General features: G+C 63.1%; 15 non-coding genes and 1 pseudogene across 15 annotated transcripts; all 16 read left to right on the forward strand.

The window, feature by feature from the left end:
* The first annotated feature begins 2,730 nt into the window (after positions 1-2,730).
* On the forward strand, positions 2,731-2,849 carry LOC142868370 (5S ribosomal RNA). Its single transcript, XR_012917388.1, has one exon. It is a non-coding gene; the product is annotated as a 5S ribosomal RNA (ribosomal RNA).
* A 3,785-nt stretch (positions 2,850-6,634) lies between these two features.
* On the forward strand, positions 6,635-6,753 carry LOC142868371 (5S ribosomal RNA). Its single transcript, XR_012917389.1, has one exon. It is a non-coding gene; the product is annotated as a 5S ribosomal RNA (ribosomal RNA).
* A 3,783-nt stretch (positions 6,754-10,536) lies between these two features.
* LOC142868372 (5S ribosomal RNA) lies at positions 10,537-10,655 on the forward strand. The gene has a single exon (XR_012917390.1). It is a non-coding gene; the product is annotated as a 5S ribosomal RNA (ribosomal RNA).
* Positions 10,656-14,441: 3,786 nt separating this feature from the next.
* Positions 14,442-14,560, forward strand: LOC142868373 (5S ribosomal RNA). Its single transcript, XR_012917391.1, has one exon. It is a non-coding gene; the product is annotated as a 5S ribosomal RNA (ribosomal RNA).
* A 3,788-nt stretch (positions 14,561-18,348) lies between these two features.
* On the forward strand, positions 18,349-18,467 carry LOC142868374 (5S ribosomal RNA). Its single transcript, XR_012917392.1, has one exon. It is a non-coding gene; the product is annotated as a 5S ribosomal RNA (ribosomal RNA).
* A 3,773-nt stretch (positions 18,468-22,240) lies between these two features.
* On the forward strand, positions 22,241-22,359 carry LOC142868386 (uncharacterized; annotated as a pseudogene).
* Positions 22,360-26,144: 3,785 nt separating this feature from the next.
* Positions 26,145-26,263, forward strand: LOC142868375 (5S ribosomal RNA). Its single transcript, XR_012917393.1, has one exon. It is a non-coding gene; the product is annotated as a 5S ribosomal RNA (ribosomal RNA).
* A 3,767-nt stretch (positions 26,264-30,030) lies between these two features.
* LOC142868376 (5S ribosomal RNA) lies at positions 30,031-30,149 on the forward strand. The gene has a single exon (XR_012917394.1). It is a non-coding gene; the product is annotated as a 5S ribosomal RNA (ribosomal RNA).
* Positions 30,150-33,910: 3,761 nt separating this feature from the next.
* Positions 33,911-34,029, forward strand: LOC142868378 (5S ribosomal RNA). The gene has a single exon (XR_012917396.1). It is a non-coding gene; the product is annotated as a 5S ribosomal RNA (ribosomal RNA).
* A 3,765-nt stretch (positions 34,030-37,794) lies between these two features.
* LOC142868379 (5S ribosomal RNA) lies at positions 37,795-37,913 on the forward strand. The gene has a single exon (XR_012917397.1). It is a non-coding gene; the product is annotated as a 5S ribosomal RNA (ribosomal RNA).
* Positions 37,914-41,679: 3,766 nt separating this feature from the next.
* Positions 41,680-41,798, forward strand: LOC142868380 (5S ribosomal RNA). Its single transcript, XR_012917398.1, has one exon. It is a non-coding gene; the product is annotated as a 5S ribosomal RNA (ribosomal RNA).
* Positions 41,799-45,568: 3,770 nt separating this feature from the next.
* On the forward strand, positions 45,569-45,687 carry LOC142868385 (5S ribosomal RNA). The gene has a single exon (XR_012917403.1). It is a non-coding gene; the product is annotated as a 5S ribosomal RNA (ribosomal RNA).
* A 3,774-nt stretch (positions 45,688-49,461) lies between these two features.
* Positions 49,462-49,580, forward strand: LOC142868381 (5S ribosomal RNA). Its single transcript, XR_012917399.1, has one exon. It is a non-coding gene; the product is annotated as a 5S ribosomal RNA (ribosomal RNA).
* Positions 49,581-53,353: 3,773 nt separating this feature from the next.
* Positions 53,354-53,472, forward strand: LOC142868382 (5S ribosomal RNA). Its single transcript, XR_012917400.1, has one exon. It is a non-coding gene; the product is annotated as a 5S ribosomal RNA (ribosomal RNA).
* A 3,778-nt stretch (positions 53,473-57,250) lies between these two features.
* LOC142868383 (5S ribosomal RNA) lies at positions 57,251-57,369 on the forward strand. Its single transcript, XR_012917401.1, has one exon. It is a non-coding gene; the product is annotated as a 5S ribosomal RNA (ribosomal RNA).
* A 3,776-nt stretch (positions 57,370-61,145) lies between these two features.
* Positions 61,146-61,264, forward strand: LOC142868384 (5S ribosomal RNA). Its single transcript, XR_012917402.1, has one exon. It is a non-coding gene; the product is annotated as a 5S ribosomal RNA (ribosomal RNA).
* Positions 61,265-63,393: the final 2,129 nt, after the last annotated feature.

Here is a 63,393-nt window from a genome sequence, read left to right on the forward strand (position 1 = left end):
GCACCCACCCCATGCCTAATGGATGTGTATGCCCCTCCCCTCCCCCCACCCGCCCGACACCCACCCGATGAAGGTGATTCCTCTCTGTCCACTTAGGCGTCCATCCGTTCGTACCAATTTGCTGGTGAGCGCGCTCACGTGGTGCTCGTGTGTCCATTCTTGGGATACTTGGCTTCCTGGAACGGGTTCCAGCTCTGGCCAGGAGAACACGAGAGGCGCCCTCTCACCGCTGCTCCTCACAGCCGAATGGCACTCCGTGGTGTCCACGCGCCACATTTTATTGATGCACTCCTGGATGGATGGGCACTCGGGTCGCTTCCACGTCTTTGGGATTGTGAATTGTGCCCTAACTGTAACCCTAACCCTTACCCAGCCCGTCTCCTCTGCCCCTGCCTGACGCACTCCTCCCCGGCCAGGCCCGTCACTGTCCTGGGCCCCCGCCTGACCGGCTCCTCCCCGCCCGGCCGGTCACCGTCCTCTGCCCCTGCCTGACACGCTCCTTCCCGCCCGGCCTCTCACCGTCCTCGGCCCCTGCCTGACCGGCTCCTCCGTCGCCTGGGCCTTCCAAGGGCTTGGTGTGGATGCTGCTTCCAGGAAGCCCTCCAGAAACCCGGCAGCAGGGTGGCCGCAGCAGTCTCCAGCAGCCGTCCCTAAGTCGCGTGAGTGCGGGGGACGTGCCCCCGCTGTGCCGCGGGGGCCCAGCCTGGTGTCTTCCCTGAGGCCCTGCGGCTGCCGGCTGGGCTGCCGCTCCCCGCAAGGGGAGAGCCGCGGAGGTGGGGACCGCCTCCTGATGGGGACGTACACGCAGCTCTCCACGTCGGATTCCGGGGCTCTCTGTCCTGCCCGAAGGCCCAGCTGGCCTGCGGGTCCTTAGAGTGGCAAAAACCTCCGAAAACTGAGACTGAGGGTCCGGTGGGTGTCTGCACTTTTGTGCTGGGCACCCCAGGGAGGCCCGGGGGCTGGCTGGACAACGCGGTCTGCTGGGCGGGGGGTTTGGAGGAGCAACTGATGCCCTTTGCACTTTGGGTAGCAAGAGTCTGAGGTGTCTCTGAGCCCTGTGCCATGTCGGGGGGGGGTGCGGGGCGGAGGAGGAGGAGGAGGAGGAGGTGGGAAGGGCCGGGGCCTGCAGTCCTGTTCCCGGGGTGGCACGGCAAGTGGCTTCTTCCACAGGCTGCTTGGCCTGGGCTCCCTGCACCTGGGCCTTTGGAGGACCGGCCCTGTGCTTGCCAACACTTCCTGCAGGGACCCAGAGCTGGGAGGTGGCATCTCTCAGCCCTGGGTCGGGCAGAGCCCCAGCGGGCCATGCCCACAACCTCTCTCAGCACCGGTCCCCCAGAAGGCTCCTTTGGGACCAGGATTCTCTTGCGGTGACTCTTTAAGGTCTGGCCCCTGGATGGAGGGGCACCAGGAGTAGAGGAGCAGGAAGGGGAAGGGGGTGGCCATGCGAGGGGACACTTTGAGGCCAAGTCCCAGCTTCAGCCTGATCCTCCTGGGAACCCCGCTCTGAGACAAGGAGCCGGGCTTCGCATTCCCACAGCAGCCAGTCGTGGGCTGAGGACACCTGGGGCGTTGGGAACTCCCTGGCTTCTCCTTGGTTTAACATCTAGAGCTGCTTGTGAATCGCGCCGCCACACACACCCGAGCGCAGGTGTCTTCCGCACAGACTGCGGGCCTCGCTCTTCTGAATGCCGCTGGCTCGCCACCCACCCACGGGTGAACCTGGTCAGGGTGCTTTCTCTCAGGGGCAGACTCTTTTCCGGGCGGGCTACCGGTGTCTCTGTTTGCTCGTTTCTTTCTTCCATTTCGGGAAAGTCTTCCTTGCTGGGTGTGGAAATCTCCTATGCCTTCCCTCGCCTATTCTGTCAGCTTTAAAATTCTCTTTCAGTTGCCACCCTCACAGATGGATTAGGAAACTCTTTCCGGTGCACTCATTAGTGAAATGACCTCCAGGAAGCTGGAATCCAATATCTAATGGCCGATTTTTAGCGAGTCCACACGCCAGGGTGGTCGGGGTCCAATGCAGCCCCGGCCAGGCCCAGGCCCGTTGGACTGGGCCACAGGAGGACACGGAGGAGGGTCCCGGCCCCCACGAAGCGGTGCCGGCAGTTCTCCACGGGCTTGGGCGTTTTCCAGAGGTAGGAGATGGAGGGGACTGATTTCTTCAGCGCCCCCCAAACCACGCCACCCCACCCCACCCATGGGACACATCCCCAGAGAGAGACGCCCCATACACTGGCTGTGCCCCAGCCCTGGCCCGGGGGAATAGGCGGCAGCCCACCCACAGGGCGAGGGGGGGGGCGCAGCTGAAAGGGGTTGTGGGGGAGGGCGGCCCCTGGCTGGGGTCAAAGGGCGAGCGTCCCGCGCGTGCGCAGTCAGCGGCAGCGACGCGCTGGGGGTGGGCAGCGGGTAGGTGAAGGAGGCCGGGCGAGGAGACGAGGGGGGCTGGGAGGGCTCCACCTTGGCGAGTCCAGCCGTGGAGGCGCATCTTGTGTGAGTGTGAGTGAGTGTGAGTGTGTGTGTGTGTGTGTATAGAGAGACAGCCCCCCACCCCGCCCCGCCCCGCCCCGCCCCGCCCCGCCCATCACCCCCGTCCCTGGGAGCCAGCGGGACCCGGCCGGCGAACTCAACCGGCCCGGCCCGGCCCGGCGCGGGGCCTGGGGCGGGAGGCGGCGGCGGGGAAGCCCAGAGAGGCTCGGCTTCTCGAGCGGGGCAGGGGCGCCCTCCGCCGCCGTCTAGGGCCACACCACCCTGAACGCCCCCGATCTCGTCTGGTCTCGGAAGCTAAGCAGGGTCGGGCCTGGTTAGTACTTGGATGGGAGACCGCCTGGGAATACCGGGTGCCACAGGCTGCTGCTTTTTTTTTTTTTTTTCTTGCCTCTTGTTCTGTCCCCTTTCTGGGAGCGAGGCGGCGGCCCGGGGTGGGGGTCACCCCCACCCTCAGCGCCGCGCGGTGCCTGGCGCCCCAGCCCGCACCGTGGGGCCTCCTCTTGTCCCAAGCCGCGACACCGCCGCCACGCGGCAGCATGCGTGGCATCTGGACTGTCAGGTCTCAGACCAAAGGTCTGCTCTGTGGGAACCGACACGCTGGAGGAAACCTTGAGAGTCTGAGAGGGGAGGGAGTTCCAGAAGAAGGCCAGGATGTCATTTTGAGGGAGTATGTGACCAGAACTCGTCCCGTTGCTTTTGGGGTTCTATGGGCTACACGCAGGAATCTTTGGTGGTGGCACCTGATGTTGGGGGATCCGGAGTCACACCCAGACCTGCTCCACAGGCCTCCTTTTACTTTTCTCTTCGGATTCATTATGTTTAAAAAGTGTCTCTTACCTCTAGGATTGCATTTTCTTTTCTCTCTCTTTTCAAGCAGATGATGGGAGTACAAGTATTCAGGTGACATGTGTTGCCCGTGCCGCCCTCCCCCCTGTGTTCTTTTTTTTTTTTTTTTTTTGAGACAGAGTCTCGTTTTGCTGCCCAGGCTAGAGTGAGTGCCATGGCGTCAGCCTAGCTCACAGCAACCTCAATCTCCGGGCTCAAGCAATCCTGCTGCCTCAGCCTCCCGAGTAGTTGGGACTACAGGCATGCACCACCACGCCCGGCTGTGTTTTTCTATATATATTAGTTGGCCAATTAATTTCTTTCTATTTTTAGTAGAGACGGGGTCTCGCTCTTGCTCAGGCTGGTTTCGAACTCCTGACCTGGAGCAATCCGCCCGCCTCGGCCTCCCAGAGAGCTAGGATTACAGGCGTGAGCCACCGCGCCCGGCCCCCCCTGTGTTCTTATTCATATACCTCTCATGTTGTTCCAGCGTATTGTGGGGGTACCAATGTTAAGGTCGGGTGCCTTGCCCTCTCCAAGCCTCCCCCCTCGGGTCAGAGCTTCAAGTGCGCCCATCCCCCAGTCGGTGCGCACCCACCCCATGCCTAATGGATGTGTATGCCCCTCCCCTCCCCCCACCCGCCCGACACCCACCCGATGAAGGTGATTCCTCTCTGTCCACTTAGGCGTCCATCCGTTCGTACCAATTTGCTGGTGAGCGCGCTCACGTGGTGCTCGTGTGTCCATTCTTGGGATACTTGGCTTCCTGGAACGGGTTCCAGCTCTGGCCAGGAGAACACGAGAGGCGCCCTCTCACCGCTGCTCCTCACAGCCGAATGGCACTCCGTGGTGTCCACGCGCCACATTTTATTGATGCACTCCTGGATGGATGGGCACTCGGGTCGCTTCCACGTATTTGGGATTGTGAATTGTGCCCTAACTGTAACCCTAACCCTTACCCAGCCCGTCTCCTCTGCCCCTGCCTGACGCACTCCTCCCCGGCCAGGCCCGTCACTGTCCTGGGCCCCCGCCTGACCGGCTCCTCCCCGCCCGGCCGGTCACCGTCCTCTGCCCCTGCCTGACACGCTCCTTCCCGCCCGGCCTCTCACCGTCCTCGGCCCCTGCCTGACCGGCTCCTCCGTCGCCTGGGCCTTCCAAGGGCTTGGTGTGGATGCTGCTTCCAGGAAGCCCTCCAGAAACCCGGCAGCAGGGTGGCCGCAGCAGTCTCCAGCAGCCGTCCCTAAGTCGCGTGAGTGCGGGGGACGTGCCCCCGCTGTGCCGCGGGGGCCCAGCCTGGTGTCTTCCCTGAGGCCCTGCGGCTGCCGGCTGGGCTGCCGCTCCCCGCAAGGGGAGAGCCGCGGAGGTGGGGACCGCCTCCTGATGGGGACGTACACGCAGCTCTCCACGTCGGATTCCGGGGCTCTCTGTCCTGCCCGAAGGCCCAGCTGGCCTGCGGGTCCTTAGAGTGGCAAAAACCTCCGAAAACTGAGACTGAGGGTCCGGTGGGTGTCTGCACTTTTGTGCTGGGCACCCCAGGGAGGCCCGGGGGCTGGCTGGACAACGCGGTCTGCTGGGCGGGGGGTTTGGAGGAGCAACTGATGCCCTTTGCACTTTGGGTAGCAAGAGTCTGAGGTGTCTCTGAGCCCTGTGCCATGTCGGGGGGGGGGGTGCGGGGCGGAGGAGGAGGAGGAGGAGGAGGTGGGAAGGGCCGGGGCCTGCAGTCCTGTTCCCGGGGTGGCACGGCAAGTGGCTTCTTCCACAGGCTGCTTGGCCTGGGCTCCCTGCACCTGGGCCTTTGGAGGACCGGCCCTGTGCTTGCCAACACTTCCTGCAGGGACCCAGAGCTGGGAGGTGGCATCTCTCAGCCCTGGGTCGGGCAGAGCCCCAGCGGGCCATGCCCACAACCTCTCTCAGCACCGGTCCCCCAGAAGGCTCCTTTGGGACCAGGATTCTCTTGCGGTGACTCTTTAAGGTCTGGCCCCTGGATGGAGGGGCACCAGGAGTAGAGGAGCAGGAAGGGGAAGGGGGTGGCCATGCGAGGGGACACTTTGAGGCCAAGTCCCAGCTTCAGCCTGATCCTCCTGGGAACCCCGCTCTGAGACAAGGAGCCGGGCTTCGCATTCCCACAGCAGCCAGTCGTGGGCTGAGGACACCTGGGGCGTTGGGAACTCCCTGGCTTCTCCTTGGTTTAACATCTAGAGCTGCTTGTGAATCGCGCCGCCACACACACCCGAGCGCAGGTGTCTTCCGCACAGACTGCGGGCCTCGCTCTTCTGAATGCCGCTGGCTCGCCACCCACCCACGGGTGAACCTGGTCAGGGTGCTTTCTCTCAGGGGCAGACTCTTTTCCGGGCGGGCTACCGGTGTCTCTGTTTGCTCGTTTCTTTCTTCCATTTCGGGAAAGTCTTCCTTGCTGGGTGTGGAAATCTCCTATGCCTTCCCTCGCCTATTCTGTCAGCTTTAAAATTCTCTTTCAGTTGCCACCCTCACAGATGGATTAGGAAACTCTTTCCGGTGCACTCATTAGTGAAATGACCTCCAGGAAGCTGGAATCCAATATCTAATGGCCGATTTTTAGCGAGTCCACACGCCAGGGTGGTCGGGGTCCAATGCAGCCCCGGCCAGGCCCAGGCCCGTTGGACTGGGCCACAGGAGGACACGGAGGAGGGTCCCGGCCCCCACGAAGCGGTGCCGGCAGTTCTCCACGGGCTTGGGCGTTTTCCAGAGGTAGGAGATGGAGGGGACTGATTTCTTCAGCGCCCCCCAAACCACGCCACCCCACCCCACCCATGGGACACATCCCCAGAGAGAGACGCCCCATACACTGGCTGTGCCCCAGCCCTGGCCCGGGGGAATAGGCGGCAGCCCACCCACAGGGCGAGGGGGGGGGCGCAGCTGAAAGGGGTTGTGGGGGAGGGCGGCCCCTGGCTGGGGTCAAAGGGCGAGCGTCCCGCGCGTGCGCAGTCAGCGGCAGCGACGCGCTGGGGGTGGGCAGCGGGTAGGTGAAGGAGGCCGGGCGAGGAGACGAGGGGGGCTGGGAGGGCTCCACCTTGGCGAGTCCAGCCGTGGAGGCGCATCTTGTGTGAGTGTGAGTGAGTGTGAGTGTGTGTGTGTGTGTGTATAGAGAGACAGCCCCCCACCCCGCCCCGCCCCGCCCCGCCCCGCCCCGCCCATCACCCCCGTCCCTGGGAGCCAGCGGGACCCGGCCGGCGAACTCAACCGGCCCGGCCCGGCCCGGCGCGGGGCCTGGGGCGGGAGGCGGCGGCGGGGAAGCCCAGAGAGGCTCGGCTTCTCGAGCGGGGCAGGGGCGCCCTCCGCCGCCGTCTAGGGCCACACCACCCTGAACGCCCCCGATCTCGTCTGGTCTCGGAAGCTAAGCAGGGTCGGGCCTGGTTAGTACTTGGATGGGAGACCGCCTGGGAATACCGGGTGCCACAGGCTGCTGCTTTTTTTTTTTTTTTTCTTGCCTCTTGTTCTGTCCCCTTTCTGGGAGCGAGGCGGCGGCCCGGGGTGGGGGTCACCCCCACCCTCAGCGCCCGCGCGGTGCCTGGCGCCCCAGCCCGCACCGTGGGGCCTCCTCTTGTCCCAAGCCGCGACACCGCCGCCACGCGGCAGCATGCGTGGCATCTGGACTGTCAGGTCTCAGACCAAAGGTCTGCTCTGTGGGAACCGACACGCTGGAGGAAACCTTGAGAGTCTGAGAGGGGAGGGAGTTCCAGAAGAAGGCCAGGATGTCATTTTGAGGGAGTATGTGACCAGAACTCGTCCCGTTGCTTTTGGGGTTCTATGGGCTACACGCAGGAATCTTTGGTGGTGGCACCTGATGTTGGGGGATCCGGAGTCACACCCAGACCTGCTCCACAGGCCTCCTTTTACTTTTCTCTTCGGATTCATTATGTTTAAAAAGTGTCTCTTACCTCTAGGATTGCATTTTCTTTTCTCTCTCTTTTCAAGCAGATGATGGGAGTACAAGTATTCAGGTGACATGTGTTGCCCGTGCCGCCCTCCCCCCTGTGTTCTTTTTTTTTTTTTTTTTTTGAGACAGAGTCTCGTTTTGCTGCCCAGGCTAGAGTGAGTGCCATGGCGTCAGCCTAGCTCACAGCAACCTCAATCTCCGGGCTCAAGCAATCCTGCTGCCTCAGCCTCCCGAGTAGTTGGGACTACAGGCATGCACCACCACGCCCGGCTGTGTTTTTCTATATATATTAGTTGGCCAATTAATTTCTTTCTATTTTTAGTAGAGACGGGGTCTCGCTCTTGCTCAGGCTGGTTTCGAACTCCTGACCTGGAGCAATCCGCCCGCCTCGGCCTCCCAGAGAGCTAGGATTACAGGCGTGAGCCACCGCGCCCGGCCCCCCCTGTGTTCTTATTCATATACCTCTCATGTTGTTCCAGCGTATTGTGGGGGTACCAATGTTAAGGTCGGGTGCCTTGCCCTCTCCAAGCCTCCCCCCTCGGGTCAGAGCTTCAAGTGCGCCCATCCCCCAGTCGGTGCGCACCCACCCCATGCCTAATGGATGTGTATGCCCCTCCCCTCCCCCCACCCGCCCGACACCCACCCGATGAAGGTGATTCCTCTCTGTCCACTTAGGCGTCCATCCGTTCGTACCAATTTGCTGGTGAGCGCGCTCACGTGGTGCTCGTGTGTCCATTCTTGGGATACTTGGCTTCCTGGAACGGGTTCCAGCTCTGGCCAGGAGAACACGAGAGGCGCCCTCTCACCGCTGCTCCTCACAGCCGAATGGCACTCCGTGGTGTCCACGCGCCACATTTTATTGATGCACTCCTGGATGGATGGGCACTCGGGTCGCTTCCACGTCTTTGGGATTGTGAATTGTGCCCTAACTGTAACCCTAACCCTTACCCAGCCCGTCTCCTCTGCCCCTGCCTGACGCACTCCTCCCCGGCCAGGCCCGTCACTGTCCTGGGCCCCCGCCTGACCGGCTCCTCCCCGCCCGGCCGGTCACCGTCCTCTGCCCCTGCCTGACACGCTCCTTCCCGCCCGGCCTCTCACCGTCCTCGGCCCCTGCCTGACCGGCTCCTCCGTCGCCTGGGCCTTCCAAGGGCTTGGTGTGGATGCTGCTTCCAGGAAGCCCTCCAGAAACCCGGCAGCAGGGTGGCCGCAGCAGTCTCCAGCAGCCGTCCCTAAGTCGCGTGAGTGCGGGGGACGTGCCCCCGCTGTGCCGCGGGGGCCCAGCCTGGTGTCTTCCCTGAGGCCCTGCGGCTGCCGGCTGGGCTGCCGCTCCCCGCAAGGGGAGAGCCGCGGAGGTGGGGACCGCCTCCTGATGGGGACGTACACGCAGCTCTCCACGTCGGATTCCGGGGCTCTCTGTCCTGCCCGAAGGCCCAGCTGGCCTGCGGGTCCTTAGAGTGGCAAAAACCTCCGAAAACTGAGACTGAGGGTCCGGTGGGTGTCTGCACTTTTGTGCTGGGCACCCCAGGGAGGCCCGGGGGCTGGCTGGACAACGCGGTCTGCTGGGCGGGGGGTTTGGAGGAGCAACTGATGCCCTTTGCACTTTGGGTAGCAAGAGTCTGAGGTGTCTCTGAGCCCTGTGCCATGTCGGGGGGGGTGCGGGGCGGAGGAGGAGGAGGAGGAGGAGGTGGGAAGGGCCGGGGCCTGCAGTCCTGTTCCCGGGGTGGCACGGCAAGTGGCTTCTTCCACAGGCTGCTTGGCCTGGGCTCCCTGCACCTGGGCCTTTGGAGGACCGGCCCTGTGCTTGCCAACACTTCCTGCAGGGACCCAGAGCTGGGAGGTGGCATCTCTCAGCCCTGGGTCGGGCAGAGCCCCAGCGGGCCATGCCCACAACCTCTCTCAGCACCGGTCCCCCAGAAGGCTCCTTTGGGACCAGGATTCTCTTGCGGTGACTCTTTAAGGTCTGGCCCCTGGATGGAGGGGCACCAGGAGTAGAGGAGCAGGAAGGGGAAGGGGGTGGCCATGCGAGGGGACACTTTGAGGCCAAGTCCCAGCTTCAGCCTGATCCTCCTGGGAACCCCGCTCTGAGACAAGGAGCCGGGCTTCGCATTCCCACAGCAGCCAGTCGTGGGCTGAGGACACCTGGGGCGTTGGGAACTCCCTGGCTTCTCCTTGGTTTAACATCTAGAGCTGCTTGTGAATCGCGCCGCCACACACACCCGAGCGCAGGTGTCTTCCGCACAGACTGCGGGCCTCGCTCTTCTGAATGCCGCTGGCTCGCCACCCACCCACGGGTGAACCTGGTCAGGGTGCTTTCTCTCAGGGGCAGACTCTTTTCCGGGCGGGCTACCGGTGTCTCTGTTTGCTCGTTTCTTTCTTCCATTTCGGGAAAGTCTTCCTTGCTGGGTGTGGAAATCTCCTATGCCTTCCCTCGCCTATTCTGTCAGCTTTAAAATTCTCTTTCAGTTGCCACCCTCACAGATGGATTAGGAAACTCTTTCCGGTGCACTCATTAGTGAAATGACCTCCAGGAAGCTGGAATCCAATATCTAATGGCCGATTTTTAGCGAGTCCACACGCCAGGGTGGTCGGGGTCCAATGCAGCCCCGGCCAGGCCCAGGCCCGTTGGACTGGGCCACAGGAGGACACGGAGGAGGGTCCCGGCCCCCACGAAGCGGTGCCGGCAGTTCTCCACGGGCTTGGGCGTTTTCCAGAGGTAGGAGATGGAGGGGACTGATTTCTTCAGCGCCCCCCAAACCACGCCACCCCACCCCACCCATGGGACACATCCCCAGAGAGAGACGCCCCATACACTGGCTGTGCCCCAGCCCTGGCCCGGGGGAATAGGCGGCAGCCCACCCACAGGGCGAGGGGGGGGGCGCAGCTGAAAGGGGTTGTGGGGGAGGGCGGCCCCTGGCTGGGGTCAAAGGGCGAGCGTCCCGCGCGTGCGCAGTCAGCGGCAGCGACGCGCTGGGGGTGGGCAGCGGGTAGGTGAAGGAGGCCGGGCGAGGAGACGAGGGGGGCTGGGAGGGCTCCACCTTGGCGAGTCCAGCCGTGGAGGCGCATCTTGTGTGAGTGTGAGTGAGTGTGAGTGTGTGTGTGTGTGTGTATAGAGAGACAGCCCCCCACCCCGCCCCGCCCCGCCCCGCCCCGCCCCGCCCATCACCCCCGTCCCTGGGAGCCAGCGGGACCCGGCCGGCGAACTCAACCGGCCCGGCCCGGCCCGGCGCGGGGCCTGGGGCGGGAGGCGGCGGCGGGGAAGCCCAGAGAGGCTCGGCTTCTCGAGCGGGGCAGGGGCGCCCTCCGCCGCCGTCTAGGGCCACACCACCCTGAACGCCCCCGATCTCGTCTGGTCTCGGAAGCTAAGCAGGGTCGGGCCTGGTTAGTACTTGGATGGGAGACCGCCTGGGAATACCGGGTGCCACAGGCTGCTGCTTTTTTTTTTTTTTTTTCTTGCCTCTTGTTCTGTCCCCTTTCTGGGAGCGAGGCGGCGGCCCGGGGTGGGGGTCACCCCCACCCTCAGCGCCGCGCGGTGCCTGGCGCCCCAGCCCGCACCGTGGGGCCTCCTCTTGTCCCAAGCCGCGACACCGCCGCCACGCGGCAGCATGCGTGGCATCTGGACTGTCAGGTCTCAGACCAAAGGTCTGCTCTGTGGGAACCGACACGCTGGAGGAAACCTTGAGAGTCTGAGAGGGGAGGGAGTTCCAGAAGAAGGCCAGGATGTCATTTTGAGGGAGTATGTGACCAGAACTCGTCCCGTTGCTTTTGGGGTTCTATGGGCTACACGCAGGAATCTTTGGTGGTGGCACCTGATGTTGGGGGATCCGGAGTCACACCCAGACCTGCTCCACAGGCCTCCTTTTACTTTTCTCTTCGGATTCATTATGTTTAAAAAGTGTCTCTTACCTCTAGGATTGCATTTTCTTTTCTCTCTCTTTTCAAGCAGATGATGGGAGTACAAGTATTCAGGTGACATGTGTTGCCCGTGCCGCCCTCCCCCCTGTGTTCTTTTTTTTTTTTTTTTTTTGAGACAGAGTCTCGTTTTGCTGCCCAGGCTAGAGTGAGTGCCATGGCGTCAGCCTAGCTCACAGCAACCTCAATCTCCGGGCTCAAGCAATCCTGCTGCCTCAGCCTCCCGAGTAGTTGGGACTACAGGCATGCACCACCACGCCCGGCTGTGTTTTTCTATATATATTAGTTGGCCAATTAATTTCTTTCTATTTTTAGTAGAGACGGGGTCTCGCTCTTGCTCAGGCTGGTTTCGAACTCCTGACCTGGAGCAATCCGCCCGCCTCGGCCTCCCAGAGAGCTAGGATTACAGGCGTGAGCCACCGCGCCCGGCCCCCCCTGTGTTCTTATTCATATACCTCTCATGTTGTTCCAGCGTATTGTGGGGGTACCAATGTTAAGGTCGGGTGCCTTGCCCTCTCCAAGCCTCCCCCCTCGGGTCAGAGCTTCAAGTGCGCCCATCCCCCAGTCGGTGCGCACCCACCCCATGCCTAATGGATGTGTATGCCCCTCCCCTCCCCCCACCCGCCCGACACCCACCCGATGAAGGTGATTCCTCTCTGTCCACTTAGGCGTCCATCCGTTCGTACCAATTTGCTGGTGAGCGCGCTCACGTGGTGCTCGTGTGTCCATTCTTGGGATACTTGGCTTCCTGGAACGGGTTCCAGCTCTGGCCAGGAGAACACGAGAGGCGCCCTCTCACCGCTGCTCCTCACAGCCGAATGGCACTCCGTGGTGTCCACGCGCCACATTTTATTGATGCACTCCTGGATGGATGGGCACTCGGGTCGCTTCCACGTCTTTGGGATTGTGAATTGTGCCCTAACTGTAACCCTAACCCTTACCCAGCCCGTCTCCTCTGCCCCTGCCTGACGCACTCCTCCCCGGCCAGGCCCGTCACTGTCCTGGGCCCCCGCCTGACCGGCTCCTCCCCGCCCGGCCGGTCACCGTCCTCTGCCCCTGCCTGACACGCTCCTTCCCGCCCGGCCTCTCACCGTCCTCGGCCCCTGCCTGACCGGCTCCTCCGTCGCCTGGGCCTTCCAAGGGCTTGGTGTGGATGCTGCTTCCAGGAAGCCCTCCAGAAACCCGGCAGCAGGGTGGCCGCAGCAGTCTCCAGCAGCCGTCCCTAAGTCGCGTGAGTGCGGGGGACGTGCCCCCGCTGTGCCGCGGGGGCCCAGCCTGGTGTCTTCCCTGAGGCCCTGCGGCTGCCGGCTGGGCTGCCGCTCCCCGCAAGGGGAGAGCCGCGGAGGTGGGGACCGCCTCCTGATGGGGACGTACACGCAGCTCTCCACGTCGGATTCCGGGGCTCTCTGTCCTGCCCGAAGGCCCAGCTGGCCTGCGGGTCCTTAGAGTGGCAAAAACCTCCGAAAACTGAGACTGAGGGTCCGGTGGGTGTCTGCACTTTTGTGCTGGGCACCCCAGGGAGGCCCGGGGGCTGGCTGGACAACGCGGTCTGCTGGGCGGGGGGTTTGGAGGAGCAACTGATGCCCTTTGCACTTTGGGTAGCAAGAGTCTGAGGTGTCTCTGAGCCCTGTGCCATGTCGGGGGGGGGGGTGCGGGGCGGAGGAGGAGGAGGAGGAGGAGGTGGGAAGGGCCGGGGCCTGCAGTCCTGTTCCCGGGGTGGCACGGCAAGTGGCTTCTTCCACAGGCTGCTTGGCCTGGGCTCCCTGCACCTGGGCCTTTGGAGGACCGGCCCTGTGCTTGCCAACACTTCCTGCAGGGACCCAGAGCTGGGAGGTGGCATCTCTCAGCCCTGGGTCGGGCAGAGCCCCAGCGGGCCATGCCCACAACCTCTCTCAGCACCGGTCCCCCAGAAGGCTCCTTTGGGACCAGGATTCTCTTGCGGTGACTCTTTAAGGTCTGGCCCCTGGATGGAGGGGCACCAGGAGTAGAGGAGCAGGAAGGGGAAGGGGGTGGCCATGCGAGGGGACACTTTGAGGCCAAGTCCCAGCTTCAGCCTGATCCTCCTGGGAACCCCGCTCTGAGACAAGGAGCCGGGCTTCGCATTCCCACAGCAGCCAGTCGTGGGCTGAGGACACCTGGGGCGTTGGGAACTCCCTGGCTTCTCCTTGGTTTAACATCTAGAGCTGCTTGTGAATCGCGCCGCCACACACACCCGAGCGCAGGTGTCTTCCGCACAGACTGCGGGCCTCGCTCTTCTGAATGCCGCTGGCTCGCCACCCACCCACGGGTGAACCTGGTCAGGGTGCTTTCTCTCAGGGGCAGACTCTTTTCCGGGCGGGCTACCGGTGTCTCTGTTTGCTCGTTTCTTTCTTCCATTTCGGGAAAGTCTTCCTTGCTGGGTGTGGAAATCTCCTATGCCTTCCCTCGCCTATTCTGTCAGCTTTAAAATTCTCTTTCAGTTGCCACCCTCACAGATGGATTAGGAAACTCTTTCCGGTGCACTCATTAGTGAAATGACCTCCAGGAAGCTGGAATCCAATATCTAATGGCCGATTTTTAGCGAGTCCACACGCCAGGGTGGTCGGGGTCCAATGCAGCCCCGGCCAGGCCCAGGCCCGTTGGACTGGGCCACAGGAGGACACGGAGGAGGGTCCCGGCCCCCACGAAGCGGTGCCGGCAGTTCTCCACGGGCTTGGGCGTTTTCCAGAGGTAGGAGATGGAGGGGACTGATTTCTTCAGCGCCCCCCAAACCACGCCACCCCACCCCACCCATGGGACACATCCCCAGAGAGAGACGCCCCATACACTGGCTGTGCCCCAGCCCTGGCCCGGGGGAATAGGCGGCAGCCCACCCACAGGGCGAGGGGGGGGGCGCAGCTGAAAGGGGTTGTGGGGGAGGGCGGCCCCTGGCTGGGGTCAAAGGGCGAGCGTCCCGCGCGTGCGCAGTCAGCGGCAGCGACGCGCTGGGGGTGGGCAGCGGGTAGGTGAAGGAGGCCGGGCGAGGAGACGAGGGGGGCTGGGAGGGCTCCACCTTGGCGAGTCCAGCCGTGGAGGCGCATCTTGTGTGAGTGTGAGTGAGTGTGAGTGTGTGTGTGTGTGTGTATAGAGAGACAGCCCCCCACCCCGCCCCGCCCCGCCCCGCCCCGCCCCGCCCATCACCCCCGTCCCTGGGAGCCAGCGGGACCCGGCCGGCGAACTCAACCGGCCCGGCCCGGCCCGGCGCGGGGCCTGGGGCGGGAGGCGGCGGCGGGGAAGCCCAGAGAGGCTCGGCTTCTCGAGCGGGGCAGGGGCGCCCTCCGCCGCCGTCTAGGGCCACACCACCCTGAACGCCCCCGATCTCGTCTGGTCTCGGAAGCTAAGCAGGGTCGGGCCTGGTTAGTACTTGGATGGGAGACCGCCTGGGAATACCGGGTGCCACAGGCTGCTGCTTTTTTTTTTTTTTTTCTTGCCTCTTGTTCTGTCCCCTTTCTGGGAGCGAGGCGGCGGCCCGGGGTGGGGGTCACCCCCACCCTCAGCGCCCGCGCGGTGCCTGGCGCCCCAGCCCGCACCGTGGGGCCTCCTCTTGTCCCAAGCCGCGACACCGCCGCCACGCGGCAGCATGCGTGGCATCTGGACTGTCAGGTCTCAGACCAAAGGTCTGCTCTGTGGGAACCGACACGCTGGAGGAAACCTTGAGAGTCTGAGAGGGGAGGGAGTTCCAGAAGAAGGCCAGGATGTCATTTTGAGGGAGTATGTGACCAGAACTCGTCCCGTTGCTTTTGGGGTTCTATGGGCTACACGCAGGAATCTTTGGTGGTGGCACCTGATGTTGGGGGATCCGGAGTCACACCCAGACCTGCTCCACAGGCCTCCTTTTACTTTTCTCTTCGGATTCATTATGTTTAAAAAGTGTCTCTTACCTCTAGGATTGCATTTTCTTTTCTCTCTCTTTTCAAGCAGATGATGGGAGTACAAGTATTCAGGTGACATGTGTTGCCCGTGCCGCCCTCCCCCCTGTGTTCTTTTTTTTTTTTTTTTTTTGAGACAGAGTCTCGTTTTGCTGCCCAGGCTAGAGTGAGTGCCATGGCGTCAGCCTAGCTCACAGCAACCTCAATCTCCGGGCTCAAGCAATCCTGCTGCCTCAGCCTCCCGAGTAGTTGGGACTACAGGCATGCACCACCACGCCCGGCTGTGTTTTTCTATATATATTAGTTGGCCAATTAATTTCTTTCTATTTTTAGTAGAGACGGGGTCTCGCTCTTGCTCAGGCTGGTTTCGAACTCCTGACCTGGAGCAATCCGCCCGCCTCGGCCTCCCAGAGAGCTAGGATTACAGGCGTGAGCCACCGCGCCCGGCCCCCCCTGTGTTCTTATTCATATACCTCTCATGTTGTTCCAGCGTATTGTGGGGGTACCAATGTTAAGGTCGGGTGCCTTGCCCTCTCCAAGCCTCCCCCCTCGGGTCAGAGCTTCAAGTGCGCCCATCCCCCAGTCGGTGCGCACCCACCCCATGCCTAATGGATGTGTATGCCCCTCCCCTCCCCCCACCCGCCCGACACCCACCCGATGAAGGTGATTCCTCTCTGTCCACTTAGGCGTCCATCCGTTCGTACCAATTTGCTGGTGAGCGCGCTCACGTGGTGCTCGTGTGTCCATTCTTGGGATACTTGGCTTCCTGGAACGGGTTCCAGCTCTGGCCAGGAGAACACGAGAGGCGCCCTCTCACCGCTGCTCCTCACAGCCGAATGGCACTCCGTGGTGTCCACGCGCCACATTTTATTGATGCACTCCTGGATGGATGGGCACTCGGGTCGCTTCCACGTCTTTGGGATTGTGAATTGTGCCCTAACTGTAACCCTAACCCTTACCCAGCCCGTCTCCTCTGCCCCTGCCTGACGCACTCCTCCCCGGCCAGGCCCGTCACTGTCCTGGGCCCCCGCCTGACCGGCTCCTCCCCGCCCGGCCGGTCACCGTCCTCTGCCCCTGCCTGACACGCTCCTTCCCGCCCGGCCTCTCACCGTCCTCGGCCCCTGCCTGACCGGCTCCTCCGTCGCCTGGGCCTTCCAAGGGCTTGGTGTGGATGCTGCTTCCAGGAAGCCCTCCAGAAACCCGGCAGCAGGGTGGCCGCAGCAGTCTCCAGCAGCCGTCCCTAAGTCGCGTGAGTGCGGGGGACGTGCCCCCGCTGTGCCGCGGGGGCCCAGCCTGGTGTCTTCCCTGAGGCCCTGCGGCTGCCGGCTGGGCTGCCGCTCCCCGCAAGGGGAGAGCCGCGGAGGTGGGGACCGCCTCCTGATGGGGACGTACACGCAGCTCTCCACGTCGGATTCCGGGGCTCTCTGTCCTGCCCGAAGGCCCAGCTGGCCTGCGGGTCCTTAGAGTGGCAAAAACCTCCGAAAACTGAGACTGAGGGTCCGGTGGGTGTCTGCACTTTTGTGCTGGGCACCCCAGGGAGGCCCGGGGGCTGGCTGGACAACGCGGTCTGCTGGGCGGGGGGTTTGGAGGAGCAACTGATGCCCTTTGCACTTTGGGTAGCAAGAGTCTGAGGTGTCTCTGAGCCCTGTGCCATGTCGGGGGGGGGGGTGCGGGGCGGAGGAGGAGGAGGAGGAGGAGGTGGGAAGGGCCGGGGCCTGCAGTCCTGTTCCCGGGGTGGCACGGCAAGTGGCTTCTTCCACAGGCTGCTTGGCCTGGGCTCCCTGCACCTGGGCCTTTGGAGGACCGGCCCTGTGCTTGCCAACACTTCCTGCAGGGACCCAGAGCTGGGAGGTGGCATCTCTCAGCCCTGGGTCGGGCAGAGCCCCAGCGGGCCATGCCCACAACCTCTCTCAGCACCGGTCCCCCAGAAGGCTCCTTTGGGACCAGGATTCTCTTGCGGTGACTCTTTAAGGTCTGGCCCCTGGATGGAGGGGCACCAGGAGTAGAGGAGCAGGAAGGGGAAGGGGGTGGCCATGCGAGGGGACACTTTGAGGCCAAGTCCCAGCTTCAGCCTGATCCTCCTGGGAACCCCGCTCTGAGACAAGGAGCCGGGCTTCGCATTCCCACAGCAGCCAGTCGTGGGCTGAGGACACCTGGGGCGTTGGGAACTCCCTGGCTTCTCCTTGGTTTAACATCTAGAGCTGCTTGTGAATCGCGCCGCCACACACACCCGAGCGCAGGTGTCTTCCGCACAGACTGCGGGCCTCGCTCTTCTGAATGCCGCTGGCTCGCCACCCACCCACGGGTGAACCTGGTCAGGGTGCTTTCTCTCAGGGGCAGACTCTTTTCCGGGCGGGCTACCGGTGTCTCTGTTTGCTCGTTTCTTTCTTCCATTTCGGGAAAGTCTTCCTTGCTGGGTGTGGAAATCTCCTATGCCTTCCCTCGCCTATTCTGTCAGCTTTAAAATTCTCTTTCAGTTGCCACCCTCACAGATGGATTAGGAAACTCTTTCCGGTGCACTCATTAGTGAAATGACCTCCAGGAAGCTGGAATCCAATATCTAATGGCCGATTTTTAGCGAGTCCACACGCCAGGGTGGTCGGGGTCCAATGCAGCCCCGGCCAGGCCCAGGCCCGTTGGACTGGGCCACAGGAGGACACGGAGGAGGGTCCCGGCCCCCACGAAGCGGTGCCGGCAGTTCTCCACGGGCTTGGGCGTTTTCCAGAGGTAGGAGATGGAGGGGACTGATTTCTTCAGCGCCCCCCAAACCACGCCACCCCACCCCACCCATGGGACACATCCCCAGAGAGAGACGCCCCATACACTGGCTGTGCCCCAGCCCTGGCCCGGGGGAATAGGCGGCAGCCCACCCACAGGGCGAGGGGGGGGGCGCAGCTGAAAGGGGTTGTGGGGGAGGGCGGCCCCTGGCTGGGGTCAAAGGGCGAGCGTCCCGCGCGTGCGCAGTCAGCGGCAGCGACGCGCTGGGGGTGGGCAGCGGGTAGGTGAAGGAGGCCGGGCGAGGAGACGAGGGGGGCTGGGAGGGCTCCACCTTGGCGAGTCCAGCCGTGGAGGCGCATCTTGTGTGAGTGTGAGTGAGTGTGAGTGTGTGTGTGTGTGTGTGTATAGAGAGACAGCCCCCCACCCCGCCCCGCCCCGCCCCGCCCCGCCCCGCCCATCACCCCCGTCCCTGGGAGCCAGCGGGACCCGGCCGGCGAACTCAACCGGCCCGGCCCGGCCCGGCGCGGGGCCTGGGGCGGGAGGCGGCGGCGGGGAAGCCCAGAGAGGCTCGGCTTCTCGAGCGGGGCAGGGGCGCCCTCCGCCGCCGTCTAGGGCCACACCACCCTGAACGCCCCCGATCTCGTCTGGTCTCGGAAGCTAAGCAGGGTCGGGCCTGGTTAGTACTTGGATGGGAGACCGCCTGGGAATACCGGGTGCCACAGGCTGCTGCTTTTTTTTTTTTTTTCTTGCCTCTTGTTCTGTCCCCTTTCTGGGAGCGAGGCGGCGGCCCGGGGTGGGGGTCACCCCCACCCTCAGCGCCCGCGCGGTGCCTGGCGCCCCAGCCCGCACCGTGGGGCCTCCTCTTGTCCCAAGCCGCGACACCGCCGCCACGCGGCAGCATGCGTGGCATCTGGACTGTCAGGTCTCAGACCAAAGGTCTGCTCTGTGGGAACCGACACGCTGGAGGAAACCTTGAGAGTCTGAGAGGGGAGGGAGTTCCAGAAGAAGGCCAGGATGTCATTTTGAGGGAGTATGTGACCAGAACTCGTCCCGTTGCTTTTGGGGTTCTATGGGCTACACGCAGGAATCTTTGGTGGTGGCACCTGATGTTGGGGGATCCGGAGTCACACCCAGACCTGCTCCACAGGCCTCCTTTTACTTTTCTCTTCGGATTCATTATGTTTAAAAAGTGTCTCTTACCTCTAGGATTGCATTTTCTTTTCTCTCTCTTTTCAAGCAGATGATGGGAGTACAAGTATTCAGGTGACATGTGTTGCCCGTGCCGCCCTCCCCCCTGTGTTCTTTTTTTTTTTTTTTTTTTGAGACAGAGTCTCGTTTTGCTGCCCAGGCTAGAGTGAGTGCCATGGCGTCAGCCTAGCTCACAGCAACCTCAATCTCCGGGCTCAAGCAATCCTGCTGCCTCAGCCTCCCGAGTAGTTGGGACTACAGGCATGCACCACCACGCCCGGCTGTGTTTTTCTATATATATTAGTTGGCCAATTAATTTCTTTCTATTTTTAGTAGAGACGGGGTCTCGCTCTTGCTCAGGCTGGTTTCGAACTCCTGACCTGGAGCAATCCGCCCGCCTCGGCCTCCCAGAGAGCTAGGATTACAGGCGTGAGCCACCGCGCCCGGCCCCCCCTGTGTTCTTATTCATATACCTCTCATGTTGTTCCAGCGTATTGTGGGGGTACCAATGTTAAGGTCGGGTGCCTTGCCCTCTCCAAGCCTCCCCCCTCGGGTCAGAGCTTCAAGTGCGCCCATCCCCCAGTCGGTGCGCACCCACCCCATGCCTAATGGATGTGTATGCCCCTCCCCTCCCCCCACCCGCCCGACACCCACCCGATGAAGGTGATTCCTCTCTGTCCACTTAGGCGTCCATCCGTTCGTACCAATTTGCTGGTGAGCGCGCTCACGTGGTGCTCGTGTGTCCATTCTTGGGATACTTGGCTTCCTGGAACGGGTTCCAGCTCTGGCCAGGAGAACACGAGAGGCGCCCTCTCACCGCTGCTCCTCACAGCCGAATGGCACTCCGTGGTGTCCACGCGCCACATTTTATTGATGCACTCCTGGATGGATGGGCACTCGGGTCGCTTCCACGTCTTTGGGATTGTGAATTGTGCCCTAACTGTAACCCTAACCCTTACCCAGCCCGTCTCCTCTGCCCCTGCCTGACGCACTCCTCCCCGGCCAGGCCCGTCACTGTCCTGGGCCCCCGCCTGACCGGCTCCTCCCCGCCCGGCCGGTCACCGTCCTCTGCCCCTGCCTGACACGCTCCTTCCCGCCCGGCCTCTCACCGTCCTCGGCCCCTGCCTGACCGGCTCCTCCGTCGCCTGGGCCTTCCAAGGGCTTGGTGTGGATGCTGCTTCCAGGAAGCCCTCCAGAAACCCGGCAGCAGGGTGGCCGCAGCAGTCTCCAGCAGCCGTCCCTAAGTCGCGTGAGTGCGGGGGACGTGCCCCCGCTGTGCCGCGGGGGCCCAGCCTGGTGTCTTCCCTGAGGCCCTGCGGCTGCCGGCTGGGCTGCCGCTCCCCGCAAGGGGAGAGCCGCGGAGGTGGGGACCGCCTCCTGATGGGGACGTACACGCAGCTCTCCACGTCGGATTCCGGGGCTCTCTGTCCTGCCCGAAGGCCCAGCTGGCCTGCGGGTCCTTAGAGTGGCAAAAACCTCCGAAAACTGAGACTGAGGGTCCGGTGGGTGTCTGCACTTTTGTGCTGGGCACCCCAGGGAGGCCCGGGGGCTGGCTGGACAACGCGGTCTGCTGGGCGGGGGGTTTGGAGGAGCAACTGATGCCCTTTGCACTTTGGGTAGCAAGAGTCTGAGGTGTCTCTGAGCCCTGTGCCATGTCGGGGGGGGGGGTGCGGGGCGGAGGAGGAGGAGGAGGAGGAGGTGGGAAGGGCCGGGGCCTGCAGTCCTGTTCCCGGGGTGGCACGGCAAGTGGCTTCTTCCACAGGCTGCTTGGCCTGGGCTCCCTGCACCTGGGCCTTTGGAGGACCGGCCCTGTGCTTGCCAACACTTCCTGCAGGGACCCAGAGCTGGGAGGTGGCATCTCTCAGCCCTGGGTCGGGCAGAGCCCCAGCGGGCCATGCCCACAACCTCTCTCAGCACCGGTCCCCCAGAAGGCTCCTTTGGGACCAGGATTCTCTTGCGGTGACTCTTTAAGGTCTGGCCCCTGGATGGAGGGGCACCAGGAGTAGAGGAGCAGGAAGGGGAAGGGGGTGGCCATGCGAGGGGACACTTTGAGGCCAAGTCCCAGCTTCAGCCTGATCCTCCTGGGAACCCCGCTCTGAGACAAGGAGCCGGGCTTCGCATTCCCACAGCAGCCAGTCGTGGGCTGAGGACACCTGGGGCGTTGGGAACTCCCTGGCTTCTCCTTGGTTTAACATCTAGAGCTGCTTGTGAATCGCGCCGCCACACACACCCGAGCGCAGGTGTCTTCCGCACAGACTGCGGGCCTCGCTCTTCTGAATGCCGCTGGCTCGCCACCCACCCACGGGTGAACCTGGTCAGGGTGCTTTCTCTCAGGGGCAGACTCTTTTCCGGGCGGGCTACCGGTGTCTCTGTTTGCTCGTTTCTTTCTTCCATTTCGGGAAAGTCTTCCTTGCTGGGTGTGGAAATCTCCTATGCCTTCCCTCGCCTATTCTGTCAGCTTTAAAATTCTCTTTCAGTTGCCACCCTCACAGATGGATTAGGAAACTCTTTCCGGTGCACTCATTAGTGAAATGACCTCCAGGAAGCTGGAATCCAATATCTAATGGCCGATTTTTAGCGAGTCCACACGCCAGGGTGGTCGGGGTCCAATGCAGCCCCGGCCAGGCCCAGGCCCGTTGGACTGGGCCACAGGAGGACACGGAGGAGGGTCCCGGCCCCCACGAAGCGGTGCCGGCAGTTCTCCACGGGCTTGGGCGTTTTCCAGAGGTAGGAGATGGAGGGGACTGATTTCTTCAGCGCCCCCCAAACCACGCCACCCCACCCCACCCATGGGACACATCCCCAGAGAGAGACGCCCCATACACTGGCTGTGCCCCAGCCCTGGCCCGGGGGAATAGGCGGCAGCCCACCCACAGGGCGAGTGGGGGGGCGCAGCTGAAAGGGGTTGTGGGGGAGGGCGGCCCCTGGCTGGGGTCAAAGGGCGAGCGTCCCGCGCGTGCGCAGTCAGCGGCAGCGACGCGCTGGGGGTGGGCAGCGGGTAGGTGAAGGAGGCCGGGCGAGGAGACGAGGGGGGCTGGGAGGGCTCCACCTTGGCGAGTCCAGCCGTGGAGGCGCATCTTGTGTGAGTGTGAGTGAGTGTGAGTGTGTGTGTGTGTGTATAGAGAGACAGCCCCCCACCCCGCCCCGCCCCGCCCCGCCCATCACCCCCGTCCCTGGGAGCCAGCGGGACCCGGCCGGCGAACTCAACCGGCCCGGCCCGGCCCAGCGCGGGGCCTGTGGCGGGAGGCGGCGGCGGGGAAGCCCAGAGAGGCTCGGCTTCTCGAGCGGGGCAGGGGCGCCCTCCGCCGCCGTCTAGGGCCACACCACCCTGAACGCCCCCGATCTCGTCTGGTCTCAGAAGCTAAGCAGGGTCGGGCCTGGTTAGTACTTGGATGGGAGACCGCCTGGGAATACCGGGTGCCACAGGCTGCTGCTTTTTTTTTTTTTTTCTTGCCTCTTGTTCTGTCCCCTTTCTGGGAGCGAGGCGGCGGCCCGGGGTGGGGGTCACCCCCACCCTCAGCGCCCGCGCGGTGCCTGGCGCCCCAGCCCGCACCGTGGGGCCTCCTCTTGTCCCAAGCCGCGACACCGCCGCCACGCGGCAGCATGCGTGGCATCTGGACTGTCAGGTCTCAGACCAAAGGTCTGCTCTGTGGGAACCGACACGCTGGAGGAAACCTTGAGAGTCTGAGAGGGGAGGGAGTTCCAGAAGAAGGCCAGGATGTCATTTTGAGGGAGTATGTGACCAGAACTCGTCCCGTTGCTTTTGGGGTTCTATGGGCTACACGCAGGAATCTTTGGTGGTGGCACCTGATGTTGGGGGATCCGGAGTCACACCCAGACCTGCTCCACAGGCCTCCTTTTACTTTTCTCTTCGGATTCATTATGTTTAAAAAGTGTCTCTTACCTCTAGGATTGCATTTTCTTTTCTCTCTCTTTTCAAGCAGATGATGGGAGTACAAGTATTCAGGTGACATGTGTTGCCCGTGCCGCCCTCCCCCCTGTGTTCTTTTTTTTTTTTTTTTTTTGAGACAGAGTCTCGTTTTGCTGCCCAGGCTAGAGTGAGTGCCATGGCGTCAGCCTAGCTCACAGCAACCTCAATCTCCGGGCTCAAGCAATCCTGCTGCCTCAGCCTCCCGAGTAGTTGGGACTACAGGCATGCACCACCACGCCCGGCTGTGTTTTTCTATATATATTAGTTGGCCAATTAATTTCTTTCTATTTTTAGTAGAGACGGGGTCTCGCTCTTGCTCAGGCTGGTTTCGAACTCCTGACCTGGAGCAATCCGCCCGCCTCGGCCTCCCAGAGAGCTAGGATTACAGGCGTGAGCCACCGCGCCCGGCCCCCCCTGTGTTCTTATTCATATACCTCTCATGTTGTTCCAGCGTATTGTGGGGGTACCAATGTTAAGGTCGGGTGCCTTGCCCTCTCCAAGCCTCCCCCCTCGGGTCAGAGCTTCAAGTGCGCCCATCCCCCAGTCGGTGCGCACCCACCCCATGCCTAATGGATGTGTATGCCCCTCCCCTCCCCCCACCCGCCCGACACCCACCCGATGAAGGTGATTCCTCTCTGTCCACTTAGGCGTCCATCCGTTCGTACCAATTTGCTGGTGAGCGCGCTCACGTGGTGCTCGTGTGTCCATTCTTGGGATACTTGGCTTCCTGGAACGGGTTCCAGCTCTGGCCAGGAGAACACGAGAGGCGCCCTCTCACCGCTGCTCCTCACAGCCGAATGGCACTCCGTGGTGTCCACGCGCCACATTTTATTGATGCACTCCTGGATGGATGGGCACTCGGGTCGCTTCCACGTCTTTGGGATTGTGAATTGTGCCCTAACTGTAACCCTAACCCTTACCCAGCCCGTCTCCTCTGCCCCTGCCTGACGCACTCCTCCCCGGCCAGGCCCGTCACTGTCCTGGGCCCCCGCCTGACCGGCTCCTCCCCGCCCGGCCGGTCACCGTCCTCTGCCCCTGCCTGACACGCTCCTTCCCGCCCGGCCTCTCACCGTCCTCGGCCCCTGCCTGACCGGCTCCTCCGTCGCCTGGGCCTTCCAAGGGCTTGGTGTGGATGCTGCTTCCAGGAAGCCCTCCAGAAACCCGGCAGCAGGGTGGCCGCAGCAGTCTCCAGCAGCCGTCCCTAAGTCGCGTGAGTGCGGGGGACGTGCCCCCGCTGTGCCGCGGGGGCCCAGCCTGGTGTCTTCCCTGAGGCCCTGCGGCTGCCGGCTGGGCTGCCGCTCCCCGCAAGGGGAGAGCCGCGGAGGTGGGGACCGCCTCCTGATGGGGACGTACACGCAGCTCTCCACGTCGGATTCCGGGGCTCTCTGTCCTGCCCGAAGGCCCAGCTGGCCTGCGGGTCCTTAGAGTGGCAAAAACCTCCGAAAACTGAGACTGAGGGTCCGGTGGGTGTCTGCACTTTTGTGCTGGGCACCCCAGGGAGGCCCGGGGGCTGGCTGGACAACGCGGTCTGCTGGGCGGGGGGTTTGGAGGAGCAACTGATGCCCTTTGCACTTTGGGTAGCAAGAGTCTGAGGTGTCTCTGAGCCCTGTGCCATGTCGGGGGGGGGGGTGCGGGGCGGAGGAGGAGGAGGAGGAGGAGGTGGGAAGGGCCGGGGCCTGCAGTCCTGTTCCCGGGGTGGCACGGCAAGTGGCTTCTTCCACAGGCTGCTTGGCCTGGGCTCCCTGCACCTGGGCCTTTGGAGGACCGGCCCTGTGCTTGCCAACACTTCCTGCAGGGACCCAGAGCTGGGAGGTGGCATCTCTCAGCCCTGGGTCGGGCAGAGCCCCAGCGGGCCATGCCCACAACCTCTCTCAGCACCGGTCCCCCAGAAGGCTCCTTTGGGACCAGGATTCTCTTGCGGTGACTCTTTAAGGTCTGGCCCCTGGATGGAGGGGCACCAGGAGTAGAGGAGCAGGAAGGGGAAGGGGGTGGCCATGCGAGGGGACACTTTGAGGCCAAGTCCCAGCTTCAGCCTGATCCTCCTGGGAACCCCGCTCTGAGACAAGGAGCCGGGCTTCGCATTCCCACAGCAGCCAGTCGTGGGCTGAGGACACCTGGGGCGTTGGGAACTCCCTGGCTTCTCCTTGGTTTAACATCTAGAGCTGCTTGTGAATCGCGCCGCCACACACACCCGAGCGCAGGTGTCTTCCGCACAGACTGCGGGCCTCGCTCTTCTGAATGCCGCTAGCTCGCCACCCACCCACGGGTGAACCTGGTCAGGGTGCTTTCTCTCAGGGGCAGACTCTTTTCCGGGCGGGCTACCGGTGTCTCTGTTTGCTCGTTTCTTTCTTCCATTTCGGGAAAGTCTTCCTTGCTGGGTGTGGAAATCTCCTATGCCTTCCCTCGCCTATTCTGTCAGCTTTAAAATTCTCTTTCAGTTGCCACCCTCACAGATGGATTAGGAAACTCTTTCCGGTGCACTCATTAGTGAAATGACCTCCAGGAAGCTGGAATCCAATATCTAATGGCCGATTTTTAGCGAGTCCACACGCCAGGGTGGTCGGGGTCCAATGCAGCCCCGGCCAGGCCCAGGCCCGTTGGACTGGGCCACAGGAGGACACGGAGGAGGGTCCCGGCCCCCACGAAGCGGTGCCGGCAGTTCTCCACGGGCTTGGGCGTTTTCCAGAGGTAGGAGATGGAGGGGACTGATTTCTTCAGCGCCCCCCAAACCACGCCACCCCACCCCACCCATGGGACACATCCCCAGAGAGAGACGCCCCATACACTGGCTGTGCCCCAGCCCTGGCCCGGGGGAATAGGCGGCAGCCCACCCACAGGGCGAGGGGGGGGGCGCAGCTGAAAGGGGTTGTGGGGGAGGGCGGCCCCTGGCTGGGGTCAAAGGGCGAGCGTCCCGCGCGTGCGCAGTCAGCGGCAGCGACGCGCTGGGGGTGGGCAGCGGGTAGGTGAAGGAGGCCGGGCGAGGAGACGAGGGGGGCTGGGAGGGCTCCACCTTGGCGAGTCCAGCCGTGGAGGCGCATCTTGTGTGAGTGTGAGTGAGTGTGAGTGTGTGTGTGTGTGTGTATAGAGAGACAGCCCCCCACCCCGCCCCGCCCCGCCCCGCCCCGCCCCGCCCATCACCCCCGTCCCTGGGAGCCAGCGGGACCCGGCCGGCGAACTCAACCGGCCCGGCCCGGCCCGGCGCGGGGCCTGGGGCGGGAGGCGGCGGCGGGGAAGCCCAGAGAGGCTCGGCTTCTCGAGCGGGGCAGGGGCGCCCTCCGCCGCCGTCTAGGGCCACACCACCCTGAACGCCCCCGATCTCGTCTGGTCTCGGAAGCTAAGCAGGGTCGGGCCTGGTTAGTACTTGGATGGGAGACCGCCTGGGAATACCGGGTGCCACAGGCTGCTGCTTTTTTTTTTTTTTTTCTTGCCTCTTGTTCTGTCCCCTTTCTGGGAGCGAGGCGGCGGCCCGGGGTGGGGGTCACCCCCACCCTCAGCGCCCGCGCGGTGCCTGGCGCCCCAGCCCGCACCGTGGGGCCTCCTCTTGTCCCAAGCCGCGACACCGCCGCCACGCGGCAGCATGCGTGGCATCTGGACTGTCAGGTCTCAGACCAAAGGTCTGCTCTGTGGGAACCGACACGCTGGAGGAAACCTTGAGAGTCTGAGAGGGGAGGGAGTTCCAGAAGAAGGCCAGGATGTCATTTTGAGGGAGTATGTGACCAGAACTCGTCCCGTTGCTTTTGGGGTTCTATGGGCTACACGCAGGAATCTTTGGTGGTGGCACCTGATGTTGGGGGATCCGGAGTCACACCCAGACCTGCTCCACAGGCCTCCTTTTACTTTTCTCTTCGGATTCATTATGTTTAAAAAGTGTCTCTTACCTCTAGGATTGCATTTTCTTTTCTCTCTCTTTTCAAGCAGATGATGGGAGTACAAGTATTCAGGTGACATGTGTTGCCCGTGCCGCCCTCCCCCCTGTGTTCTTTTTTTTTTTTTTTTTTTGAGACAGAGTCTCGTTTTGCTGCCCAGGCTAGAGTGAGTGCCATGGCGTCAGCCTAGCTCACAGCAACCTCAATCTCCGGGCTCAAGCAATCCTGCTGCCTCAGCCTCCCGAGTAGTTGGGACTACAGGCATGCACCACCACGCCCGGCTGTGTTTTTCTATATATATTAGTTGGCCAATTAATTTCTTTCTATTTTTAGTAGAGACGGGGTCTCGCTCTTGCTCAGGCTGGTTTCGAACTCCTGACCTGGAGCAATCCGCCCGCCTCGGCCTCCCAGAGAGCTAGGATTACAGGCGTGAGCCACCGCGCCCGGCCCCCCCTGTGTTCTTATTCATATACCTCTCATGTTGTTCCAGCGTATTGTGGGGGTACCAATGTTAAGGTCGGGTGCCTTGCCCTCTCCAAGCCTCCCCCCTCGGGTCAGAGCTTCAAGTGCGCCCATCCCCCAGTCGGTGCGCACCCACCCCATGCCTAATGGATGTGTATGCCCCTCCCCTCCCCCCACCCGCCCGCCCGACACCCACCCGATGAAGGTGATTCCTCTCTGTCCACTTAGGCGTCCATCCGTTCGTACCAGTTTGCTGGTGAGCGCGCTCACGTGGTGCTCGTGTGTCCATTCTTGGGATACTTGGCTTACTGGAACGGGTTCCAGCTCTGGCCAGGAGAACACGAGAGGCGCCCTCTCACCGCTGCTCCTCACAGCCGAATGGCACTCCGTGGTGTCCACGCGCCACATTTTATTGATGCACTCCTGGATGGATGGGCACTCGGGTCGCTTCCACGTCTTTGGGATTGTGAATTGTGCCCTAACTGTAACCCTAACCCTTACCCAGCCCGTCTCCTCTGCCCCTGCCTGACGCACTCCTCCCCGGCCAGGCCCGTCACTGTCCTGGGCCCCCGCCTGACCGGCTCCTCCCCGCCCGGCCGGTCACCGTCCTCTGCCCCTGCCTGACACGCTCCTTCCCGCCCGGCCTCTCACCGTCCTCGGCCCCTGCCTGACCGGCTCCTCCGTCGCCTGGGCCTTCCAAGGGCTTGGTGTGGATGCTGCTTCCAGGAAGCCCTCCAGAAACCCGGCAGCAGGGTGGCCGCAGCAGTCTCCAGCAGCCGTCCCTAAGTCGCGTGAGTGCGGGGGACGTGCCCCCGCTGTGCCGCGGGGGCCCAGCCTGGTGTCTTCCCTGAGGCCCTGCGGCTGCCGGCTGGGCTGCGGCTCCCCGCAAGGGGAGAGCCGCGGAGGTGGGGACTGGGGACGTACACGCAGCTCTCCACGTCGGATTCCGGGGCTCTCTGTCCTGCCCGAAGGCCCAGCTGGCCTGCGGGTCCTTAGAGTGGCAAAAACCTCCGAAAACTGAGACTGAGGGTCCGGTGGGTGTCTGCACTTTTGTGCTGGGCACCCCAGGGAGGCCCGGGGGCTGGCTGGACAACGCGGTCTGCTGGGCGGGGGGGGGGGGGGGGGTTGGAGGAGCAACTGATGCCCTTTGCACTTTGGGTAGCAAGAGTCTGAGGTGTCTCTGAGCCCTGTGCCCTGTGGGGGCGGGGCGGGGGGGAGGAGGAGGAGGAGGAGGAGGAGGTGGGAAGGGCCGGGGCCTGCAGTCCTGTTCCCGGGGTGGCACGGCAAGTGGCTTCTTCCACAGGCTGCTTGGCCTGGGCTCCCTGCACCTGGGCCTTTGGAGGACCGGCCCTGTGCTTGCCAACACTTCCTGCAGGGACCCAGAGCTGGGAGGTGGCATCTCTCAGCCCTGGGTCGGGCAGAGCCCCAGCGGGCCATGCCCACAACCTCTCTCAGCACCGGTCCCCCAGAAGGCTCCTTTGGGACCAGGATTCTCTTGCGGTGACTCTTTAAGGTCTGGCCCCTGGATGGAGGGGCACCAGGAGTAGAGGAGCAGGAAGGGGAAGGGGGTGGCCATGCGAGGGGACACTTTGAGGCCAAGTCCCAGCTTCAGCCTGATCCTCCTGGGAACCCCGCTCTGAGACAAGGAGCCGGGCTTCGCATTCCCACAGCAGCCAGTCGTGGGCTGAGGACACCTGGGGCGTTGGGAACTCCCTGGCTTCTCCTTGGTTTAACATCTAGAGCTGCTTGTGAATCGCGCCGCCACACACACCCGAGCGCAGGTGTCTTCCGCACAGACTGCGGGCCTCGCTCTTCTGAATGCCGCTGGCTCGCCACCCACCCACGGGTGAACCTGGTCAGGGTGCTTTCTCTCAGGGGCAGACTCTTTTCCGGGCGGGCTACCGGTGTCTCTGTTTGCTCGTTTCTTTCTTCCATTTCGGGAAAGTCTTCCTTGCTGGGTGTGGAAATCTCCTATGCCTTCCCTCGCCTATTCTGTCAGCTTTAAAATTCTCTTTCAGTTGCCACCCTCACAGATGGATTAGGAAACTCTTTCCGGTGCACTCATTAGTGAAATGACCTCCAGGAGGCTGGAATCCAATATCAAATGGCCGATTTTTAGCGAGTCCACACGCCAGGGTGGTCGGGGTCCAATGCAGCCCCGGCCAGGCCCAGGCCCCTTGGACTGGGCCACAGGAGGACACGGAGGAGGGTCCCGGCCCCCACGAAGCGGTGCCGGCAGTTCTCCACGGGCTTGGGCGTTTTCCAGAGGTAGGAGATGGAGGGGACTGATTTCTTCAGCGCCCCCCAAACCACGCCACCCCACCCCACCCATGGGACACATCCCCAGAGAGAGACGCCCCATACACTGGCTGTGCCCCAGCCCTGGCCCGGGGGAATAGGCGGCAGCCCACCCACAGGGCGAGGGGGGGGGCGCAGCTGAAAGGGGTTGTGGGGGAGGGCGGCCCCTGGCTGGGGTCAAAGGGCGAGCGTCCCGCGCGTGCGCAGTCAGCGGCAGCGACGCGCTGGGGGTGGGCAGCGGGTAGGTGAAGGAGGCCGGGCGAGGAGACGAGGGGGGCTGGGAGGGCTCCACCTTGGCGAGTCCAGCCGTGGAGGCGCATCTTGTGTGAGTGTGAGTGAGTGTGAGTGTGTGTGTGTGTGTATAGAGAGACAGCCCCCCACCCCGCCCCGCCCCGCCCATCACCCCCGTCCCTGGGAGCCCGCCGGACCCGGCCGGCGAACTCAACCGGCCCGGCCCGGCGCGGGGCCTGGGGCGGGAGGCGGCGGCGGGGAAGCCCAGAGAGGCTCGGCTTCTCGAGCGGGGCAGGGGCGCCCTCCGCCGCCGTCTAGGGCCACACCACCCTGAACGCCCCCGATCTCGTCTGGTCTCGGAAGCTAAGCAGGGTCGGGCCTGGTTAGTACTTGGATGGGAGACCGCCTGGGAATACCGGGTGCCACAGGCTGCTGCTTTTTTTTTTTTTTTTTTTTCTTGCCTCTTGTTCTGTCCCCTTTCTGGGAGCGAGGCGGCGGCCCGGGGTGGGGGTCACCCCCACCCTCAGCGCCCGCGCGGTGCCTGGCGCCCCAGCCCGCACCGTGGGGCCTCCTCTTGTCCCAAGCCGCGACACCGCGGCCACGCGGCAGCATGCGTGGCATCTGGACTGTCAGGTCTCAGACCAAAGGTCTGCTCTGTGGGAACCGACACGCTGGAGGAAACCTTGAGAGTCTGAGAGGGGAGGGAGTTCCAGAAGAAGGCCAGGATGTCATTTTGAGGGAGTATGTGACCAGAACTCGTCCCGTTGCTTTTGGGGTTCTATGGGCTACACGCAGGAATCTTTGGTGGTGGCACCTGATGTTGGGGGATCCGGAGTCACACCCAGACCTGCTCCACAGGCCTCCTTTTACTTTTCTCTTCGGATTCATTATTTTTAAAAAGTGTCTCTTACCTCTAGGATTGCATTTTCTTTTCTCTCTCTTTTCAAGCAGATGATGGGAGTACAAGTATTCAGGTGACATGTGTTGCCCGTGCCGCCCTCCCCCCTGTGTTCTTTTTTTTTTTTTTTTGAGACAGAGTCTCGTTTTGCTGCCCAGGCTAGAGTGAGTGCCATGGCGTCAGCCTAGCTCACAGCAACCTCAATCTCCGGGCTCAAGCAATCCTGCTGCCTCAGCCTCCCGAGTAGTTGGGACTACAGGCATGCACCACCACGCCCGGCTGTGTTTTTCTATATATATTGGTTGGCCAATTAATTTCTTTCTATTTTTAGTAGAGACGGGGTCTCGCTCTTGCTCAGGCTGGTTTCGAACTCCTGACCTGGAGCAATCCGCCCGCCTCGGCCTCCCAGAGAGCTAGGATTACAGGCGTGAGCCACCGCGCCCGGCCCCCCCTGTGTTCTTATTCATATACCTCTCATGTTGTTCCAGCGTATTGTGGGGGTACCAATGTTAAGGTCGGGTGCCTTGCCCTCTCCAAGCCTCCCCCCTCGGGTCAGAGCTTCAAGTGCGCCCATCCCCCAGTCGGTGCGCACCCACCCCATGCCTAATGGATGTGTATGCCCCTCCCCTCCCCCCACCCGCCCGCCCGACACCCACCCGATGAAGGTGATTCCTCTCTGTCCACTTAGGCGTCCATCCGTTCGTACCAGTTTGCTGGTGAGCGCGCTCACGTGGTGCTCGTGTGTCCATTCTTGGGATACTTGGCTTACTGGAACGGGTTCCAGCTCTGGCCAGGAGAACACGAGAGGCGCCCTCTCACCGCTGCTCCTCACAGCCGAATGGCACTCCGTGGTGTCCACGCGCCACATTTTATTGATGCACTCCTGGATGGATGGGCACTCGGGTCGCTTCCACGTCTTTGGGATTGTGAATTGTGCCCTAACTGTAACCCTAACCCTTACCCAGCCCGTCTCCTCTGCCCCTGCCTGACGCACTCCTCCCCGGCCAGGCCCGTCACTGTCCTGGGCCCCCGCCTGACCGGCTCCTCCCCGCCCGGCCGGTCACCGTCCTCTGCCCCTGCCTGACACGCTCCTTCCCGCCCGGCCTCTCACCGTCCTCGGCCCCTGCCTGACCGGCTCCTCCGTCGCCTGGGCCTTCCAAGGGCTTGGTGTGGATGCTGCTTCCAGGAAGCCCTCCAGAAACCCGGCAGCAGGGTGGCCGCAGCAGTCTCCAGCAGCCGTCCCTAAGTCGCGTGAGTGCGGGGGACGTGCCCCCGCTGTGCCGCGGGGGCCCAGCCTGGTGTCTTCCCTGAGGCCCTGCGGCTGCCGGCTGGGCTGCGGCTCCCCGCAAGGGGAGAGCCGCGGAGGTGGGGACTGGGGACGTACACGCAGCTCTCCACGTCGGATTCCGGGGCTCTCTGTCCTGCCCGAAGGCCCAGCTGGCCTGCGGGTCCTTAGAGTGTCAAAAACCTCCGAAAACTGAGACTGAGGGTCCGGTGGGTGTCTGCACTTTTGTGCTGGGCACCCCAGGGAGGCCCGGGGGCTGGCTGGACAACGCGGTCTGCTGGGCGGGGGGGGGGTTGGAGGAGCAACTGATGCCCTTTGCACTTTGGGTAGCAAGAGTCTGAGGTGTCTCTGAGCCCTGTGCCCTGTGGGGGCGGGGCGGGGGGGAGGAGGAGGAGGAGGAGGAGGAGGTGGGAAGGGCCGGGGCCTGCAGTCCTGTTCCCGGGGTGGCACGGCAAGTGGCTTCTTCCACAGGCTGCTTGGCCTGGGCTCCCTGCACCTGGGCCTTTGGAGGACCGGCCCTGTGCTTGCCAACACTTCCTGCAGGGACCCAGAGCTGGGAGGTGGCATCTCTCAGCCCTGGGTTGGGCAGAGCCCCAGCGGGCCATGCCCACAACCTCTCTCAGCACCGGTCCCCCAGAAGGCTCCTTTGGGACCAGGATTCTCTTGCGGTGACTCTTTAAGGTCTGGCCCCTGGATGGAGGGGCACCAGGAGTAGAGGAGCAGGAAGGGGAAGGGGGTGGCCATGCGAGGGGACACTTTGAGGCCAAGTCCCAGCTTCAGCCTGATCCTCCTGGGAACCCCGCTCTGAGACAAGGAGCCGGGCTTCGCATTCCCACAGCAGCCAGTCGTGGGCTGAGGACACCTGGGGCGTTGGGAACTCCCTGGCTTCTCCTTGGTTTAACATCTAGAGCTGCTTGTGAATCGCGCCGCCACACACACCCGAGCGCAGGTGTCTTCCGCACAGACTGCGGGCCTCGCTCTTCTGAATGCCGCTGGCTCGCCACCCACCCACGGGTGAACCTGGTCAGGGTGCTTTCTCTCAGGGGCAGACTCTTTTCCGGGCGGGCTACCGGTGTCTCTGTTTGCTCGTTTCTTTCTTCCATTTCGGGAAAGTCTTCCTTGCTGGGTGTGGAAATCTCCTATGCCTTCCCTCGCCTATTCTGTCAGCTTTAAAATTCTCTTTCAGTTGCCACCCTCACAGATGGATTAGGAAACTCTTTCCGGTGCACTCATTAGTGAAATGACCTCCAGGAGGCTGGAATCCAATATCAAATGGCCGATTTTTAGCGAGTCCACACGCCAGGGTGGTCGGGGTCCAATGCAGCCCCGGCCAGGCCCAGGCCCCTTGGACTGGGCCACAGGAGGACACGGAGGAGGGTCCCGGCCCCCACGAAGCGGTGCCGGCAGTTCTCCACGGGCTTGGGCGTTTTCCAGAGGTAGGAGATGGAGGGGACTGATTTCTTCAGCGCCCCCCAAACCACGCCACCCCACCCCACCCATGGGACACATCCCCAGAGAGAGACGCCCCATACACTGGCTGTGCCCCAGCCCTGGCCCGGGGGAATAGGCGGCAGCCCACCCACAGGGCGAGGGGGGGGGCGCAGCTGAAAGGGGTTGTGGGGGAGGGCGGCCCCTGGCTGGGGTCAAAGGGCGAGCGTCCCGCGCGTGCGCAGTCAGCGGCAGCGACGCGCTGGGGGTGGGCAGCGGGTAGGTGAAGGAGGCCGGGCGAGGAGACGAGGGGGGCTGGGAGGGCTCCACCTTGGCGAGTCCAGCCGTGGAGGCGCATCTTGTGTGAGTGTGAGTGAGTGTGAGTGTGTGTGTGTGTGTATAGAGAGACAGCCCCCCACCCCGCCCCGCCCCGCCCATCACCCCCGTCCCTGGGAGCCCGCCGGACCCGGCCGGCGAACTCAACCGGCCCGGCCCGGCGCGGGGCCTGGGGCGGGAGGCGGCGGCGGGGAAGCCCAGAGAGGCTCGGCTTCTCGAGCGGGGCAGGGGCGCCCTCCGCCGCCGTCTAGGGCCACACCACCCTGAACGCCCCCGATCTCGTCTGGTCTCGGAAGCTAAGCAGGGTCGGGCCTGGTTAGTACTTGGATGGGAGACCGCCTGGGAATACCGGGTGCCACAGGCTGCTGCTTTTTTTTTTTTTTTTTTTTCTTGCCTCTTGTTCTGTCCCCTTTCTGGGAGCGAGGCGGCGGCCCGGGGTGGGGGTCACCCCCACCCTCAGCGCCCGCGCGGTGCCTGGCGCCCCAGCCCGCACCGTGGGGCCTCCTCTTGTCCCAAGCCGCGACACCGCGGCCACGCGGCAGCATGCGTGGCATCTGGACTGTCAGGTCTCAGACCAAAGGTCTGCTCTGTGGGAACCGACACGCTGGAGGAAACCTTGAGAGTCTGAGAGGGGAGGGAGTTCCAGAAGAAGGCCAGGATGTCATTTTGAGGGAGTATGTGACCAGAACTCGTCCCGTTGCTTTTGGGGTTCTATGGGCTACACGCAGGAATCTTTGGTGGTGGCACCTGATGTTGGGGGATCCGGAGTCACACCCAGACCTGCTCCACAGGCCTCCTTTTACTTTTCTCTTCGGATTCATTATTTTTAAAAAGTGTCTCTTACCTCTAGGATTGCATTTTCTTTTCTCTCTCTTTTCAAGCAGATGATGGGAGTACAAGTATTCAGGTGACATGTGTTGCCCGTGCCGCCCTCCCCCCTGTGTTCTTTTTTTTTTTTTTTTTGAGACAGAGTCTCGTTTTGCTGCCCAGGCTAGAGTGAGTGCCATGGCGTCAGCCTAGCTCACAGCAACCTCAATCTCCGGGCTCAAGCAATCCTGCTGCCTCAGCCTCCCGAGTAGTTGGGACTACAGGCATGCACCACCACGCCCGGCTGTGTTTTTCTATATATATTGGTTGGCCAATTAATTTCTTTCTATTTTTAGTAGAGACGGGGTCTCGCTCTTGCTCAGGCTGGTTTCGAACTCCTGACCTGGAGCAATCCGCCCGCCTCGGCCTCCCAGAGAGCTAGGATTACAGGCGTGAGCCACCGCGCCCGGCCCCCCCTGTGTTCTTATTCATATACCTCTCATGTTGTTCCAGCGTATTGTGGGGGTACCAATGTTAAGGTCGGGTGCCTTGCCCTCTCCAAGCCTCCCCCCTCGGGTCAGAGCTTCAAGTGCGCCCATCCCCCAGTCGGTGCGCACCCACCCCATGCCTAATGGATGTGTATGCCCCTCCCCTCCCCCCACCCGCCCGCCCGACACCCACCCGATGAAGGTGATTCCTCTCTGTCCACTTAGGCGTCCATCCGTTCGTACCAGTTTGCTGGTGAGCGCGCTCACGTGGTGCTCGTGTGTCCATTCTTGGGATACTTGGCTTACTGGAACGGGTTCCAGCTCTGGCCAGGAGAACACGAGAGGCGCCCTCTCACCGCTGCTCCTCACAGCCGAATGGCACTCCGTGGTGTCCACGCGCCACATTTTATTGATGCACTCCTGGATGGATGGGCACTCGGGTCGCTTCCACGTCTTTGGGATTGTGAATTGTGCCCTAACTGTAACCCTAACCCTTACCCAGCCCGTCTCCTCTGCCCCTGCCTGACGCACTCCTCCCCGGCCAGGCCCGTCACTGTCCTGGGCCCCCGCCTGACCGGCTCCTCCCCGCCCGGCCGGTCACCGTCCTCTGCCCCTGCCTGACACGCTCCTTCCCGCCCGGCCTCTCACCGTCCTCGGCCCCTGCCTGACCGGCTCCTCCGTCGCCTGGGCCTTCCAAGGGCTTGGTGTGGATGCTGCTTCCAGGAAGCCCTCCAGAAACCCGGCAGCAGGGTGGCCGCAGCAGTCTCCAGCAGCCGTCCCTAAGTCGCGTGAGTGCGGGGGACGTGCCCCCGCTGTGCCGCGGGGGCCCAGCCTGGTGTCTTCCCTGAGGCCCTGCGGCTGCCGGCTGGGCTGCGGCTCCCCGCAAGGGGAGAGCCGCGGAGGTGGGGACTGGGGACGTACACGCAGCTCTCCACGTCGGATTCCGGGGCTCTCTGTCCTGCCCGAAGGCCCAGCTGGCCTGCGGGTCCTTAGAGTGTCAAAAACCTCCGAAAACTGAGACTGAGGGTCCGGTGGGTGTCTGCACTTTTGTGCTGGGCACCCCAGGGAGGCCCGGGGGCTGGCTGGACAACGCGGTCTGCTGGGCGGGGGGGGGGGGGTTGGAGGAGCAACTGATGCCCTTTGCACTTTGGGTAGCAAGAGTCTGAGGTGTCTCTGAGCCCTGTGCCCTGTGGGGGCGGGGCGGGGGGGAGGAGGAGGAGGAGGAGGAGGAGGTGGGAAGGGCCGGGGCCTGCAGTCCTGTTCCCGGGGTGGCACGGCAAGTGGCTTCTTCCACAGGCTGCTTGGCCTGGGCTCCCTGCACCTGGGCCTTTGGAGGACCGGCCCTGTGCTTGCCAACACTTCCTGCAGGGACCCAGAGCTGGGAGGTGGCATCTCTCAGCCCTGGGTCGGGCAGAGCCCCAGCGGGCCATGCCCACAACCTCTCTCAGCACCGGTCCCCCAGAAGGCTCCTTTGGGACCAGGATTCTCTTGCGGTGACTCTTTAAGGTCTGGCCCCTGGATGGAGGGGCACCAGGAGTAGAGGAGCAGGAAGGGGAAGGGGGTGGCCATGCGAGGGGACACTTTGAGGCCAAGTCCCAGCTTCAGCCTGATCCTCCTGGGAACCCCGCTCTGAGACAAGGAGCCGGGCTTCGCATTCCCACAGCAGCCAGTCGTGGGCTGAGGACACCTGGGGCGTTGGGAACTCCCTGGCTTCTCCTTGGTTTAACATCTAGAGCTGCTTGTGAATCGCGCCGCCACACACACCCGAGCGCAGGTGTCTTCCGCACAGACTGCGGGCCTCGCTCTTCTGAATGCCGCTGGCTCGCCACCCACCCACGGGTGAACCTGGTCAGGGTGCTTTCTCTCAGGGGCAGACTCTTTTCCGGGCGGGCTACCGGTGTCTCTGTTTGCTCGTTTCTTTCTTCCATTTCGGGAAAGTCTTCCTTGCTGGGTGTGGAAATCTCCTATGCCTTCCCTCGCCTATTCTGTCAGCTTTAAAATTCTCTTTCAGTTGCCACCCTCACAGATGGATTAGGAAACTCTTTCCGGTGCACTCATTAGTGAAATGACCTCCAGGAGGCTGGAATCCAATATCAAATGGCCGATTTTTAGCGAGTCCACACGCCAGGGTGGTCGGGGTCCAATGCAGCCCCGGCCAGGCCCAGGCCCCTTGGACTGGGCCACAGGAGGACACGGAGGAGGGTCCCGGCCCCCACGAAGCGGTGCCGGCAGTTCTCCACGGGCTTGGGCGTTTTCCAGAGGTAGGAGATGGAGGGGACTGATTTCTTCAGCGCCCCCCAAACCACGCCACCCCACCCCACCCATGGGACACATCCCCAGAGAGAGACGCCCCATACACTGGCTGTGCCCCAGCCCTGGCCCGGGGGAATAGGCGGCAGCCCACCCACAGGGCGAGGGGGGGGGCGCAGCTGAAAGGGGTTGTGGGGGAGGGCGGCCCCTGGCTGGGGTCAAAGGGCGAGCGTCCCGCGCGTGCGCAGTCAGCGGCAGCGACGCGCTGGGGGTGGGCAGCGGGTAGGTGAAGGAGGCCGGGCGAGGAGACGAGGGGGGCTGGGAGGGCTCCACCTTGGCGAGTCCAGCCGTGGAGGCGCATCTTGTGTGAGTGTGAGTGAGTGTGAGTGTGTGTGTGTGTGTATAGAGAGACAGCCCCCCACCCCGCCCCGCCCCGCCCATCACCCCCGTCCCTGGGAGCCCGCCGGACCCGGCCGGCGAACTCAACCGGCCCGGCCCGGCGCGGGGCCTGGGGCGGGAGGCGGCGGCGGGGAAGCCCAGAGAGGCTCGGCTTCTCGAGCGGGGCAGGGGCGCCCTCCGCCGCCGTCTAGGGCCACACCACCCTGAACGCCCCCGATCTCGTCTGGTCTCGGAAGCTAAGCAGGGTCGGGCCTGGTTAGTACTTGGATGGGAGACCGCCTGGGAATACCGGGTGCCACAGGCTGCTGCTTTTTTTTTTTTTTTTTTTTCTTGCCTCTTGTTCTGTCCCCTTTCTGGGAGCGAGGCGGCGGCCCGGGGTGGGGGTCACCCCCACCCTCAGCGCCCGCGCGGTGCCTGGCGCCCCAGCCCGCACCGTGGGGCCTCCTCTTGTCCCAAGCCGCGACACCGCGGCCACGCGGCAGCATGCGTGGCATCTGGACTGTCAGGTCTCAGACCAAAGGTCTGCTCTGTGGGAACCGACACGCTGGAGGAAACCTTGAGAGTCTGAGAGGGGAGGGAGTTCCAGAAGAAGGCCAGGATGTCATTTTGAGGGAGTATGTGACCAGAACTCGTCCCGTTGCTTTTGGGGTTCTATGGGCTACACGCAGGAATCTTTGGTGGTGGCACCTGATGTTGGGGGATCCGGAGTCACACCCAGACCTGCTCCACAGGCCTCCTTTTACTTTTCTCTTCGGATTCATTATTTTTAAAAAGTGTCTCTTACCTCTAGGATTGCATTTTCTTTTCTCTCTCTTTTCAAGCAGATGATGGGAGTACAAGTATTCAGGTGACATGTGTTGCCCGTGCCGCCCTCCCCCCTGTGTTCTTTTTTTTTTTTTTTTTTTGAGACAGAGTCTCGTTTTGCTGCCCAGGCTAGAGTGAGTGCCATGGCGTCAGCCTAGCTCACAGCAACCTCAATCTCCGGGCTCAAGCAATCCTGCTGCCTCAGCCTCCCGAGTAGTTGGGACTACAGGCATGCACCACCACGCCCGGCTGTGTTTTTCTATATATATTGGTTGGCCAATTAATTTCTTTCTATTTTTAGTAGAGACGGGGTCTCGCTCTTGCTCAGGCTGGTTTCGAACTCCTGACCTGGAGCAATCCGCCCGCCTCGGCCTCCCAGAGAGCTAGGATTACAGGCGTGAGCCACCGCGCCCGGCCCCCCCTGTGTTCTTATTCATATACCTCTCATGTTGTTCCAGCGTATTGTGGGGGTACCAATGTTAAGGTCGGGTGCCTTGCCCTCTCCAAGCCTCCCCCCTCGGGTCAGAGCTTCAAGTGCGCCCATCCCCCAGTCGGTGCGCACCCACCCCATGCCTAATGGATGTGTATGCCCCTCCCCTCCCCCCACCCGCCCGCCCGACACCCACCCGATGAAGGTGATTCCTCTCTGTCCACTTAGGCGTCCATCCGTTCGTACCAGTTTGCTGGTGAGCGCGCTCACGTGGTGCTCGTGTGTCCATTCTTGGGATACTTGGCTTACTGGAACGGGTTCCAGCTCTGGCCAGGAGAACACGAGAGGCGCCCTCTCACCGCTGCTCCTCACAGCCGAATGGCACTCCGTGGTGTCCACGCGCCACATTTTATTGATGCACTCCTGGATGGATGGGCACTCGGGTCGCTTCCACGTCTTTGGGATTGTGAATTGTGCCCTAACTGTAACCCTAACCCTTACCCAGCCCGTCTCCTCTGCCCCTGCCTGACGCACTCCTCCCCGGCCAGGCCCGTCACTGTCCTGGGCCCCCGCCTGACCGGCTCCTCCCCGCCCGGCCGGTCACCGTCCTCTGCCCCTGCCTGACACGCTCCTTCCCGCCCGGCCTCTCACCGTCCTCGGCCCCTGCCTGACCGGCTCCTCCGTCGCCTGGGCCTTCCAAGGGCTTGGTGTGGATGCTGCTTCCAGGAAGCCCTCCAGAAACCCGGCAGCAGGGTGGCCGCAGCAGTCTCCAGCAGCCGTCCCTAAGTCGCGTGAGTGCGGGGGACGTGCCCCCGCTGTGCCGCGGGGGCCCAGCCTGGTGTCTTCCCTGAGGCCCTGCGGCTGCCGGCTGGGCTGCGGCTCCCCGCAAGGGGAGAGCCGCGGAGGTGGGGACTGGGGACGTACACGCAGCTCTCCACGTCGGATTCCGGGGCTCTCTGTCCTGCCCGAAGGCCCAGCTGGCCTGCGGGTCCTTAGAGTGGCAAAAACCTCCGAAAACTGAGACTGAGGGTCCGGTGGGTGTCTGCACTTTTGTGCTGGGCACCCCAGGGAGGCCCGGGGGCTGGCTGGACAACGCGGTCTGCTGGGCGGGGGGGGGGGGTTGGAGGAGCAACTGATGCCCTTTGCACTTTGGGTAGCAAGAGTCTGAGGTGTCTCTGAGCCCTGTGCCCTGTGGGGGCGGGGCGGGGGGGAGGAGGAGGAGGAGGAGGAGGAGGTGGGAAGGGCCGGGGCCTGCAGTCCTGTTCCCGGGGTGGCACGGCAAGTGGCTTCTTCCACAGGCTGCTTGGCCTGGGCTCCCTGCACCTGGGCCTTTGGAGGACCGGCCCTGTGCTTGCCAACACTTCCTGCAGGGACCCAGAGCTGGGAGGTGGCATCTCTCAGCCCTGGGTCGGGCAGAGCCCCAGCGGGCCATGCCCACAACCTCTCTCAGCACCGGTCCCCCAGAAGGCTCCTTTGGGACCAGGATTCTCTTGCGGTGACTCTTTAAGGTCTGGCCCCTGGATGGAGGGGCACCAGGAGTAGAGGAGCAGGAAGGGGAAGGGGGTGGCCATGCGAGGGGACACTTTGAGGCCAAGTCCCAGCTTCAGCCTGATCCTCCTGGGAACCCCGCTCTGAGACAAGGAGCCGGGCTTCGCATTCCCACAGCAGCCAGTCGTGGGCTGAGGACACCTGGGGCGTTGGGAACTCCCTGGCTTCTCCTTGGTTTAACATCTAGAGCTGCTTGTGAATCGCGCCGCCACACACACCCGAGCGCAGGTGTCTTCCGCACAGACTGCGGGCCTCGCTCTTCTGAATGCCGCTGGCTCGCCACCCACCCACGGGTGAACCTGGTCAGGGTGCTTTCTCTCAGGGGCAGACTCTTTTCCGGGCGGGCTACCGGTGTCTCTGTTTGCTCGTTTCTTTCTTCCATTTCGGGAAAGTCTTCCTTGCTGGGTGTGGAAATCTCCTATGCCTTCCCTCGCCTATTCTGTCAGCTTTAAAATTCTCTTTCAGTTGCCACCCTCACAGATGGATTAGGAAACTCTTTCCGGTGCACTCATTAGTGAAATGACCTCCAGGAGGCTGGAATCCAATATCAAATGGCCGATTTTTAGCGAGTCCACACGCCAGGGTGGTCGGGGTCCAATGCAGCCCCGGCCAGGCCCAGGCCCCTTGGACTGGGCCACAGGAGGACACGGAGGAGGGTCCCGGCCCCCACGAAGCGGTGCCGGCAGTTCTCCACGGGCTTGGGCGTTTTCCAGAGGTAGGAGATGGAGGGGACTGATTTCTTCAGCGCCCCCCAAACCACGCCACCCCACCCCACCCATGGGACACATCCCCAGAGAGAGACGCCCCATACACTGGCTGTGCCCCAGCCCTGGCCCGGGGGAATAGGCGGCAGCCCACCCACAGGGCGAGGGGGGGGGCGCAGCTGAAAGGGGTTGTGGGGGAGGGCGGCCCCTGGCTGGGGTCAAAGGGCGAGCGTCCCGCGCGTGCGCAGTCAGCGGCAGCGACGCGCTGGGGGTGGGCAGCGGGTAGGTGAAGGAGGCCGGGCGAGGAGACGAGGGGGGCTGGGAGGGCTCCACCTTGGCGAGTCCAGCCGTGGAGGCGCATCTTGTGTGAGTGTGAGTGAGTGTGAGTGTGTGTGTGTGTGTATAGAGAGACAGCCCCCCACCCCGCCCCGCCCCGCCCATCACCCCCGTCCCTGGGAGCCCGCCGGACCCGGCCGGCGAACTCAACCGGCCCGGCCCGGCGCGGGGCCTGGGGCGGGAGGCGGCGGCGGGGAAGCCCAGAGAGGCTCGGCTTCTCGAGCGGGGCAGGGGCGCCCTCCGCCGCCGTCTAGGGCCACACCACCCTGAACGCCCCCGATCTCGTCTGGTCTCGGAAGCTAAGCAGGGTCGGGCCTGGTTAGTACTTGGATGGGAGACCGCCTGGGAATACCGGGTGCCACAGGCTGCTGCTTTTTTTTTTTTTTTTTTTTCTTGCCTCTTGTTCTGTCCCCTTTCTGGGAGCGAGGCGGCGGCCCGGGGTGGGGGTCACCCCCACCCTCAGCGCCCGCGCGGTGCCTGGCGCCCCAGCCCGCACCGTGGGGCCTCCTCTTGTCCCAAGCCGCGACACCGCGGCCACGCGGCAGCATGCGTGGCATCTGGACTGTCAGGTCTCAGACCAAAGGTCTGCTCTGTGGGAACCGACACGCTGGAGGAAACCTTGAGAGTCTGAGAGGGGAGGGAGTTCCAGAAGAAGGCCAGGATGTCATTTTGAGGGAGTATGTGACCAGAACTCGTCCCGTTGCTTTTGGGGTTCTATGGGCTACACGCAGGAATCTTTGGTGGTGGCACCTGATGTTGGGGGATCCGGAGTCACACCCAGACCTGCTCCACAGGCCTCCTTTTACTTTTCTCTTCGGATTCATTATTTTTAAAAAGTGTCTCTTACCTCTAGGATTGCATTTTCTTTTCTCTCTCTTTTCAAGCAGATGATGGGAGTACAAGTATTCAGGTGACATGTGTTGCCCGTGCCGCCCTCCCCCCTGTGTTCTTTTTTTTTTTTTTTTTTTGAGACAGAGTCTCGTTTTGCTGCCCAGGCTAGAGTGAGTGCCATGGCGTCAGCCTAGCTCACAGCAACCTCAATCTCCGGGCTCAAGCAATCCTGCTGCCTCAGCCTCCCGAGTAGTTGGGACTACAGGCATGCACCACCACGCCCGGCTGTGTTTTTCTATATATATTAGTTGGCCAATTAATTTCTTTCTATTTTTAGTAGAGACGGGGTCTCGCTCTTGCTCAGGCTGGTTTCGAACTCCTGACCTGGAGCAATCCGCCCGCCTCGGCCTCCCAGAGAGCTAGGATTACAGGCGTGAGCCACCGCGCCCGGCCCCCCCTGTGTTCTTATTCATATACCTCTCATGTTGTTCCAGCGTATTGTGGGGGTACCAATGTTAAGGTCGGGTGCCTTGCCCTCTCCAAGCCTCCCCCCTCGGGTCAGAGCTTCAAGTGCGCCCATCCCCCAGTCGGTGCGCACCCACCCCATGCCTAATGGATGTGTATGCCCCTCCCCTCCCCCCACCCGCCCGCCCGACACCCACCCGATGAAGGTGATTCCTCTCTGTCCACTTAGGCGTCCATCCGTTCGTACCAGTTTGCTGGTGAGCGCGCTCACGTGGTGCTCGTGTGTCCATTCTTGGGATACTTGGCTTACTGGAACGGGTTCCAGCTCTGGCCAGGAGAACACGAGAGGCGCCCTCTCACCGCTGCTCCTCACAGCCGAATGGCACTCCGTGGTGTCCACGCGCCACATTTTATTGATGCACTCCTGGATGGATGGGCACTCGGGTCGCTTCCACGTCTTTGGGATTGTGAATTGTGCCCTAACTGTAACCCTAACCCTTACCCAGCCCGTCTCCTCTGCCCCTGCCTGACGCACTCCTCCCCGGCCAGGCCCGTCACTGTCCTGGGCCCCCGCCTGACCGGCTCCTCCCCGCCCGGCCGGTCACCGTCCTCTGCCCCTGCCTGACACGCTCCTTCCCGCCCGGCCTCTCACCGTCCTCGGCCCCTGCCTGACCGGCTCCTCCGTCGCCTGGGCCTTCCAAGGGCTTGGTGTGGATGCTGCTTCCAGGAAGCCCTCCAGAAACCCGGCAGCAGGGTGGCCGCAGCAGTCTCCAGCAGCCGTCCCTAAGTCGCGTGAGTGCGGGGGACGTGCCCCCGCTGTGCCGCGGGGGCCCAGCCTGGTGTCTTCCCTGAGGCCCTGCGGCTGCCGGCTGGGCTGCGGCTCCCCGCAAGGGGAGAGCCGCGGAGGTGGGGACTGGGGACGTACACGCAGCTCTCCACGTCGGATTCCGGGGCTCTCTGTCCTGCCCGAAGGCCCAGCTGGCCTGCGGGTCCTTAGAGTGGCAAAAACCTCCGAAAACTGAGACTGAGGGTCCGGTGGGTGTCTGCACTTTTGTGCTGGGCACCCCAGGGAGGCCCGGGGGCTGGCTGGACAACGCGGTCTGCTGGGCGGGGGGGGGGGGGGGGTTGGAGGAGCAACTGATGCCCTTTGCACTTTGGGTAGCAAGAGTCTGAGGTGTCTCTGAGCCCTGTGCCCTGTGGGGGCGGGGCGGGGGGGAGGAGGAGGAGGAGGAGGAGGAGGTGGGAAGGGCCGGGGCCTGCAGTCCTGTTCCCGGGGTGGCACGGCAAGTGGCTTCTTCCACAGGCTGCTTGGCCTGGGCTCCCTGCACCTGGGCCTTTGGAGGACCGGCCCTGTGCTTGCCAACACTTCCTGCAGGGACCCAGAGCTGGGAGGTGGCATCTCTCAGCCCTGGGTCGGGCAGAGCCCCAGCGGGCCATGCCCACAACCTCTCTCAGCACCGGTCCCCCAGAAGGCTCCTTTGGGACCAGGATTCTCTTGCGGTGACTCTTTAAGGTCTGGCCCCTGGATGGAGGGGCACCAGGAGTAGAGGAGCAGGAAGGGGAAGGGGGTGGCCATGCGAGGGGACACTTTGAGGCCAAGTCCCAGCTTCAGCCTGATCCTCCTGGGAACCCCGCTCTGAGACAAGGAGCCGGGCTTCGCATTCCCACAGCAGCCAGTCGTGGGCTGAGGACACCTGGGGCGTTGGGAACTCCCTGGCTTCTCCTTGGTTTAACATCTAGAGCTGCTTGTGAATCGCGCCGCCACACACACCCGAGCGCAGGTGTCTTCCGCACAGACTGCGGGCCTCGCTCTTCTGAATGCCGCTGGCTCGCCACCCACCCACGGGTGAACCTGGTCAGGGTGCTTTCTCTCAGGGGCAGACTCTTTTCCGGGCGGGCTACCGGTGTCTCTGTTTGCTCGTTTCTTTCTTCCATTTCGGGAAAGTCTTCCTTGCTGGGTGTGGAAATCTCCTATGCCTTCCCTCGCCTATTCTGTCAGCTTTAAAATTCTCTTTCAGTTGCCACCCTCACAGATGGATTAGGAAACTCTTTCCGGTGCACTCATTAGTGAAATGACCTCCAGGAGGCTGGAATCCAATATCAAATGGCCGATTTTTAGCGAGTCCACACGCCAGGGTGGTCGGGGTCCAATGCAGCCCCGGCCAGGCCCAGGCCCCTTGGACTGGGCCACAGGAGGACACGGAGGAGGGTCCCGGCCCCCACGAAGCGGTGCCGGCAGTTCTCCACGGGCTTGGGCGTTTTCCAGAGGTAGGAGATGGAGGGGACTGATTTCTTCAGCGCCCCCCAAACCACGCCACCCCACCCCACCCATGGGACACATCCCCAGAGAGAGACGCCCCATACACTGGCTGTGCCCCAGCCCTGGCCCGGGGGAATAGGCGGCAGCCCACCCACAGGGCGAGGGGGGGGGCGCAGCTGAAAGGGGTTGTGGGGGAGGGCGGCCCCTGGCTGGGGTCAAAGGGCGAGCGTCCCGCGCGTGCGCAGTCAGCGGCAGCGACGCGCTGGGGGTGGGCAGCGGGTAGGTGAAGGAGGCCGGGCGAGGAGACGAGGGGGGCTGGGAGGGCTCCACCTTGGCGAGTCCAGCCGTGGAGGCGCATCTTGTGTGAGTGTGAGTGAGTGTGAGTGTGTGTGTGTGTGTATAGAGAGACAGCCCCCCACCCCGCCCCGCCCCGCCCATCACCCCCGTCCCTGGGAGCCCGCCGGACCCGGCCGGCGAACTCAACCGGCCCGGCCCGGCGCGGGGCCTGGGGCGGGAGGCGGCGGCGGGGAAGCCCAGAGAGGCTCGGCTTCTCGAGCGGGGCAGGGGCGCCCTCCGCCGCCGTCTAGGGCCACACCACCCTGAACGCCCCCGATCTCGTCTGGTCTCGGAAGCTAAGCAGGGTCGGGCCTGGTTAGTACTTAGATGGGAGACCGCCTGGGAATACCGGGTGCCACAGGCTGCTGCTTTTTTTTTTTTTTTTTTTTCTTGCCTCTTGTTCTGTCCCCTTTCTGGGAGCGAGGCGGCGGCCCGGGGTGGGGGTCACCCCCACCCTCAGCGCCCGCGCGGTGCCTGGCGCCCCAGCCCGCACCGTGGGGCCTCCTCTTGTCCCAAGCCGCGACACCGCGGCCACGCGGCAGCATGCGTGGCATCTGGACTGTCAGGTCTCAGACCAAAGGTCTGCTCTGTGGGAACCGACACGCTGGAGGAAACCTTGAGAGTCTGAGAGGGGAGGGAGTTCCAGAAGAAGGCCAGGATGTCATTTTGAGGGAGTATGTGACCAGAACTCGTCCCGTTGCTTTTGGGGTTCTATGGGCTACACGCAGGAATCTTTGGTGGTGGCACCTGATGTTGGGGGATCCGGAGTCACACCCAGACCTGCTCCACAGGCCTCCTTTTACTTTTCTCTTCGGATTCATTATTTTTAAAAAGTGTCTCTTACCTCTAGGATTGCATTTTCTTTTCTCTCTCTTTTCAAGCAGATGATGGGAGTACAAGTATTCAGGTGACATGTGTTGCCCGTGCCGCCCTCCCCCCTGTGTTCTTTTTTTTTTTTTTTTTTTTGAGACAGAGTCTCGTTTTGCTGCCCAGGCTAGAGTGAGTGCCATGGCGTCAGCCTAGCTCACAGCAACCTCAATCTCCGGGCTCAAGCAATCCTGCTGCCTCAGCCTCCCGAGTAGTTGGGACTACAGGCATGCACCACCACGCCCGGCTGTGTTTTTCTATATATATTAGTTGGCCAATTAATTTCTTTCTATTTTTAGTAGAGACGGGGTCTCGCTCTTGCTCAGGCTGGTTTCGAACTCCTGACCTGGAGCAATCCGCCCGCCTCGGCCTCCCAGAGAGCTAGGATTACAGGCGTGAGCCACCGCGCCCGGCCCCCCCTGTGTTCTTATTCATATACCTCTCATGTTGTTCCAGCGTATTGTGGGGGTACCAATGTTAAGGTCGGGTGCCTTGCCCTCTCCAAGCCTCCCCCCTCGGGTCAGAGCTTCAAGTGCGCCCATCCCCCAGTCGGTGCGCACCCACCCCATGCCTAATGGATGTGTATGCCCCTCCCCTCCCCCCACCCGCCCGCCCGACACCCACCCGATGAAGGTGATTCCTCTCTGTCCACTTAGGCGTCCATCCGTTCGTACCAGTTTGCTGGTGAGCGCGCTCACGTGGTGCTCGTGTGTCCATTCTTGGGATACTTGGCTTACTGGAACGGGTTCCAGCTCTGGCCAGGAGAACACGAGAGGCGCCCTCTCACCGCTGCTCCTCACAGCCGAATGGCACTCCGTGGTGTCCACGCGCCACATTTTATTGATGCACTCCTGGATGGATGGGCACTCGGGTCGCTTCCACGTCTTTGGGATTGTGAATTGTGCCCTAACTGTAACCCTAACCCTTACCCAGCCCGTCTCCTCTGCCCCTGCCTGACGCACTCCTCCCCGGCCAGGCCCGTCACTGTCCTGGGCCCCCGCCTGACCGGCTCCTCCCCGCCCGGCCGGTCACCGTCCTCTGCCCCTGCCTGACACGCTCCTTCCCGCCCGGCCTCTCACCGTCCTCGGCCCCTGCCTGACCGGCTCCTCCGTCGCCTGGGCCTTCCAAGGGCTTGGTGTGGATGCTGCTTCCAGGAAGCCCTCCAGAAACCCGGCAGCAGGGTGGCCGCAGCAGTCTCCAGCAGCCGTCCCTAAGTCGCGTGAGTGCGGGGGACGTGCCCCCGCTGTGCCGCGGGGGCCCAGCCTGGTGTCTTCCCTGAGGCCCTGCGGCTGCCGGCTGGGCTGCGGCTCCCCGCAAGGGGAGAGCCGCGGAGGTGGGGACTGGGGACGTACACGCAGCTCTCCACGTCGGATTCCGGGGCTCTCTGTCCTGCCCGAAGGCCCAGCTGGCCTGCGGGTCCTTAGAGTGGCAAAAACCTCCGAAAACTGAGACTGAGGGTCCGGTGGGTGTCTGCACTTTTGTGCTGGGCACCCCAGGGAGGCCCGGGGGCTGGCTGGACAACGCGGTCTGCTGGGCGGGGGGGGGGGGGGGGGGGTTGGAGGAGCAACTGATGCCCTTTGCACTTTGGGTAGCAAGAGTCTGAGGTGTCTCTGAGCCCTGTGCCCTGTGGGGGCGGGGCGGGGGGGAGGAGGAGGAGGAGGAGGAGGAGGTGGGAAGGGCCGGGGCCTGCAGTCCTGTTCCCGGGGTGGCACGGCAAGTGGCTTCTTCCACAGGCTGCTTGGCCTGGGCTCCCTGCACCTGGGCCTTTGGAGGACCGGCCCTGTGCTTGCCAACACTTCCTGCAGGGACCCAGAGCTGGGAGGTGGCATCTCTCAGCCCTGGGTCGGGCAGAGCCCCAGCGGGCCATGCCCACAACCTCTCTCAGCACCGGTCCCCCAGAAGGCTCCTTTGGGACCAGGATTCTCTTGCGGTGACTCTTTAAGGTCTGGCCCCTGGATGGAGGGGCACCAGGAGTAGAGGAGCAGGAAGGGGAAGGGGGTGGCCATGCGAGGGGACACTTTGAGGCCAAGTCCCAGCTTCAGCCTGATCCTCCTGGGAACCCCGCTCTGAGACAAGGAGCCGGGCTTCGCATTCCCACAGCAGCCAGTCGTGGGCTGAGGACACCTGGGGCGTTGGGAACTCCCTGGCTTCTCCTTGGTTTAACATCTAGAGCTGCTTGTGAATCGCGCCGCCACACACACCCGAGCGCAGGTGTCTTCCGCACAGACTGCGGGCCTCGCTCTTCTGAATGCCGCTGGCTCGCCACCCACCCACGGGTGAACCTGGTCAGGGTGCTTTCTCTCAGGGGCAGACTCTTTTCCGGGCGGGCTACCGGTGTCTCTGTTTGCTCGTTTCTTTCTTCCATTTCGGGAAAGTCTTCCTTGCTGGGTGTGGAAATCTCCTATGCCTTCCCTCGCCTATTCTGTCAGCTTTAAAATTCTCTTTCAGTTGCCACCCTCACAGATGGATTAGGAAACTCTTTCCGGTGCACTCATTAGTGAAATGACCTCCAGGAGGCTGGAATCCAATATCAAATGGCCGATTTTTAGCGAGTCCACACGCCAGGGTGGTCGGGGTCCAATGCAGCCCCGGCCAGGCCCAGGCCCCTTGGACTGGGCCACAGGAGGACACGGAGGAGGGTCCCGGCCCCCACGAAGCGGTGCCGGCAGTTCTCCACGGGCTTGGGCGTTTTCCAGAGGTAGGAGATGGAGGGGACTGATTTCTTCAGCGCCCCCCAAACCACGCCACCCCACCCCACCCATGGGACACATCCCCAGAGAGAGACGCCCCATACACTGGCTGTGCCCCAGCCCTGGCCCGGGGGAATAGGCGGCAGCCCACCCACAGGGCGAGGGGGGGGGCGCAGCTGAAAGGGGTTGTGGGGGAGGGCGGCCCCTGGCTGGGGTCAAAGGGCGAGCGTCCCGCGCGTGCGCAGTCAGCGGCAGCGACGCGCTGGGGGTGGGCAGCGGGTAGGTGAAGGAGGCCGGGCGAGGAGACGAGGGGGGCTGGGAGGGCTCCACCTTGGCGAGTCCAGCCGTGGAGGCGCATCTTGTGTGAGTGTGAGTGAGTGTGAGTGTGTGTGTGTGTGTATAGAGAGACAGCCCCCCACCCCGCCCCGCCCCGCCCATCACCCCCGTCCCTGGGAGCCCGCCGGACCCGGCCGGCGAACTCAACCGGCCCGGCCCGGCGCGGGGCCTGGGGCGGGAGGCGGCGGCGGGGAAGCCCAGAGAGGCTCGGCTTCTCGAGCGGGGCAGGGGCGCCCTCCGCCGCCGTCTAGGGCCACACCACCCTGAACGCCCCCGATCTCGTCTGGTCTCGGAAGCTAAGCAGGGTCGGGCCTGGTTAGTACTTGGATGGGAGACCGCCTGGGAATACCGGGTGCCACAGGCTGCTGCTTTTTTTTTTTTTTTTTTTTCTTGCCTCTTGTTCTGTCCCCTTTCTGGGAGCGAGGCGGCGGCCCGGGGTGGGGGTCACCCCCACCCTCAGCGCCCGCGCGGTGCCTGGCGCCCCAGCCCGCACCGTGGGGCCTCCTCTTGTCCCAAGCCGCGACACCGCGGCCACGCGGCAGCATGCGTGGCATCTGGACTGTCAGGTCTCAGACCAAAGGTCTGCTCTGTGGGAACCGACACGCTGGAGGAAACCTTGAGAGTCTGAGAGGGGAGGGAGTTCCAGAAGAAGGCCAGGATGTCATTTTGAGGGAGTATGTGACCAGAACTCGTCCCGTTGCTTTTGGGGTTCTATGGGCTACACGCAGGAATCTTTGGTGGTGGCACCTGATGTTGGGGGATCCGGAGTCACACCCAGACCTGCTCCACAGGCCTCCTTTTACTTTTCTCTTCGGATTCATTATTTTTAAAAAGTGTCTCTTACCTCTAGGATTGCATTTTCTTTTCTCTCTCTTTTCAAGCAGATGATGGGAGTACAAGTATTCAGGTGACATGTGTTGCCCGTGCCGCCCTCCCCCCTGTGTTCTTTTTTTTTTTTTTTTTTTTGAGACAGAGTCTCGTTTTGCTGCCCAGGCTAGAGTGAGTGCCATGGCGTCAGCCTAGCTCACAGCAACCTCAATCTCCGGGCTCAAGCAATCCTGCTGCCTCAGCCTCCCGAGTAGTTGGGACTACAGGCATGCACCACCACGCCCGGCTGTGTTTTTCTATATATATTAGTTGGCCAATTAATTTCTTTCTATTTTTAGTAGAGACGGGGTCTCGCTCTTGCTCAGGCTGGTTTCGAACTCCTGACCTGGAGCAATCCGCCCGCCTCGGCCTCCCAGAGAGCTAGGATTACAGGCGTGAGCCACCGCGCCCGGCCCCCCCTGTGTTCTTATTCATATACCTCTCATGTTGTTCCAGCGTATTGTGGGGGTACCAATGTTAAGGTCGGGTGCCTTGCCCTCTCCAAGCCTCCCCCCTCGGGTCAGAGCTTCAAGTGCGCCCATCCCCCAGTCGGTGCGCACCCACCCCATGCCTAATGGATGTGTATGCCCCTCCCCTCCCCCCACCCGCCCGCCCGACACCCACCCGATGAAGGTGATTCCTCTCTGTCCACTTAGGCGTCCATCCGTTCGTACCAGTTTGCTGGTGAGCGCGCTCACGTGGTGCTCGTGTGTCCATTCTTGGGATACTTGGCTTACTGGAACGGGTTCCAGCTCTGGCCAGGAGAACACGAGAGGCGCCCTCTCACCGCTGCTCCTCACAGCCGAATGGCACTCCGTGGTGTCCACGCGCCACATTTTATTGATGCACTCCTGGATGGATGGGCACTCGGGTCGCTTCCACGTCTTTGGGATTGTGAATTGTGCCCTAACTGTAACCCTAACCCTTACCCAGCCCGTCTCCTCTGCCCCTGCCTGACGCACTCCTCCCCGGCCAGGCCCGTCACTGTCCTGGGCCCCCGCCTGACCGGCTCCTCCCCGCCCGGCCGGTCACCGTCCTCTGCCCCTGCCTGACACGCTCCTTCCCGCCCGGCCTCTCACCGTCCTCGGCCCCTGCCTGACCGGCTCCTCCGTCGCCTGGGCCTTCCAAGGGCTTGGTGTGGATGCTGCTTCCAGGAAGCCCTCCAGAAACCCGGCAGCAGGGTGGCCGCAGCAGTCTCCAGCAGCCGTCCCTAAGTCGCGTGAGTGCGGGGGACGTGCCCCCGCTGTGCCGCGGGGGCCCAGCCTGGTGTCTTCCCTGAGGCCCTGCGGCTGCCGGCTGGGCTGCGGCTCCCCGCAAGGGGAGAGCCGCGGAGGTGGGGACTGGGGACGTACACGCAGCTCTCCACGTCGGATTCCGGGGCTCTCTGTCCTGCCCGAAGGCCCAGCTGGCCTGCGGGTCCTTAGAGTGGCAAAAACCTCCGAAAACTGAGACTGAGGGTCCGGTGGGTGTCTGCACTTTTGTGCTGGGCACCCCAGGGAGGCCCGGGGGCTGGCTGGACAACGCGGTCTGCTGGGCGGGGGGGGGGGGGGGGGGTTGGAGGAGCAACTGATGCCCTTTGCACTTTGGGTAGCAAGAGTCTGAGGTGTCTCTGAGCCCTGTGCCCTGTGGGGGCGGGGCGGGGGGGAGGAGGAGGAGGAGGAGGAGGAGGTGGGAAGGGCCGGGGCCTGCAGTCCTGTTCCCGGGGTGGCACGGCAAGTGGCTTCTTCCACAGGCTGCTTGGCCTGGGCTCCCTGCACCTGGGCCTTTGGAGGACCGGCCCTGTGCTTGCCAACACTTCCTGCAGGGACCCAGAGCTGGGAGGTGGCATCTCTCAGCCCTGGGTCGGGCAGAGCCCCAGCGGGCCATGCCCACAACCTCTCTCAGCACCGGTCCCCCAGAAGGCTCCTTTGGGACCAGGATTCTCTTGCGGTGACTCTTTAAGGTCTGGCCCCTGGATGGAGGGGCACCAGGAGTAGAGGAGCAGGAAGGGGAAGGGGGTGGCCATGCGAGGGGACACTTTGAGGCCAAGTCCCAGCTTCAGCCTGATCCTCCTGGGAACCCCGCTCTGAGACAAGGAGCCGGGCTTCGCATTCCCACAGCAGCCAGTCGTGGGCTGAGGACACCTGGGGCGTTGGGAACTCCCTGGCTTCTCCTTGGTTTAACGTCTAGAGCTGCTTGTGAATCGCGCCGCCACACACACCCGAGCGCAGGTGTCTTCCGCACAGACTGCGGGCCTCGCTCTTCTGAATGCCGCTGGCTCGCCACCCACCCACGGGTGAACCTGGTCAGGGTGCTTTCTCTCAGGGGCAGACTCTTTTCCGGGCGGGCTACCGGTGTCTCTGTTTGCTCGTTTCTTTCTTCCATTTCGGGAAAGTCTTCCTTGCTGGGTGTGGAAATCTCCTATGCCTTCCCTCGCCTATTCTGTCAGCTTTAAAATTCTCTTTCAGTTGCCACCCTCACAGATGGATTAGGAAACTCTTTCCGGTGCACTCATTAGTGAAATGACCTCCAGGAGGCTGGAATCCAATATCAAATGGCCGATTTTTAGCGAGTCCACACGCCAGGGTGGTCGGGGTCCAATGCAGCCCCGGCCAGGCCCAGGCCCCTTGGACTGGGCCACAGGAGGACACGGAGGAGGGTCCCGGCCCCCACGAAGCGGTGCCGGCAGTTCTCCACGGGCTTGGGCGTTTTCCAGAGGTAGGAGATGGAGGGGACTGATTTCTTCAGCGCCCCCCAAACCACGCCACCCCACCCCACCCATGGGACACATCCCCAGAGAGAGACGCCCCATACACTGGCTGTGCCCCAGCCCTGGCCCGGGGGAATAGGCGGCAGCCCACCCACAGGGCGAGGGGGGGGGCGCAGCTGAAAGGGGTTGTGGGGGAGGGCGGCCCCTGGCTGGGGTCAAAGGGCGAGCGTCCCGCGCGTGCGCAGTCAGCGGCAGCGACGCGCTGGGGGTGGGCAGCGGGTAGGTGAAGGAGGCCGGGCGAGGAGACGAGGGGGGCTGGGAGGGCTCCACCTTGGCGAGTCCAGCCGTGGAGGCGCATCTTGTGTGAGTGTGAGTGAGTGTGAGTGTGTGTGTGTGTGTATAGAGAGACAGCCCCCCACCCCGCCCCGCCCCGCCCATCACCCCCGTCCCTGGGAGCCCGCCGGACCCGGCCGGCGAACTCAACCGGCCCGGCCCGGCGCGGGGCCTGGGGCGGGAGGCGGCGGCGGGGAAGCCCAGAGAGGCTCGGCTTCTCGAGCGGGGCAGGGGCGCCCTCCGCCGCCGTCTAGGGCCACACCACCCTGAACGCCCCCGATCTCGTCTGGTCTCGGAAGCTAAGCAGGGTCGGGCCTGGTTAGTACTTGGATGGGAGACCGCCTGGGAATACCGGGTGCCACAGGCTGCTGCTTTTTTTTTTTTTTTTTTTTCTTGCCTCTTGTTCTGTCCCCTTTCTGGGAGCGAGGCGGCGGCCCGGGGTGGGGGTCACCCCCACCCTCAGCGCCCGCGCGGTGCCTGGCGCCCCAGCCCGCACCGTGGGGCCTCCTCTTGTCCCAAGCCGCGACACCGCGGCCACGCGGCAGCATGCGTGGCATCTGGACTGTCAGGTCTCAGACCAAAGGTCTGCTCTGTGGGAACCGACACGCTGGAGGAAACCTTGAGAGTCTGAGAGGGGAGGGAGTTCCAGAAGAAGGCCAGGATGTCATTTTGAGGGAGTATGTGACCAGAACTCGTCCCGTTGCTTTTGGGGTTCTATGGGCTACACGCAGGAATCTTTGGTGGTGGCACCTGATGTTGGGGGATCCGGAGTCACACCCAGACCTGCTCCACAGGCCTCCTTTTACTTTTCTCTTCGGATTCATTATTTTTAAAAAGTGTCTCTTACCTCTAGGATTGCATTTTCTTTTCTCTCTCTTTTCAAGCAGATGATGGGAGTACAAGTATTCAGGTGACATGTGTTGCCCGTGCCGCCCTCCCCCCTGTGTTCTTTTTTTTTTTTTTTTTTTTGAGACAGAGTCTCGTTTTGCTGCCCAGGCTAGAGTGAGTGCCATGGCGTCAGCCTAGCTCACAGCAACCTCAATCTCCGGGCTCAAGCAATCCTGCTGCCTCAGCCTCCCGAGTAGTTGGGACTACAGGCATGCACCACCACGCCCGGCTGTGTTTTTCTATATATATTAGTTGGCCAATTAATTTCTTTCTATTTTTAGTAGAGACGGGGTCTCGCTCTTGCTCAGGCTGGTTTCGAACTCCTGACCTGGAGCAATCCGCCCGCCTCGGCCTCCCAGAGAGCTAGGATTACAGGCGTGAGCCACCGCGCCCGGCCCCCCCTGTGTTCTTATTCATATACCTCTCATGTTGTTCCAGCGTATTGTGGGGGTACCAATGTTAAGGTCGGGTGCCTTGCCCTCTCCAAGCCTCCCCCCTCGGGTCAGAGCTTCAAGTGCGCCCATCCCCCAGTCGGTGCGCACCCACCCCATGCCTAATGGATGTGTATGCCCCTCCCCTCCCCCCACCCGCCCGCCCGACACCCACCCGATGAAGGTGATTCCTCTCTGTCCACTTAGGCGTCCATCCGTTCGTACCAGTTTGCTGGTGAGCGCGCTCACGTGGTGCTCGTGTGTCCATTCTTGGGATACTTGGCTTACTGGAACGGGTTCCAGCTCTGGCCAGGAGAACACGAGAGGCGCCCTCTCACCGCTGCTCCTCACAGCCGAATGGCACTCCGTGGTGTCCACGCGCCACATTTTATTGATGCACTCCTGGATGGATGGGCACTCGGGTCGCTTCCACGTCTTTGGGATTGTGAATTGTGCCCTAACTGTAACCCTAACCCTTACCCAGCCCGTCTCCTCTGCCCCTGCCTGACGCACTCCTCCCCGGCCAGGCCCGTCACTGTCCTGGGCCCCCGCCTGACCGGCTCCTCCCCGCCCGGCCGGTCACCGTCCTCTGCCCCTGCCTGACACGCTCCTTCCCGCCCGGCCTCTCACCGTCCTCGGCCCCTGCCTGACCGGCTCCTCCGTCGCCTGGGCCTTCCAAGGGCTTGGTGTGGATGCTGCTTCCAGGAAGCCCTCCAGAAACCCGGCAGCAGGGTGGCCGCAGCAGTCTCCAGCAGCCGTCCCTAAGTCGCGTGAGTGCGGGGGACGTGCCCCCGCTGTGCCGCGGGGGCCCAGCCTGGTGTCTTCCCTGAGGCCCTGCGGCTGCCGGCTGGGCTGCGGCTCCCCGCAAGGGGAGAGCCGCGGAGGTGGGGACTGGGGACGTACACGCAGCTCTCCACGTCGGATTCCGGGGCTCTCTGTCCTGCCCGAAGGCCCAGCTGGCCTGCGGGTCCTTAGAGTGGCAAAAACCTCCGAAAACTGAGACTGAGGGTCCGGTGGGTGTCTGCACTTTTGTGCTGGGCACCCCAGGGAGGCCCGGGGGCTGGCTGGACAACGCGGTCTGCTGGGCGGGGGGGGGGGGGGGGGGGGGGGTTGGAGGAGCAACTGATGCCCTTTGCACTTTGGGTAGCAAGAGTCTGAGGTGTCTCTGAGCCCTGTGCCCTGTGGGGGCGGGGCGGGGGGGAGGAGGAGGAGGAGGAGGAGGAGGTGGGAAGGGCCGGGGCCTGCAGTCCTGTTCCCGGGGTGGCACGGCAAGTGGCTTCTTCCACAGGCTGCTTGGCCTGGGCTCCCTGCACCTGGGCCTTTGGAGGACCGGCCCTGTGCTTGCCAACACTTCCTGCAGGGACCCAGAGCTGGGAGGTGGCATCTCTCAGCCCTGGGTCGGGCAGAGCCCCAGCGGGCCATGCCCACAACCTCTCTCAGCACCGGTCCCCCAGAAGGCTCCTTTGGGACCAGGATTCTCTTGCGGTGACTCTTTAAGGTCTGGCCCCTGGATGGAGGGGCACCAGGAGTAGAGGAGCAGGAAGGGGAAGGGGGTGGCCATGCGAGGGGACACTTTGAGGCCAAGTCCCAGCTTCAGCCTGATCCTCCTGGGAACCCCGCTCTGAGACAAGGAGCCGGGCTTCGCATTCCCACAGCAGCCAGTCGTGGGCTGAGGACACCTGGGGCGTTGGGAACTCCCTGGCTTCTCCTTGGTTTAACATCTAGAGCTGCTTGTGAATCGCGCCGCCACACACACCCGAGCGCAGGTGTCTTCCGCACAGACTGCGGGCCTCGCTCTTCTGAATGCCGCTGGCTCGCCACCCACCCACGGGTGAACCTGGTCAGGGTGCTTTCTCTCAGGGGCAGACTCTTTTCCGGGCGGGCTACCGGTGTCTCTGTTTGCTCGTTTCTTTCTTCCATTTCGGGAAAGTCTTCCTTGCTGGGTGTGGAAATCTCCTATGCCTTCCCTCGCCTATTCTGTCAGCTTTAAAATTCTCTTTCAGTTGCCACCCTCACAGATGGATTAGGAAACTCTTTCCGGTGCACTCATTAGTGAAATGACCTCCAGGAGGCTGGAATCCAATATCAAATGGCCGATTTTTAGCGAGTCCACACGCCAGGGTGGTCGGGGTCCAATGCAGCCCCGGCCAGGCCCAGGCCCCTTGGACTGGGCCACAGGAGGACACGGAGGAGGGTCCCGGCCCCCACGAAGCGGTGCCGGCAGTTCTCCACGGGCTTGGGCGTTTTCCAGAGGTAGGAGATGGAGGGGACTGATTTCTTCAGCGCCCCCCAAACCACGCCACCCCACCCCACCCATGGGACACATCCCCAGAGAGAGACGCCCCATACACTGGCTGTGCCCCAGCCCTGGCCCGGGGGAATAGGCGGCAGCCCACCCACAGGGCGAGGGGGGGGGCGCAGCTGAAAGGGGTTGTGGGGGAGGGCGGCCCCTGGCTGGGGTCAAAGGGCGAGCGTCCCGCGCGTGCGCAGTCAGCGGCAGCGACGCGCTGGGGGTGGGCAGCGGGTAGGTGAAGGAGGCCGGGCGAGGAGACGAGGGGGGCTGGGAGGGCTCCACCTTGGCGAGTCCAGCCGTGGAGGCGCATCTTGTGTGAGTGTGAGTGAGTGTGAGTGTGTGTGTGTGTGTATAGAGAGACAGCCCCCCACCCCGCCCCGCCCCGCCCATCACCCCCGTCCCTGGGAGCCCGCCGGACCCGGCCGGCGAACTCAACCGGCCCGGCCCGGCGCGGGGCCTGGGGCGGGAGGCGGCGGCGGGGAAGCCCAGAGAGGCTCGGCTTCTCGAGCGGGGCAGGGGCGCCCTCCGCCGCCGTCTAGGGCCACACCACCCTGAACGCCCCCGATCTCGTCTGGTCTCGGAAGCTAAGCAGGGTCGGGCCTGGTTAGTACTTGGATGGGAGACCGCCTGGGAATACCGGGTGCCACAGGCTGCTGCTTTTTTTTTTTTTTTTTTTTCTTGCCTCTTGTTCTGTCCCCTTTCTGGGAGCGAGGCGGCGGCCCGGGGTGGGGGTCACCCCCACCCTCAGCGCCCGCGCGGTGCCTGGCGCCCCAGCCCGCACCGTGGGGCCTCCTCTTGTCCCAAGCCGCGACACCGCGGCCACGCGGCAGCATGCGTGGCATCTGGACTGTCAGGTCTCAGACCAAAGGTCTGCTCTGTGGGAACCGACACGCTGGAGGAAACCTTGAGAGTCTGAGAGGGGAGGGAGTTCCAGAAGAAGGCCAGGATGTCATTTTGAGGGAGTATGTGACCAGAACTCGTCCCGTTGCTTTTGGGGTTCTATGGGCTACACGCAGGAATCTTTGGTGGTGGCACCTGATGTTGGGGGATCCGGAGTCACACCCAGACCTGCTCCACAGGCCTCCTTTTACTTTTCTCTTCGGATTCATTATTTTTAAAAAGTGTCTCTTACCTCTAGGATTGCATTTTCTTTTCTCTCTCTTTTCAAGCAGATGATGGGAGTACAAGTATTCAGGTGACATGTGTTGCCCGTGCCGCCCTCCCCCCTGTGTTCTTTTTTTTTTTTTTTTTTTTGAGACAGAGTCTCGTTTTGCTGCCCAGGCTAGAGTGAGTGCCATGGCGTCAGCCTAGCTCACAGCAACCTCAATCTCCGGGCTCAAGCAATCCTGCTGCCTCAGCCTCCCGAGTAGTTGGGACTACAGGCATGCACCACCACGCCCGGCTGTGTTTTTCTATATATATTAGTTGGCCAATTAATTTCTTTCTATTTTTAGTAGAGACGGGGTCTCGCTCTTGCTCAGGCTGGTTTCGAACTCCTGACCTGGAGCAATCCGCCCGCCTCGGCCTCCCAGAGAGCTAGGATTACAGGCGTGAGCCACCGCGCCCGGCCCCCCCTGTGTTCTTATTCATATACCTCTCATGTTGTTCCAGCGTATTGTGGGGGTACCAATGTTAAGGTCGGGTGCCTTGCCCTCTCCAAGCCTCCCCCCTCGGGTCAGAGCTTCAAGTGCGCCCATCCCCCAGTCGGTGCGCACCCACCCCATGCCTAATGGATGTGTATGCCCCTCCCCTCCCCCCACCCGCCCGCCCGACACCCACCCGATGAAGGTGATTCCTCTCTGTCCACTTAGGCGTCCATCCGTTCGTACCAGTTTGCTGGTGAGCGCGCTCACGTGGTGCTCGTGTGTCCATTCTTGGGATACTTGGCTTACTGGAACGGGTTCCAGCTCTGGCCAGGAGAACACGAGAGGCGCCCTCTCACCGCTGCTCCTCACAGCCGAATGGCACTCCGTGGTGTCCACGCGCCACATTTTATTGATGCACTCCTGGATGGATGGGCACTCGGGTCGCTTCCACGTCTTTGGGATTGTGAATTGTGCCCTAACTGTAACCCTAACCCTTACCCAGCCCGTCTCCTCTGCCCCTGCCTGACGCACTCCTCCCCGGCCAGGCCCGTCACTGTCCTGGGCCCCCGCCTGACCGGCTCCTCCCCGCCCGGCCGGTCACCGTCCTCTGCCCCTGCCTGACACGCTCCTTCCCGCCCGGCCTCTCACCGTCCTCGGCCCCTGCCTGACCGGCTCCTCCGTCGCCTGGGCCTTCCAAGGGCTTGGTGTGGATGCTGCTTCCAGGAAGCCCTCCAGAAACCCGGCAGCAGGGTGGCCGCAGCAGTCTCCAGCAGCCGTCCCTAAGTCGCGTGAGTGCGGGGGACGTGCCCCCGCTGTGCCGCGGGGGCCCAGCCTGGTGTCTTCCCTGAGGCCCTGCGGCTGCCGGCTGGGCTGCGGCTCCCCGCAAGGGGAGAGCCGCGGAGGTGGGGACTGGGGACGTACACGCAGCTCTCCACGTCGGATTCCGGGGCTCTCTGTCCTGCCCGAAGGCCCAGCTGGCCTGCGGGTCCTTAGAGTGGCAAAAACCTCCGAAAACTGAGACTGAGGGTCCGGTGGGTGTCTGCACTTTTGTGCTGGGCACCCCAGGGAGGCCCGGGGGCTGGCTGGACAACGCGGTCTGCTGGGCGGGGGGGGGGGGGGGGGGGGGTTGGAGGAGCAACTGATGCCCTTTGCACTTTGGGTAGCAAGAGTCTGAGGTGTCTCTGAGCCCTGTGCCCTGTGGGGGCGGGGCGGGGGGGAGGAGGAGGAGGAGGAGGAGGAGGTGGGAAGGGCCGGGGCCTGCAGTCCTGTTCCCGGGGTGGCACGGCAAGTGGCTTCTTCCACAGGCTGCTTGGCCTGGGCTCCCTGCACCTGGGCCTTTGGAGGACCGGCCCTGTGCTTGCCAACACTTCCTGCAGGGACCCAGAGCTGGGAGGTGGCATCTCTCAGCCCTGGGTCGGGCAGAGCCCCAGCGGGCCATGCCCACAACCTCTCTCAGCACCGGTCCCCCAGAAGGCTCCTTTGGGACCAGGATTCTCTTGCGGTGACTCTTTAAGGTCTGGCCCCTGGATGGAGGGGCACCAGGAGTAGAGGAGCAGGAAGGGGAAGGGGGTGGCCATGCGAGGGGACACTTTGAGGCCAAGTCCCAGCTTCAGCCTGATCCTCCTGGGAACCCCGCTCTGAGACAAGGAGCCGGGCTTCGCATTCCCACAGCAGCCAGTCGTGGGCTGAGGACACCTGGGGCGTTGGGAACTCCCTGGCTTCTCCTTGGTTTAACATCTAGAGCTGCTTGTGAATCGCGCCGCCACACACACCCGAGCGCAGGTGTCTTCCGCACAGACTGCGGGCCTCGCTCTTCTGAATGCCGCTGGCTCGCCACCCACCCACGGGTGAACCTGGTCAGGGTGCTTTCTCTCAGGGGCAGACTCTTTTCCGGGCGGGCTACCGGTGTCTCTGTTTGCTCGTTTCTTTCTTCCATTTCGGGAAAGTCTTCCTTGCTGGGTGTGGAAATCTCCTATGCCTTCCCTCGCCTATTCTGTCAGCTTTAAAATTCTCTTTCAGTTGCCACCCTCACAGATGGATTAGGAAACTCTTTCCGGTGCACTCATTAGTGAAATGACCTCCAGGAGGCTGGAATCCAATATCAAATGGCCGATTTTTAGCGAGTCCACACGCCAGGGTGGTCGGGGTCCAATGCAGCCCCGGCCAGGCCCAGGCCCCTTGGACTGGGCCACAGGAGGACACGGAGGAGGGTCCCGGCCCCCACGAAGCGGTGCCGGCAGTTCTCCACGGGCTTGGGCGTTTTCCAGAGGTAGGAGATGGAGGGGACTGATTTCTTCAGCGCCCCCCAAACCACGCCACCCCACCCCACCCATGGGACACATCCCCAGAGAGAGACGCCCCATACACTGGCTGTGCCCCAGCCCTGGCCCGGGGGAATAGGCGGCAGCCCACCCACAGGGCGAGGGGGGGGGCGCAGCTGAAAGGGGTTGTGGGGGAGGGCGGCCCCTGGCTGGGGTCAAAGGGCGAGCGTCCCGCGCGTGCGCAGTCAGCGGCAGCGACGCGCTGGGGGTGGGCAGCGGGTAGGTGAAGGAGGCCGGGCGAGGAGACGAGGGGGGCTGGGAGGGCTCCACCTTGGCGAGTCCAGCCGTGGAGGCGCATCTTGTGTGAGTGTGAGTGAGTGTGAGTGTGTGTGTGTGTGTATAGAGAGACAGCCCCCCACCCCGCCCCGCCCCGCCCATCACCCCCGTCCCTGGGAGCCCGCCGGACCCGGCCGGCGAACTCAACCGGCCCGGCCCGGCGCGGGGCCTGGGGCGGGAGGCGGCGGCGGGGAAGCCCAGAGAGGCTCGGCTTCTCGAGCGGGGCAGGGGCGCCCTCCGCCGCCGTCTAGGGCCACACCACCCTGAACGCCCCCGATCTCGTCTGGTCTCGGAAGCTAAGCAGGGTCGGGCCTGGTTAGTACTTGGATGGGAGACCGCCTGGGAATACCGGGTGCCACAGGCTGCTGCTTTTTTTTTTTTTTTTTTTTCTTGCCTCTTGTTCTGTCCCCTTTCTGGGAGCGAGGCGGCGGCCCGGGGTGGGGGTCACCCCCACCCTCAGCGCCCGCGCGGTGCCTGGCGCCCCAGCCCGCACCGTGGGGCCTCCTCTTGTCCCAAGCCGCGACACCGCGGCCACGCGGCAGCATGCGTGGCATCTGGACTGTCAGGTCTCAGACCAAAGGTCTGCTCTGTGGGAACCGACACGCTGGAGGAAACCTTGAGAGTCTGAGAGGGGAGGGAGTTCCAGAAGAAGGCCAGGATGTCATTTTGAGGGAGTATGTGACCAGAACTCGTCCCGTTGCTTTTGGGGTTCTATGGGCTACACGCAGGAATCTTTGGTGGTGGCACCTGATGTTGGGGGATCCGGAGTCACACCCAGACCTGCTCCACAGGCCTCCTTTTACTTTTCTCTTCGGATTCATTATTTTTAAAAAGTGTCTCTTACCTCTAGGATTGCATTTTCTTTTCTCTCTCTTTTCAAGCAGATGATGGGAGTACAAGTATTCAGGTGACATGTGTTGCCCGTGCCGCCCTCCCCCCTGTGTTCTTTTTTTTTTTTTTTTTTTTGAGACAGAGTCTCGTTTTGCTGCCCAGGCTAGAGTGAGTGCCATGGCGTCAGCCTAGCTCACAGCAACCTCAATCTCCGGGCTCAAGCAATCCTGCTGCCTCAGCCTCCCGAGTAGTTGGGACTACAGGCATGCACCACCACGCCCGGCTGTGTTTTTCTATATATATTAGTTGGCCAATTAATTTCTTTCTATTTTTAGTAGAGACGGGGTCTCGCTCTTGCTCAGGCTGGTTTCGAACTCCTGACCTGGAGCAATCCGCCCGCCTCGGCCTCCCAGAGAGCTAGGATTACAGGCGTGAGCCACCGCGCCCGGCCCCCCCTGTGTTCTTATTCATATACCTCTCATGTTGTTCCAGCGTATTGTGGGGGTACCAATGTTAAGGTCGGGTGCCTTGCCCTCTCCAAGCCTCCCCCCTCGGGTCAGAGCTTCAAGTGCGCCCATCCCCCAGTCGGTGCGCACCCACCCCATGCCTAATGGATGTGTATGCCCCTCCCCTCCCCCCACCCGCCCGCCCGACACCCACCCGATGAAGGTGATTCCTCTCTGTCCACTTAGGCGTCCATCCGTTCGTACCAGTTTGCTGGTGAGCGCGCTCACGTGGTGCTCGTGTGTCCATTCTTGGGATACTTGGCTTACTGGAACGGGTTCCAGCTCTGGCCAGGAGAACACGAGAGGCGCCCTCTCACCGCTGCTCCTCACAGCCGAATGGCACTCCGTGGTGTCCACGCGCCACATTTTATTGATGCACTCCTGGATGGATGGGCACTCGGGTCGCTTCCACGTCTTTGGGATTGTGAATTGTGCCCTAACTGTAACCCTAACCCTTACCCAGCCCGTCTCCTCTGCCCCTGCCTGACGCACTCCTCCCCGGCCAGGCCCGTCACTGTCCTGGGCCCCCGCCTGACCGGCTCCTCCCCGCCCGGCCGGTCACCGTCCTCTGCCCCTGCCTGACACGCTCCTTCCCGCCCGGCCTCTCACCGTCCTCGGCCCCTGCCTGACCGGCTCCTCCGTCGCCTGGGCCTTCCAAGGGCTTGGTGTGGATGCTGCTTCCAGGAAGCCCTCCAGAAACCCGGCAGCAGGGTGGCCGCAGCAGTCTCCAGCAGCCGTCCCTAAGTCGCGTGAGTGCGGGGGACGTGCCCCCGCTGTGCCGCGGGGGCCCAGCCTGGTGTCTTCCCTGAGGCCCTGCGGCTGCCGGCTGGGCTGCGGCTCCCCGCAAGGGGAGAGCCGCGGAGGTGGGGACTGGGGACGTACACGCAGCTCTCCACGTCGGATTCCGGGGCTCTCTGTCCTGCCCGAAGGCCCAGCTGGCCTGCGGGTCCTTAGAGTGGCAAAAACCTCCGAAAACTGAGACTGAGGGTCCGGTGGGTGTCTGCACTTTTGTGCTGGGCACCCCAGGGAGGCCCGGGGGCTGGCTGGACAACGCGGTCTGCTGGGCGGGGGGGGGGGGGGGGGGGGGTTGGAGGAGCAACTGATGCCCTTTGCACTTTGGGTAGCAAGAGTCTGAGGTGTCTCTGAGCCCTGTGCC

The sequence above is a fragment of the Microcebus murinus genome, unplaced genomic scaffold, assembly GCF_040939455.1.
Source record: "Microcebus murinus isolate Inina unplaced genomic scaffold, M.murinus_Inina_mat1.0 scaf030_hap2_Mmur4.0, whole genome shotgun sequence".
Classification (NCBI taxonomy): domain Eukaryota; kingdom Metazoa; phylum Chordata; class Mammalia; order Primates; family Cheirogaleidae; genus Microcebus; species Microcebus murinus.